Below are 71,927 nucleotides of genomic sequence, written 5' to 3' on the forward strand. Positions count from 1 at the left end.
AATTTTAAGATATCCGAAAAAAAAAAAAAAAAGATTTTGTTTCAAATCTTTCACTTTCGAGTGCAACCAAAGACTATAACTTTCAGAGAATAGTTGTTGAACATGAAAGAGAGAGACTGAATTTTACATAATACATGGTGATAATAACTAATAATAATAATAAGAATAAGACTTTGAGTTATTGTGGGTATTATATTTTCAACCTCCTGTTATGCAAGATCCAGACTTCTTTTTTCACATCAGGATTTAGAAGAATAATATTAGGACATGATTCAGATTCTGAAGGAAAGAAAAAGGTTTAGAATTTTTAGAGGATTTCTTTTATTAGCTAAGCACACATCACACTGAATGGAATTATTTATGTAGTGAAAATAAGGATATGAATCTCCATTTATTATTTTGGTTGTAACATTTATTTGTTTCAGCCTCGTTTAACAATTAATTAAATTTTTATTTTTATTTTTCCCACTTTTTCCTTATTATTCTTGGATTTTATATATGAAGCATATTTCACTCAGTTTTACCATTTGGGAAAGCTGAAAATTTATAGAAAAATGTGATAAGTTGCGAAGTCTACTAGTAACGGATCCTAACGTTGGTAAAAGCATAGTAACTAGAATGAGAGGACTTTCTACAAGTGCTATACACTATCTTTCTCACAATTTCATAGTGTGTATTCACTACCTTCCATCTTCTAGTTAGTGCATACTATTTGTCATTTTATTTCACAGAAATTTTGAATGGCACACCTACCAACCACGTCAAATTGGAAATGGGGCTTCGGAATGAGCGACATTTCTACTTGAAAATGAGTCATATGTTCTTGCTTTTTTATTTTTTATTTCCATGCTACCTTGTTTTTTATTTTATTTTTATGTAATTGACCTTTTTTGCACTAGTAGCATGAAAACTATAATTTAGCTAAGAGTAGCTTAAGACATCCATATAATTGTTGCATGTTGTGGGAGACACTAAGACATTGATTTAGGAGGGTTTATTAGCCAAAAAAGAAAAGAAAAGGAGCCCTTGGCATCAATCAGAGAACGTGTTTTTAATCCTGTAATTTGAGTTTTATGAATGTATCTTAAGGACTAGTTTGGTATCCATGATATAATTAAATTGGGATAAAGATTGGGATTAAATGATATAAGAATTAATCTTGTCATGTATTTAATATCAATGTGAATATTTTTTTATATAATTATCATTAAAAAAAACATAAATTATCATATTACTTGTTGATTTTTGAATTAAACAATATAATTTAAATTAGATAAGTTCAAAATAAAGAAATGGTAAGTATCATTATAATCCCTCATATTTTATTATTCTTTGAAAAGTATACTTTTATTATAAAAATATTAGTACAGGCCTTTCATATCTCGCTTTTTTTGCAATATAGTATTATTTTTCAAAATTCTTAAAGATAGAGTTAAAACTTGACCCATTTAGTATTCTTTTAATAATTTTTTTTTTTACTTATATATTTTATTTATGAAAACTTAAAAAAAAAAAAAAAAAAAAACAACAGACATGCACATATAGACACTTTTCCTAAAATTGTTATATCTTTAAAATACTAGAGCTATGTTCCCCTACCCTAATTTATCATAAATAAATAAATATATAATAAACACGATTGTTTCAAACACCTATCCCAATTTATCATAAATAAATAAATATATAATAAGTTAGATATAATAGACATGATTGTTTCAAACACAACTATAAGAGTTAAATTTATCCTCATATACATTAAAATTATTTATTTTTTACTTAAAAGAAAACGAAGTTAATTATTAGTTTGATAACATTATTTTCATTATTAATTTTTGTTATTCTTTATCATTAAAAATGGATAAAACAATTTCATTAAATAAAGGGGAACTAGGTCAATTTTTAACTTCATTATTAATAGTTTTAAAAAATGGTGCTATATTGAAATAAAAGTGAAATATGAGAAGGTTGTATTGATATATCTTATAAGGATAATTCTACACTCACCAATTTTGTTAATCAAAATTTTTATCATTGATAAATCGACATTGTTTTATTAGTTGTTATCTCCCATAACTATGAAGCATTATTAATTTATATCTAATAATTAATGATCAGATTAAATGTCATTGTCATTTGATTTAGAATTTTAGTGAATATAGCATTACTGATTTTATAATAAAAATGTAATATTGAAAAAATAGTAAAATACAGGGAGCCTTAATGATATTTATCCTACAAATTAATGATATTTTTCCTAAAAAATAGATAAGTCCTTTATTTAATTATTTTCAAAAAAGTGTACTAATTTATTTATAAAATCATTAATATGAATTAGTAAAATTGTATATATTAATATAGACATAAAAAAAAAAAACAGAAATGAAAACAAAAATTGACGCTGTTGAAAAAAAAATATATATATATATATATAAGAAACAATGATTAAAAAAATACAAAGTTTTTGTTTTTAAAAAAAATGGGAAGGACCAAGCATTAAAAAAAAAAAAAAAAAAAAAATGTCCAAAAGAAAAAAAAAAAAAAGAAAAAAAAAGAAGAAGAAGAAGAAGAAAAGAAATGGAAGATTGAAAAAAAAAATACAAGGATTAAAAATAAAATCAAACCAAAAAAGAAGATAAAAAAATGCAAAAAAAAAGAAAAAACGATGCCAAAAAAGGAAGAAACAAAGTTAGGAAAACAAAAATAAAAGAAGTAAAAGAAAAAGTGAAAAGGTGTATTTTTTTAATTATCCGTTTAGATATTAATTTTATTCTAAAAATGAGTCAATAATTTTATCCTGCTAAAGGGATAAATTTGTGGATTCAAATTTTTTTAATCGTGTCAATTATTGCCTTAAATATGAAGCTGAGACTATTTTATGATAATTTTTAATCTTGTTTTGTCTATAATGAGGCCTAAAAGATATGGCCTTTAAGTATGTTTCAATATATATATATATATATATATATATAAGAGTTTTTAACAGGTATTATGCAAATTATATTTAAAAAAAAAAAAAAAAACAACATGACAACTTTAACAGACGAAACAATGATTTTGTTATGACTTGTGGCCACGAGGATAATGTTTTTTTTTTAATGTTTTATCAATGAGGACGTGAAGATTTGAACAGGAAGGATTATTGTTTGATAAGACAACATTTGCTATTATTGTGTCGCTCCTAAAAACAATGATTTTAGATTTATCAAAATATTCGTTAAATTGATCAATTAAATAATGTGATAACATCTAAATAATTTATTTTTTTAATTTATTAATATTTATTTTTAATATTTAAATTAATTATATTTTAATATATATAGTAAATAAAATTGATAAATAATTTGATATCTATGATATTAATTAAGAGTGGTTTTATATATATTAAAAAAATGGTTCATTTAAGTTAATATATTTAATTTTGATAAAGAAATTAAGACATTTAATACTTTTTTTTTAATACTTGATAAACAAATTTAATACACAAAGTACATAGAGTGAGGTATGATGACAGATTGAGAGTTACACGCAAACAGAGTTTTAAATACACAAACTGTCCATCTCCTAACTTAATAATTTAGCATTAGTATGGAGGAGACGTGTCACCAATGAAAAAAAAAATAGTACGAGTTAGACTTTCATTTTACTTTAAAAATAATGACATGCAAAACGATATTTACCACAGAAAAAAAAAAAAAAAAGTATAAACATGCAAAAAGATGGTCCAAGACACAGATGGAAATTGCAAGTTGTGCAGGGTGTGCCAACTTTGCAAAAAGATGGACCACTACTACTACTTTGTTACACAATCTACTACACCATCATGTGCTCCTTGTGGGCTGCAGATAACACACCCACAATTATATACACTCGTAACATGAAAAACGACTACTGTTATCTACCATCTAGTTTACATTTTAACCAAAAAAGAAAAAAAGGAAAAAGAAAAGAAATAGTAGAAAAAAGAATCTCAAAGTACTGAAAATAGATTGAAGAAATTGTACAAAAAGAATCCATTCTTTCATCATCAAAACAGAGAACCATTAGTGATATTGTTTATTATATCTATGCAGAGAGTAAAGCCATAACCAGGCAGGGAATCCCGTGACACTTTTCAACCTCTGCATCTCTGCATAAAAAGATCAAAATATATATATATATATATATTATAATTATGGCTTTGTATCATCAGTCCCCCACCCACTCTGTAACCCTTAGTCTCTCATCCATCACTCCTTCTTGTCTTTTTTTCTCTCTCTTTCCTCTGTCTTCCTTATTATTATTATAATAACCTAGAGAAGCTCCATAGCACTCAGTCTACTACACCATCTCTCTCTCTCTCTCTCTCTCTATTTTCTCTCTCTATCTCTGTGTGATTGTTACTGATCATTGTTATAAAACCCATATTTGGGGAAAGAGGAAGTGAAGGCAATGCCAAGCTCTAATTCATTTTTGAGGCAGTTAAGTGGGAGGGAAGGTTGGAAATCCACATCAAACAGGTGGAGAGAGAACAATAACAACAACAAGAAGCAGAGTCGTGGTGGTGGTTTGGAAGGAGGTTTGAGGCAAATGGAAGGGTTTAATATGTATGGAAATGGGGGCGAGAATGGTGGTGGTTTGGCGATGAGGAAGAGAGTAATGGTGGTGGTGGATGAGTCTTCTCATTCCAAACATGCAATGATGTGGGCTCTCACTCATGTTGCTAACAAGGGTGATTTGCTCACCCTCCTTCATATTGTTCCTTCTTCCCACAAGCCTGATAGAGCTTCTGATTCATCATCTTCTTCTTCTTCTCCTTACCTTGCCAACTCTCTTGGTTCTCTCTGCAAGGCTTGCAAACCTGAGGTTTGTTTTTGCTCTTTCATTTTTTTTTTTCTTTTCTCAATAATAATTCGATCCAAGAAACACCAAACTCAAATGAGTTTTTTTTTTCTTTTCTGTTTGATAGATCCCATTTGACAGATTTCATAGATCTTGATCTCCCTTTTTTTTTTTTTAATTTTCTTTTCAAAAAGAGGGAAACTTTCAGCTAATTTAAAATTTTTCTTTTCTTTATTTAAAAAACAATTATTTCTTTTTGTCCTCCCTTTTTGTATTTTTTTTTTTTCCTCTTCTTTGGAGGTAGAGGGCACAATGATTTTGTTTTCAGAGTTCAGAAGTCAGGTTTTGCTTCTCATCTTTTACTTTTTCTTTACAGTGGGGGTGTGGTGACAATTATAATTTACATCAGTTTGCTTTATCTTTTTACAAGAAAAAAGAGAAAAATAAAACAATAAACTTGTTGAGTCACCCTGCATTTGTCTAATAAAGTGTCGAGTTGATTTTTCAGGTGGAAGTGGAAGCATTGGTAATCCAAGGACCAAAACTGAGCACAGTAATAAGCCAGGTCAAGAAACTTGAGGTGTCGGTGCTGGTTCTGGGTCAGAAAAAGCCGTCCTCTATCATCAGCTGGTAGGTCCAATACATATATGTCCATGTATTTATACACAAATTATAATATCTGTACATATCTATATATATAATTGTACAAATCTACATATATAGAAGTATATAGAAATTCCTAAAATATAGATCTTGATATGACTTGGAATGGTTGTGGGGTGTTGATTCAGCTTATGTGGGAGCAGCAGCACAGAGGAGTTTGTGGAGCAGTGCATAAACAATGCAGAGTGTTTGACAATAGGAGTGAGGAAGCAGAGCAAAGGAGTGGGTGGCTACCTTATAAGTACCAGATGGCAGAAGAACTTCTGGCTCTTGGCTTAGTTCTTCTTATATATATATATATATATATATATTTTTACCTTGTATCATCTCCTCTAATGGTATGACATATATATATATATAATCCTATTAGTTTAGCTTCTAATCTTACCTTTGTAATTTACTAACTAGATCTCTCTTGTATCCCACCTAATCAAATAAAATCTGTGTCTGAATAATCAATTTTAATAGTCTTGGAATGATTTTTTCTTTTCTTATCCATAACTTCATTAGTGTTTATATATATATATTGCATTTGATTTTCAGTTACCTTTTTTATTTTTTATTTTCTATTTGACTTTCAATTTAAAACACCCTGAGCTATCTGATTTTTAAATCCATTTGAAAATTCCACATGCCTATCTTGTACCACCAGGACTGAATTCATATCAGCGTGCTAAGAAAAAAGCAAAAGGCTAAATGCAAGCTCAAAGCATCCAATTTTTTTTTTTTTTTTTCCCGGTAGATCAGTTCAAAGCATCCTAGTTGTAGAAAGATTAGACATTGTACAGAGATAAGAAAGGTCCTTAGACCAATAAACTATAATCGTAAGAATTAAGAACTTAATGTTGGTTAATATGCTGTATGCCCAACTGAATTTTGGTGATGAAGATCACAGAGGAAAGTATTTGTAAGAAAATAGAAGAATATATTGAAGGCTCAACATACTGCAAATTACAAATAAGGATCTGGAAAATATTCGTCAGTGAGGGAAAATCATAAAAATTTCAAGTAACCTAAATGCAAGTTTACAAAACAAACAAGTGCAATGTTTGTTTCCTTTAAATTTTCTTTGTACTCTCTTCCTATTATCCCTTCCAACTGCCAAAAAAACTTCATGCATGGCTTTTTTAACCCATTAGACCTTATCATCTAATTTATCATTTACAAGGGGAAGGAGCTCCACACGATTCCGAGGTGTACGGGGTGTTCGGGGAGTTCCGGGTGGCTGTTGGGAGATAATATGTCTGACATACCCATAGAATGTACATCCCACTAGTGTTATGGCACATCCAACAGCATTCAAACCCGAAATTGGGTTTCGGAATATCATCCATGACACAAGGACAGCAAGTGCAACCTGTGCCATTTAAATATGAATTAGGTATGTAATGAATAACATATTTTGTACAACCAGAAAAACAAAAACAAAAAAAAGAAAAGGACAATCAATATGTTGTTTCCATTATGATATCATCACCAGAAAGAAAAAATCAATCCAGTATCTAATGAGCAAATGCAACAATGAAGTGGGAAAAGTCAGAGTCTGTTGCAAGGAAATAAAGAGCATGAAGCAGCATTTCAGGACATTATCTACAAATTCTTGAAGAGTCTGCAGACATACTAGTAACATATGCAAATATATGGGAAATGGCACTTGTGAACGGGTTAATGCATGGTGAATGAAAGGAAGTACTATTGCCAAACTTGGCAATAAATTTTTCAAAATACTGGCCGTAATCAAGACAATGACATAAACTATACACATCATTTAACAGAAAAGTAGCTGATTCTACCATCTTTTACCTTCAGGTTTCCAGCAACGTTGAATGTTACAGCAGTAGTGGAATGAATGACATAAAAAATGGAGAAGTTAAGGCAGAACGCCAACACCCCAGAGCTGAAAATAATAATGAGTGATGGGACAATAGATGGATGGGTGTGAAGCCATTCTAAAACCCCATTGCCTTCAAGTAGCATTGCAGGTACAGCCAAGATCATGGTCGCAAAAGGTGCCATGTAGTAAACCGTGTTTATGCTAAGAGGTATAACCAAAAGAATCACAAAAGAAATCAGTATGAAATCATGCATTATTAGATACTAGAAACCAATTAGGAGACACGGAGACATCACTTTAGAGGCTGAACAAGAACTCAAACAAATATTTTCTCACTTGCATTTAAAAAATTAACAAGCATTACGTAAAGGAAGATTGATATTGTTTTACAGCAGGTGGCAAGAATTCAGAGCATGAGAAGGGAACAGCACAAATGTAGCACGGATGTAGGCTGAAAGATAAGGAAAAATCTTCATTTACTTTCTAAATTTCAGCTGAGGCATTAATGCAACCTTTAATTACTAGGAAGACATTGGAAAAAGTGGCAGAGCTTATTACATGGTAAACTTTAATATTTCCAATCATAAAGCTTGAGGTAAGTAGACTAATACTTAAGTAATAGACCCATGAGTCAATCTATTCATCTCTTAATCAATTATCACCTTCTAAGCAACTAAACTTTTGCCAGCATCCATCAAAGACTAAGCATTTGTAACTTCAGATGTCCAAAGGTCATTGCATAATGAATCACCCATTAAAACCCCATTTAGACCTTGAGGGTGGTGATGCTGAGGGTATGATGGAAAAGGAGATAATTTTTACAGGAATCGGCAAGAAAAGGATAAACTGCATACTAACATCCTTCAAAAAAAGCCCTGCTAGAAAGAAAAGGGTGCTAAACATCGGCAGAGAGCTATATATAAGAAAATTTTGAAAAAGATATTACATCCAACATTCCAACTATATGAGAAAAACTGCTAAAAGTGAGAATATTAATCTCGATGGAGCTTCTGGATAAAGTGCTCCGCTAGTTTTAGATTTTCTCTACCATCTGGTTGATACTTTAAGGTTTCCTGTTATTGGCTTCACGACATTGGTTTACTATCTTCATTTAGAAACCTGATAACACCAATTTGTATCTACTTCCATGCACATGGGCATTGGCATTGCTTCTAAGATTTAGAACCATAACATTTGGAAGTTCAAATAAAATATTAACTCATCATTGTCATACACATATAAACCATCTGCTACATTCTAAATTCTAATAAAAACATTTGAGTAAACTTGGTCAACCCTTATCCAGGAAGATAGAGAGATGAAATCCAGTAAAAAAATAAAGGAAGCAAGGATGAAATGAAATAAAAAAAGAACAATGCATACAATTATAAAGAAGCAGAGAAAGTACCTGTCAAACTTGTATCCATGCAATAGAGATTCTGCAAGGATAGTTTTAGTGGAAGTAGCTAAACAACCAAATAAGGCAGCACAAAATCCAAACATGTTAAAACTAAGCTCTGTAACAGAAGTAAGAAGAATTCCTCCAACAATGGGTATCAAGGAAGCCCAAATACGCCAGTCAAAGTACTTTCTCCAAATTAGCCACTGCAAAATAACTGTTCAATCCATTGATATCAGACGAAGTTGGAATACCCCATAAAAAACCAGCTGAACAGCAGGGAACAGAATTATTGAATTACGTCTTAAATATTTGAAACTGACCTGTGGTTGCTGGGGTGAATGATTTAATTGTTTGCATAAAAGAAACTGGAATGTAACGTAGGCTCACGTTACCCAACACTATGTTAATACAGAAAACAAATGACATGGGAAATATCCTTCTCCATCTATCTTCAGGGTCAACCACAATCAGTGGTTTGAGCTTCAGCACCTTAATTACGATGTATGCTCCAATAGCCGAGCATATGAAGTGAATGCACGATACAGATAGCGGAAACTTAAAATCAAGTTTCTGTCAAAAGGAGAAAGAAAACATTATATCTAAAAAGTGGCAAGTGTCAAATTCCCCTTGATTTCAAAATAGTTTACTGCATGATGAAAAAAAAGTTTGAATCACTTGAATGATTGTAGAAATTCGTCATTGGAAACTGTTATTACAACTACCATCGAAAAACCTTAATATAAAAAAGTCATGGCAAGGACTAAGAAGTGTCCAGGAACAAAGTCTAATCCCTGGGGGCACAATCCATATGGTTTACTTATTATTTAAAAAAAAAAAAAAAAAAAAAAGAACCTGAGCTGGAAAAGCTGGATTTGGAAATTTAATACACGTTCATCTAAAGCTACAATGTTCCATATAAGCAATCTTGAACATGTACCATCAAGCTAAATTAGCTCCCGCTCCATATAGGAAATTAATCAAAATAAATTTAAAAAATTGACCAAAATTAGGATAAAATTAGCTATTTTTTTTAAATGAGATTCTGACATAAGATTGAGCGCATCAGTTAGTTAAATTTTCTTAATTTAATCGACTCCGTGACTGCCCACCTGAAAATTTAATAATAAAAAATAACGGAAACGACTGAATAAATGTCAAGCCGTTTCAATTATTCATCAAAATGACACAGTCCATGGAACAACACGGTCAAAAAAAAAAAAAGCCCGTTAAACTAAACTAGATGCCGCAATTCAAATTGATTTCAGAAAATTCCGATACATATGGAATAAATCTGATGGAAAATGATACAGGAATGGAAAAGAATTACATAATTAAGCAAAAACCCAATTAAAGAAAATTTCAAAATACTAAAAACAAAAAAGAAAGAAAGAAAACACAAAATTGAAACAGTCCGGCAACAGAAGGAAAACAGATTTTACCTGAAAGATCCACTTGTTCATAACAATCACAGTGACATTGAAACCCCACCATTGAAGAATAGCCAAAAGAGATCTAATCGTGCTCCACTGACAAAGCCAAACTTCCTCCATTTTTTTTTTTTTCTCTCTCTTTATGACTTTTCCTCAGACCCAGATCACACAAAATGACCCAGATCACATAAAAAAAAAAACCCACCCCACAAACCAAAATTCAAATTAAACCGACCTCAATTCCACAACCCCACTATATATCTTTCCTAAAAAAATTCAAAAAAATTCCAAAAAAAAAAAACCCAGATACCTGAAAGCAGCTGAGAAAAAAACCACACACACACACACACAGAGAAACAAAGAAAGCACTATAAGAACCCTAAGAAGAGGAATGCAAAGGAGGGTATAACGGTGGAGTTGGCTGTTCTAGTCCCATGTGTTTTATACCCCCTCGTTATGATTTTCAATCTTCTAAAACGTTTCTCTCTTTTTTTTTTCTTCTTTTTTTTTTTTTTCTTTTTTTTTGGTGCTTTCTCTCTCACGCCATGGAAACTACTTATACGCTTTCAAAAAATATTTTCGTTTTGCATTTTGTATTTGTAACCCAAAAGCTCCTCTCTCTTTTCTTTTCTTTTCTTTTTTTTTTCTCTCTCTCTCTCTCTCTCTCTTTATTTTTATTTCTCTTTGTTTGCTTGATTGTGGATCCCACATCCGTGGAGGTCCAAGGTTTTGTGAAAGGTCAAAGAATGAGAAAATCGCAGCCATTCAATGAATATACTCTCTTGATGGTTCGGCATTGACCCTGAATTTTCAATACCTGGGACTTAGCCGACTAGATCACGGGTTTGGTATTTTTTTTTTTTTTTTAAATTATTATTTGGATTTGTTTTGGTGAAGGTGTAGACTGGCAGTTGTACGACTTAATTGTACTGTTACATTCCCCTCTCTCTCAAACGTAAAAAAATAAATAATTATAATAATTTTGTATTTAAATTTAATTAAAACCGTCCTAGTAAAAAATTATTTCGTACGATCGACCCTACCTCAAGCTCAAGTCCAATTCATATATACATCTGCAATTTGCCTATAACCGGCTTAGTATATTTGTCATTGAAGTTGGAGAAAAATAGAAGGTATGTGTTTTTTGATTAAAAAATAAAAAATAAATACAAGGATTGTTTGTGGTTTATATCGATTTAAGTTAAATTAAATGGAGTGTTTATTTCTAAAGTAATCAATATATATATATTTTTTGTGTGGTCAAGCTATTATACTAGAAATTACTATTAGATTTCACGCAACATCTTTGTTCTTATTTGGGATTTTTTACCATTAAAAAAATATTAAGATTGATTTATTGAATACCATTTAGTTTGAGAAACGTTTTCACTTTAATAATGTAGTTAAAGCTCTTCAATTTAATTACTAATGGTTAATCTCTTATTTAATTTTAGTTTAATGTTATATTTTGAAAATATATATATATATATATATATATGTAAATTTATTTTTAAATATAAAAATAGTCAATCACATATGAACATTTATAAATTAATATAAACTAAATTTAGATATGTGAATGGTAAAGAGATCAATGAAATTAAATACAAGCCCAATAAATTACCAATAATGTCTTCTGTAAAACCTATATCATTAGGTGGCATCATATTCTATTTACGGTTTGGCAAGTGAGTTATTTTATTTATTTATTTATTTATTTTTAAATAGGGTTATTTAATACGAAAATTCTACATGGAAAAATGAATCCATGACTAATCTCACCTATTACTTCCACCCAAAATCTCACATATATTACTATATAAATGCCAAAAAGATACCAAAATACTTAGGACATGTTTAGTATGTATAATAAATATAAAGATGGAATATTTATTCCATACAATTAATTATTACCATGTTTGATAGATTTTAAATTTTAAAAAATCTATTCTATATGAATATTTATTCCCTCGTTTTTAAAATAGTTATTTATTAAAAAAATTTCAAATTTGTTATTCTTTTATTTGAGAGATAAATATTCTTACCATATTTAAAATATATTAAAATCAAAATCGATTATTCTAAACTAAAAATACACAAATAACTATAAATTTTGAAATTTAATTATTTTTTATCAAATTTGATATTTTTGAAAATAAAAAAATATTTATAAAAATTAAATATTGAACCTAATTAAAGATAATAACTAAACATATCAATATAAATATTTATTCCTTTTTGCCTTTTCAATTCTTATAAATATATATTCCAATTTTATTAGAAATAACCGTTTAAATATTTGTTAATAAAAGTTTTATTTTTTATTTGTAAATAGTTTTTTTTTTTTTTAATCCAGTTGGTAAATAGAGTTGGTAAACACACCCATGTTATATCATTAATGTTTTCTCATCTCCCATCTTTTTGATGTTTGACTTCTTAGTAATATCTTAATATATATTTGATTAAATAACATGACATATTTAGAAATGATTTTCCAATCTAACACCAAGACAGAGTTTTGCCAACGGATTTATTAAAAAGATTGTTATTTGTCAGCTCCCATTAATTTGATAAATATTAATTGACTGTATTTAATATAATTTTTTTAAATTTTTAAAAATAAAATCTAATTTGAAAATGTAAATAATGATAACCTGTTGAACTCTATCAACAAATAGCATTCGTCGAGAACTTTCATCAGAAAATTTATTGCTTGAAATATTAATGGGTCTGGCTTGCATAAGGAAGAAATGATTTACCATTATGATTAGGTCTAGGTCATGTCAAAGGTGTTAATGATTAAAAGAAAAAAACTTTATTTTTATATTCTTCTGGCAATAGAATATTCTGCGAGCATGAAAAATTCTTCTGATTTACATTAAACCGATTTCTCTTTTTGAAGGGTGATCCTGTAATGTACGAGCCAGTAGGAATCAGAAAATCAAATTGTATACATTGTCATTTTTAGCAAATCATTATCCTTTTTGTTTTCAATTTATTTATTTGTTGGTTATAAATAGTTGTTTTTCTTGCCAAACCTATGCATTAATTGTGGTGGAAATTTTAATTTATGAATGATATTGAAAATTCAATCTTTCTACTAAATAAAAATGGAATTTTGTTTTAGAAAAAAAAAATTATAAAAGTAATCTTTCACATCTTTAATAACCTTTTTATTTTGAATAACATATATTTTAAATTTAAGAGCATCTTAATTTTTAATAGTAAAATTTTATTTGAGACTTCAATAAAATTTTATATTTTTTATAAATATTAATTATTATAAACCATAAAATAAAATAATAATAAATATATATTTTTAAAAAAATATGTCAGTACTATTGAAATTTATATAATATTAAATAAAAATATATGTATAGATAATATAAATAAAGAATTACTTTTATATTTTTGTCTGACGAGTTAAATTAATTTTTGTATTAAAAATAAAAAAAAAGGTTAAAGTTTTTTTTTTTTTTTGAAAAATTAACTCTTATGAAAAAAACAATACGTAACAAATAAAAAGTCATTTAGAGATGTTGTAATCCATAAAAATAATGAGTACCTAAGGACTATGATATAATATAGTTTTGCCATTTAATTTTTTTTTTTTTTAAATTTAACTTTCAATTGGGACTGTCGGTTTTTATGTTTGTTTCAACATGGCATTGCAGTTAATTCTTATAGTATTGAATTTTATTATTTTTTATATTATATTTTCTTTTATTGACCAAAGTTTCCATTATTTTCTGATCTCCAGTGTAACAAAAACTATAATCGAGAATTTTAATTGATAATAATTGAAATCAAAATTAAAATTAAGGCATTTAATTGAAAAACAAAATTATAATAAAAGTAAAGAATCGAGATTGAAATTGGAGGCAAAATCAAAGGATCAAAAGCTATAATAGATCATAAAGAAATATTACGTTAACACTTAAATATATTAAATCACTTTGTTTCGCTCAAATATTTCCATAATGAAAACAAAATTTTCAATTCCAATTTTTTTGTGAATAAAAAAAGCATATTGTTGGGCACAAAATAATATGCCAAAAAATATCCCTTGGTTTGCGCGCGGGGCCACCAGACCCATACCTCTAAACGGCAAGTACCAGATCTGCATCGCACACACACGACGCCATCTATGCAAATAAAAATAGAGAATCACAACAAAGAAACAGATAAAAGAAGCTGCCCAATCGGGTTGATAAGCATAAGCAATTTCCTGTGCATTTCTGTTTTAATTTATTTTTTTATATGAAAAATATATATATTTTTTAAAGAAAATTTTCATCTGCTCTTCGATTTTTGATGAAATTTCATCAATACCCTTCGATTTTGAAAAAAACCATTACTTACAGCTAGATTTGAAAAAATCATCATTTACTTTTTTTAAAATTAATTGATCCATAAAAAGTCTATTTTTGTCATTTATTTTTAAAATGAATGTCTAAACTTTATTTTATGATTTTTTTATAATAATTTAAATTAAAAATGTAATTTATTTATCTTTTTTTATTTGTATTGTTTATCATTATATAAATAAAATCATCATCGTAAATGATTTTTTAATATATATTATTATTAAGTAAAATATTTATTTTGATATATAAAGGTAAAATAAATTTTTATAAATTAGTTTTGTCAAAAATTAACTTTTAAAGTAAATAATAATTATCCAAATCTTGAAAAAATAATTGATAATTTTTCAAATTGAAATGTATCAATGAAATTTCTATTAAAAATTAGGATATAGATGAAAATTACCCCCCTGTTTTTATTTTTCCTTGGCCATGTTTGCCTGTCCGACTCACTTCAACATGACACTGGTGACATCTCCAACATTAACTACTTCATCAATAAATATTAAAGAAATATTAACTACTTTAATATTCATCAATAAATATTAAATAAACAACCGCAATAAATATTTCATTTCCAACTTATCCTTTCATTTATTAAAAAGAAAAAAAAAAAACAAAAACCTTCTCTTTCCATCCAATTTAAGATCTGAAAATAAACAGTATTTTTGTACTAGATATAATTGAATGCTTAATAAATAAGATGAATTGAAAATATTTTAATACTATAATAATAACTATTTATTATAAATTTTTTTAGTAACTGATGCAAAGGAGTTTTTACTTTTTATTTTAAAAAAGTTCAAACTCGTAATTATTGCAAGCAGTTTTACTACTGAATTTTGCTATTCGTTGCTGCAATGATCATCACCCATAAAACCATCTTAATTCAATTGTCACTTCAGTTTGAGGATCTTACGTAATAGGTTATAAAAAACGGCAAATAACATTTTTCTTTATTCTCAATGATACATGATGCATGTGCTAAAAAAGAAAAAAAACCATATATAATGTAATCTTAAAAAAAAAAAATGCAAAATGATATATAACGTAGTTTTCAAAATTAAATGAAAAATGATATATTACGTATAAATTTATGTTTGATTTTAAATATAACTTCTCCTTTTTTTATTATTTATTTATTTATTTATTATTATTATTATTTTTTTTTTTGTTACTGCTTGCAAATATAACTTTTTATGAGGAAAAGCTAAAAACGTGGTTTGTTTTGTGGCCACTTGAATTTATTTATTTATTTTTGTTGTAAATCGTGTTTATCTGCTTCCAATCTATAAGATTCCTTTTTATGCAAATATTCCCCTCCTCAAAAATTTTCTTTTCCTATTTCTTTAATATATATATTTTTGAAAACTTACTTTTATACTTCTAAATTGATAAACATGGCCCTCTAATGTTTTTTTTTTTTTAATATGTTTCATTTTAAGATTTAAAATTTCAATATCAATATATGATGTGTAAAATCAACTCGCAAGTGCACAAATCGTTTTCAAGTAATAAAGTTGAAAAATAAGATTGTCGTACCCAAGGGATTAAGTATTAAGTACCAAAGATAATTAGGTTTTGATAATATTTGAACTAAAATTTAAGATGACAATTGAAAACTAAATAAACTAAATTAAACAAAAGCAATCAATTAAAATTAGATCAATTTTAAGTAAGAGAGAGAATTGAATAATTTTGAATACTAGGACATTTGATTTCATCACTAAATATTCCAATTTAATTACTTAAACATGTGAATTTAATTAACTAGTAATTTTGTTAACCACACTTAATCACAAAATTAATCAAAAGTAGTTTCCACTCACAATTGATAATATTCACATAACCTAATTTATTCCTTCCGGCCTATAAATTAAATCATGCAAATTCATCAAGCATAGATTAACCAAATAATATGGCATGAGACATAACTATTTTTCAATCAATTATGCATTCATGTAAATCATTGGAGATCCATAATATTATCATTTTCTAAGCTCAAATATTATTAAAATCATTCATTCCTTCCGGCCTATGAAAGCATTAAGGATACTAATGATTTATTAACAAAGTATATTACTAATTAAATAAAACTCAACATATATTATAATAATTAAACCTTCACAGTTAGGGCTACATCATAGCCCTAGCTATGAAAATTAGTTAATGGTAAAAATAATTTTAACATCCATAATTATTAAAAATAATAAGATTCACAATTAAAGAGAAAGAAAAAGAGAATAAAAACTATTGAAGAAATTCTCCTCCAAGAGCTCTCAAAGTCGTAGCCTTCTTCTCCAAGCAAGCCCACGTCTCTCTGCCTCCTCCAAGCTCTCTAATTGATCTTCTAAAACTCTAAAACTTTAAAACCCTAGAACCCTTAAGAGAATCTTAGAAACTCCCAAAATTTGGTTTGTTTCTATTTAAGCCTCCTAAAAGCTCTTAAATAACTCTCTAAACTTGTATATCTTCCTTCAATGTGGTGGGGGCTATATATATAGGGCCTTGGAAATCTTTTTTTCTCTTTATTTTCAATGTGAGAGTCTTGGAAGATACCTTTTTTAGGCCATGAAAAGGGTTAGACGAATTTCATGTGTAAAAAGGAAACTGTATATTACTTGCTCTCTACTACTTTCCTTTTATCTAATTCCTCATAAAAAAATAGTTAATTAGTCTAATTTACCCTTAATGAAGCATGTGACATGACATGTACCTCATTAATGATAAATTAACCAATTATTGCCACTTGTTTTTATCTTGGCCCTCAAATTGCCTTGATTCCCTCTTTTGATCAATGGTGAAGATTTAACTAGAATATTCCTTTTTATAAATTCCAAACTTTAAATGATGATAACTCTTTGCTCGCACCTCGAAATCCAAAAATAACGAGACATTTGTAATCCTCAGATCTTGATGATTCATATGACATCCACTTCCATCATGAAATTCCCGATAGAATCTTTATGGAATCTTCAAGGTATCTTTTTGGAATTTTTTTAATGCTTAGTTCGTTCGAGCTCAAATCTTGCTTCCCACCATAATTCGACCCAAAGAATCCATTTTTATGGTTGTTTTCTTAAAATTCTTCCTCTTTTACCTAGATTAAGAAAAATACATAATTAAGTATCTTTCCATAACAAATTAACACAAATTAACAAATATTAAGCTATAAATATGGCATAAAATCATCAATATTTTAGACCTAACAATATAAATATTAATATTGAAGGTTCAAAATATAAAATAATTTATAAAAATATAAAAAAATTATTAAATATCGGTAAAAATTTATAAGAAATTATAAAAGTTTATCTTAAAAAATAAAAATTTTTATTGAAATTTTAATATTAATTTATTTAATTAATTAATTATCGAACTGACTATTAAAATTACTCAAATATTGAATAAATATTATATTTTTTTATTAATTGCTTTATAATAAACTTTAATAATTAAAAATATATTATTATTAATAGAAAAATACATATTTAATAAAATTATTATAATTATATTATTTATATAAATATCATTTCAATGCTATAAAAAATTCCTAGATAATTGGAAATTGTTTCTATCATTTTTATTTTTATTTTAACATGTGAAATGTAATAAATAATAATTAAAATATGTATCTGCTTGGTATTTTGCATGTAACTATTAATATATTATCGATATAAATATTTGAGAGTTGAGTTTGCATATATCAAATACAATCGATATCAAAATTTTAAACTTTTATTTTTCAAAAATATATTTTCTGCATATTTTTTAATTTTTGTTTATGTTCTAATTTTTATCTATTTTACAATATTTATATAAATATTAAATTTATTATTGTTAAAAGAATAATAGACATGTAAATTTGTAATTTGCGATACTAATTTTTTTTAAGAATATGATAGATAGATTCGTCTAATGTAATTTTGAAAATTGTTTATTAATGTGAATATTGCGATGGAAATTTTTAAGATAATTATGAAAAAATATCATAAATTTCAATGAATATTATAAAAATTATATCCGTTTCTATTTGAAAGCTAAATTTCTTTTCGATGTGTTTAGAAAACGGAAATTTCACGGAAAATTTATAGAAAGTTTGGATATTTTAAATTATGTCTAATTCTATATTTTACTAAATGTAACTTTATATATATATATATTTATATCCTATTAAAAATTATTAACTTAACTAATTCTTCTAGTTTTAATTAGATTTTAAAAATAATAACTAAAAATATATTACTTAATTAATTCTTTTAAAATTTATCTAATTTAAGCTATCCACATAATTTTTAAGCTTGATGAGATAATATATAATCCTATTAAACATACTTAATAACTAGTTCATGATTTAAGTTTTTTTGAGTTGATTAATTACTAGAATAATTATTTTTTTTGGGTATAAACTTGATGTGAATTTTAAATATCTTTGTTTATATTATAATCAATTTAACTCATAGTTTTTATTATATCAATTGGAAATATTATATTATTTTATTGAAAATATTCCAAAAAAGAAAATCAACATGAAAATACCTCCAAATCAAATATTGATTTTTTATTAATTGCTTTATAAATCTTACCTTTTTTTGGACAACATACTTTATAAATCTTATGAATACTTATTTCTCTGTTCTCTCGTTTACATTAGCAGTTATATATATATATATATATATATATATATATATGTATGTATGTATTTTAAAATTACCTAATGGTGCCCCTTTGATAAAAATTCTCGAGTTTGCCACTGATTCAAATGATGATGGGATTTAAGTTTTTATCCATTCAGTAGAGTCTAAATTCTTTACTAACGTAGCACATGTGTGGTATTTATTTTTATATGGTGTTGCATGGAGTTGAGACATAAAGTAAGAAGTTGATAATTTAGGAAGCAAAGGTGAATTTGGGAGTATCGTAAACTTTGGGGCAAAGCGCCGTAAGGTCTGGATCAAAAGGTATTGAATTAATTTCATGGGGTCCAATATATACCACCATCGCATGTGATATTGTTTATGTATGCAAGAAGATAGCTTAATCAAAAGGTCAAAATTCGGCACTTGGCAGGCTTTTGAATTGGTTGAGACATAAAACACCTTTTAGCTAAAATCATATTTTAAGTTTGATTTATTTTTTCTTGCATAATAATTATATGAGAATTTTAAGATCCACCTATCATGAAATAAATTTGTCAATAATATAATGATATGACCTCTCTTTCAACCAAAAAAAGGTGTGACCTTTCTTGTGATTAAATTATCTTTTCCCTTTATTATTTCAACTAAATAAACATGCCGAAAATAATTATACCAACGGAAAAGAGAAACGTATTATCTTTTTTTAATTCGTATACGTTCAATATATTTTGACTTGTGATTATCTTTGTTAAGTGATTTTTCAAAGACATCCCAGTATTAGTTTAACTTTAATTAGAAAAAATTTTCACTAGGAAACTAATATCCATTTTTTTATTTATCAACAAATTTATTCATTTATTTCTTATTTATTTATTTAATTTTTTTTTTTTTGCCCTTGATATTTATTAATAACTTTGTCATTAGCCTCGATTAACGAGCTTTGAAAAAAAAAAAAAAACTTGGTTAACGAGGTTAGTGATACGAGTTATAAATCAAATGAATGCTATCTATTTGTTAAGTTTACGGAATTATAAGTTGTCCATGAAATGGCATTATGATTGAACATGGATATGATATAAATAAATAAATATATATATATATATATATATAAAGAAAACAAAAGAAAAAGAAAAAGATTGAACATGAAGGCGTGAAAACCAAAAAAATAGATACAAAGACATTGTGAGATTAATTTAAAAAAAAAAAGGAAAAAAAAGGAGAAAGATAAAGTATTAAAATCAAACTTCAATGATATCTCTTAAGGATGCAACAATTCTAGAGCCCTGATGTAATCTTTTTGCTTTTCAGCACTCATTTTCCATGTTTTTTTTATTTTTTTCTGATGAAACTCATTTTCCATGTTTTGTACTCTCAATATTTTAACAATTTATTATTATTATTATTTTATGCAACCGAGAGATATGAATTCATCTTAAAAAAACCAATATATGACAAATTACTCATAATTTAACGATCAACAATTATTTTATAAGATTTATATATTTTTATTTTGATATTGCACAAAATCATGTATTGTTTAATTTAGGTTATGATAATTAAAAAGGTTACACGATATTTCATAACAGTCACATGTAATATATATATATATGTGTGTGTGTGTGTGTGTTTGTTGTGTGTTAATTTCAACATGTCAATATTTCCTTCCAAGATTAAAAAAGAGAAGGTTGACTACACAGGTGCACCTTAACCAAACACACCAAGCCACAGGATTGCAAGTTTGATTTTCAGAGCCATGGAAGGAGGTGAGTGGGCTAGAGAAAGGTTTCACAATAAATAATAAGAAAGTAGAAATAAAATACTTGTGTCCTTTGTTTGAAGACTCAACTAACCAGTCATTTGGAACATTGAAAAAGTCCTACTTGGACCTGACGCACTTTTTCTGGCTTTCCATCTAACTGGGTTAAAACCACAGCACACAAGCCTAATGCTAGCAAAAATCTACCAACAATAAAGCATAATTACAACAGGAAACCAAAGGTCCATACAAGCACTTTTCTATTCTTTTGTGATGTTTCTTTTGTTCTTATTTACTTTTTCTAATTGTTTACTGCAGAAAGCAAGGGAAGAAGAAAAGCAAAAATTTTGTTTTTACTTGTTTTTCTTCTTCAGTTTATTGAGAATGGTCTCATTTCTCAACATCTCATCGTTTTCTTTTCCTCTTTCACCAAATCCTCATTTTCCTCCTTCCCATTCTTGTTTTCGCTACTCAAGTAAGTGGTTTGCCAACTAATGACGCCAATAGTATACAATATAATGAACTTATTTTGGAATCTCTGATGTGCTTTGTAGCATTATTACTGCTATCTTATGGAATTAAAATAAACATTATCTTGAGAAATAAGTTTTAGGCCATATTGCATTTCTCTTTCACAAGTGCTTCCATTGCCAAATGTTGTTTAGCAGCACATGGTTTCGTGGATGCCCACCATACAAAGTTTCTTCTTTCCAAATTTCCCATAGATAATAAACAGAAAGTTGATCAAAGAACTAGAAAAATGAACAAACATCACCATCCGGGTAATTGAAATATTGGGTTTGGTCATTGAAACGAAAATTAAAAATAGAATTTTAATCTGCTCTATTCATTTACCTTATTGATCTACTTTGTGACCCAAAAATACGTTAGTCAAAAAAGCAGGCTATTCTTCAAAGAGTAAATGGAGTTTAGACTGCCTGTTTAATAATAATGTCAACAAAGTCTAAAAGATAGATACCCTACCCTAACCATCTGAACTTTATAGCTATCATAGTCAGAGTAGAAAAATAGAAGTTTGGCAAGAGATTCGGGGAAATTGTGTAGAAGCTGCTGTTGATTCAAAGAATGAATTTCATTAAGCCCTATTTGGTAAATGCCAAAGTTATGGAGGTATCATGCTAAGATTCCTAAGAAACTAGTTTTTATATTTTTCTTAAGATACAAAACTTGATTTAATTATCTATTAGTCCTAACGTTCTTATTACTAATCAGTCCTAACATTTCTATTGGTAACCAAACATAACAAGAGGAAAATTGATTTCAAAAAACTAATTCAGTTTCCTCAGCAAATTGAATCTTAAGAATCCATTTTCCTCCAAAAATTTACACTCCCCAAATTGGCCTCAAAGAATTCACCAAATCACCAACTATATAGGTTAAAACAATTGTAGCAAAGTTCAAATGTCCATTTTATTGCAAAATACAAGCCGAAAAGCAACAGCATATTACAAAATACCTCGGTTAAATCATTGTTAATTGATTAAGAAAATTCTAGAGCACAAAAAAATTGATAATGAACAAATTCTATTTAGCAGTTCGACAGAAGAAAAAATAAAAAAAATAAAAATTAGTGGGTACATTTGACCGGAGTCGAACTTATATCACACAGTTAAATCGAATCAGGTTAAACAAGTTCAAGAGCTCTAGTGAGCCACACTAAGAGTAGCAAAGAAAAGCAATCGTTCATCCAAGACAGCAAACTGCTAAATGATTCCCAATAGCCAGAAATTCAACAATTCTTAGTGATAGTTTTTACAGCTTTCGTGAAAGTCGAAACAAGAAATCGAGCCTTCCAGATAAAACCAACTAAAATCCAAGAGCCTCATTATTCTATGTCATCCCAAGTGAATGAGTTTAAAGAACTTGTCCAGATGCTAGTCCCTTTGGTAACTTTCTGGTCTACACTCTACATACCAGGTGTATGAGAAATTATCACACATTCAACAAGCTACAAAAATCTCTATGATTGAGTTTCACTCTTCAGTAATCTAATAGCAAAAAGTTCTTGAATCTTCAAAAAACCGGAAAACACAACATCAGATTACCAATTTGGAAACGGGTGAATTCGAATCTTCCTGTACTGCATCTGTGGGCAGGACCACAATAAGCAAACACAATTAGAGAAGAACACTATGATATCCTATTGATATTGCAAATTACATTATGACATAATATCTCCCTTCACCGAAATGTACCATACCAAAACGATGTTTCAGCGACTACTAGTCTGGTCCAATCTCTTTCTCAAGTCATCAGAACACATGGAAAAAGAAAACTTCATAATGAAAATTGATCAAACAAATAATCAGAACCCATGTAGCAAACCTGAAAAAATTGTGCCTTATATAATAACAATTTCTTTTCCATCTAAAGTGGACCCCCAAAAAACAGAAAATTTACTATTAAACTTGATTCAACCAACCCTTTATCCTACACTTTTTAGGATCAGAATAATTCTATCTACAAGGGGTCCTCAGCATGAATTTTTTTTTTCTATGCCAGTTACTTCTATCCACAATTCTATACCCTAGCCTGCTGCTTAACAATGCTATTCTTATTCATAATTTCTTTACCATCTAAAGTGGACCAAAAACAAGAAAATTTACTATTAAACTTAAATCAACCAAGCCTAAATTTATCCTATACTATTTGGGATCAGCTATTTCTATCAGCAGGGGGCCCTCAGCATGAACTTTTTTCTATGCCAGTTAATTCTAACTATAAGCTATACTCTCATGTTGAATGTATTCAAACCGTTTGGTATAAATCTTTCTAAAATTTCGCAATTAGAGAATCTTTAAAAACAAAATCACATACAAAAATAAATTTCCCCCCAAAAAAAAAAGAAAAAAAATACCATTTCGTGCAATAGGAGCTTCACCGTAGATGGCTTTGAGCCTGGCAAGAGGGATCAAAGCCTCGTGGCTTTCTGATTCGGCGAAAAGCTGTTGCTTCCAGTCCCACATGGTCTTCTTCATGGCTTTGTTGGACTTGACGAGCGAGTCCTTCTCGGCCTCTAGGGCCTCGATGTACTTCTGCTGGTTCACCGACCTCACGCCCAGTGCCACGAACGAACCCACCAGGCACACGTTGATTACCGTGTTGTTGTTCACCGCTCTGATCACAGCGTTCGCGATTCTATTCGCTACCTCCATTTTTGGGAGGGTTTCTCTGAGGTTTTGGGGGTTCTCAGCTCTTCTGCAATAATGCAACTTCACGTTGTTTTCGACAACGGGGATAATGGGCCTGAACCCGCTTGAATGAATCTGGGCTTACTACCACAGCCCATTCAGTAAACGGGCCGCGTCATTTCTGGATCTGTTTTTTTGTTTTGGCGTGCTTGTCACGTCCCTATTTGCAATTGATTGCAAAAATCGCAAAACTTAGGCGCGTACGTTCACGCGCACGAAAGGCGGGAGCCTCCCACGCTCAATTCAACCTCATCACTCTCTCTCTCTCTCTCTCTCTCTCTCTCTGTAACTCACTTTCTCTCTCTCTCTCTCTCTCTCTCTCTTTCAAGGTCTTCCTTCGTATCTGCATATACGAATGCTTATTGGCCAGTCCAGTAATGCTCGGAGAAAATCGCCAAAATCGTCGCTCTCAATCTTCCACCGAAGAGAATTAGGGTTTTCTCCTATTCACTGACTCGATGGACGAGGCCGCTCTGCAACTCGTATCGGAAATTGGAACACAACTCGGCCAACAAAGTCGTCCGATTAAGGGTTTCATTGTCAAATCGCTTCGAGTAAGCCATTTTTTTTTTTAAAACTCTTTTACCTTTGGCACATACATAATATTTATATATATGCATGTATGCATTCATTGCGAATTGAAATGGATTAGTAATGCGTATTTTCCTTTATTATTTATTATTTTGTTTCTTTTTAATTTTGTTTTTCTAATTAGTGTTTGGTCGTGAATTTCATTACGATGATGGTGATGATGCTATTTGATTCTTTTTATTTTTATTATTATTATTATTTTTTTCTGTTTGTTATGGATGCATTTTCTTGTTTCTGTTGCTGTCTTGCTTTTTCTGCCACCAAAAGCTTGCTGGGTTTTAGCTTTATTTGCTTAGTAAAAGCAATCCAAATATTATTTGCGGAGTTGTTATTTTAGTGATTTTTATATGTGTATTTTAAATTTTAACAAGTGCTTTTCCTGTTACTTCTTAACTAAATACTTTTTTTCCTTGTGGTTTTATTTTTTTTCCCAGTGCTAACCATGTTTTGCGTTGCCTCGTAGTGGTTTATTAAGGATTGGACAAATAAACTTTTCGAATGTGTGATTCTCATATTTTTCAATGCACGTTGTGAATATTTCTAGAACATAAGTCAAACAAGCGGTGGATATTTTGAGGCCAGAGGTGAGATAAAAGAAGAATGAAATTGTGAAGAAATATATGATCAAATATCGGTTTATGTTGTTGTTTTGCTAATATATATTTAAATATCTGTCGCTGTTGTTATTCTTTGGTTGTTTTAATTATTTTGTTTTATTTTTAAATTTCATTTTATGATTTTTATTGTGTTTGTTTGTAGCAAGCTGCAAGTGCTTTATCGCAGTTGGAACAGCCTAATTTTCCAGATGCAACCAAAAAGTTGGAAGCTGCTAAAAAGCTAGAAGCTGGAATAAAACCCTTGAAGAGATCTATCATTCATGGCTTGCTTCAACATAAAGATAAGGATGTTCAGCTTCTAGTTGCAATATGTGTTAGTGAAATGTTTCGTGTTCTGGCACCGGAACCACCTTTTGAAGACGAGTATCTGAGGGTAAATTCTTTTAGATATTTGTAAATGGTTTTATCATATTGATGAAATCTGGTTGTATGTTTTTTGTATATACATCCATGATATTCCTTTCTCTTAGCCTCGCGGCATATGTTGGTTTTTTTTGAAGGATTTCACCCTATTCTGATTGCTGCATGTTTTACAAATCTTCATTTCAGGACATTTTTAAACTTATCCTCAATACTTTTGCGGAGCTAGCTGATACCACGAGTCCGTTTTTTTCAAGAAGGGTTAAAATTATAGAGACTGTCTCAAGATGTAAATGCTGTGTAATAATGTTGGATATTGATTGCAATGATCTAGTTATGGAGATGTTCAATATCTTTTTCTCTGTTGTGAGGTTATAATCTACTCTCTTCATTTTATCATACATCTTTCTTTTGCTGAACATTTTTTCTTTTATGTTCAAGTCAACAAATTAATATGGGATTTATCATTGAGAAACATTGAAGGAAGATGCATTTATAGGGATTGCAATTATATGACAAGATATAAGCCTCTGTAAAACTCTTGCTGATACCATTTTCTATTTCTTAGATGTTTATAAGGTGCATTTTCGTGTTTTCTATTATATTGTGTTTTAGTAGATTTATCCCTGAGATGTGAGCCTCATTTGAAATTCATCATTCCAATTGCATCTGTTTTTTCCCCCCTGCAGAGAGCATCATCAGAAGAGTTTGATTAGTGATATTTTGTCTATAATGAGTCATATTCTGCACGAGGAAGCTTCTGAGCAACTTTTGGATGTGATTTTGCGAAATCTTTTGAAGGAAGATAAGGCGAGTGTTGGAGTATGCATATTTTACCTTAAAGTCATTTATAGCAATATTCCTTGAAGTCATTTATAGCAATAATCCTTTGTGGCATAAACTAGTAATATATATGGGTGTGAGTACAAACAGATCTTAAAGTGGTGGGGCTCAACTAAAACAGTTGCATTCATGCTTCTTTAGCCTTTTGCATTGGATGCATATATGATTTCTGATGATGTAATATGCTATCATATTGAATAATTGTCCCCTTTCTAAGTGTACTGTTTCTTTGCTTTTAATTTCATGGTTGAAATTAGGAAAGGAATACTTTCCTTCTTCTCAATAATTTGCTTTCTGGTAATAATGAAAGTTTTGTATGCATAATCTCCTAGTCAATGAATACATGTGTATGTTTGTGTGTTGTGTGTCTGTGTCTGTGTTGCTTTTCTAATTTTGCAAGAAGGTAATATTTTGAAAAGTATCTAACTTGCAATGGAAGCATTGTTAGAAGAGAGAAACAGGGAATGCGAGACAGGGAGAGGACAGAAGTAGGGTTGGAGAGGGATAGAAGATTTACATTCTAGGATTTAGGTAAATGAATGCACATTATTCCTTTTTTGTTAGAGGTGTTATTCTTCGTAGCTATTCCTTTCGGTTTGCACATATTTTGTCTCAATAGTTGTGTGTTACCTTGCAATAGGACTTTGCATAAGCCTGGTTTTAAGAATGACTTGAATTTATGTTTTCAATTGTTCTATTGCACTTCCAGAATGATTTAGTTGTAAGTATGGAATGCATTTATGCATTGGGAAGTGATTTTTTACTATTATTATTATATTGACTTTTATGTCATTTTATGTTTTGTTCTTTTTTCTTAAATGGGTCATTGCTTAACTTCAAATCAACTTCATTTCCTTAATTATTTTTGTTGTTTCCATTTCAGGGAACACCATCTGCTTCTTCTAAGCTAGCTATTTCTTTGATTCAGACTTGCTCAGAAAACCTTGGGCCCTTTATTTGTGGGTTTTTAACATCTTGCATTTTGGATAGAGATGCTGTAGTGAGTGAGTTGAAAGAATTTTACCACGAAATCATCTTTAGAATTTTCCAGTGTGCTCCTGAGATGCTTCTTGCTGTTATTCCAAATGTGACTCAAGAATTACTGGTATGTCTTCTGTTTCGGTTTGTTGGGTCTTACTTTATCACGTCACCTCTTTACAAGTAAAGAAGCCTGAGGAATGCATTTTATTTCTATTTAGACCTGTATATGTGTCATTATATAATTATTAACTTTATGATTCTATTTGTAGACTGATCAGGTTGATGTCCGAATAAAAGCTGTTAATCTGATTGGAAAATTTTTTTCATTGCCTGAGCACCGTATTGCTCAAAAGTACCATGATCTTTTCATAGAGTTCTTGAAAAGATTCTCTGATAAATCTGCAGAAGTTAGAGTTAGTGCTCTTCAATGTGCTAAAATTTGCTACATGGCCAATCCCTCTGGGCCAGAATCAGAGGATGTTCTCAGTAAGTTGCTGAGCAAATTTACTTTCTAAATTGTCCATGGCTTCTAATTCTGTACTGTATAATCTGACTTTACCTCATTTGTGAATTTGAGCAGCTGCCCTTGAAGGTCGACTCCTAGATTTTGATGATAGGGTGAGAATGCAAGCAGTGATTGTTGCCTGTGATCTTGCCAGGTCTAACCTGAAAATTTTCCCACCCAAATTAATATTTCAGGCTATGGAAAGGCTTCGTGATAAGAAGGTATATCTATTGTAGAAACTTTATTTTTGGTGGATAAACTCCTAATGTTTTGTACCAATGTATTCTTGATTTATGTGCAGATACCTGTTAGAAAAAAGGCCCTGCAGAAATTGATGGAATTATATTGTGATTATTGTAACAAATGTTCTGAAGGCCTTATGGGAATAAGTGACAACTTAGAAAAAATCCCATGCAAAATTTTGATGCTTTGCTATGATAAAGACTGTAAAGAGTTCAGGTTTGCTTATTCACATATGACTTGTGTTAAACCTAGATCATAGTTTTAAAATGTCAGATGTAAAGATTCTTGATATCTTTCAGGTCCCAAAACATGGAACTAGTTTTGGCAGAGGATTTATTTCCTCCTTCACTTTCAGTTTCGGAGAGGACAAGGCATTGGATCCATTTGTTTTCTCTTTTCACTCCTCATCAGCTGAAGTCACTGAACTCTATATTATCACAGAAAAGAAGGTACCATTGTAGTAGGATATAGAACCAGCAAACTGCTATAGTTTATTGTGCTCTTCTAACTTTTATAAGGTGATGCTTTTAGGTTGCAGAATGAGATGCAAACTTATTTGGCTCTAAAAAAGAAAGAGAAGGTAATTTGTGGTTGGGCATCTTTGGAATTCTCTCTTCCTTCCTCCATCAATGTTGTGATGTATTCATGAATACTTTAATTCAGCCAAGTTTTTGTGTCTTGGAATCTCACTCTATATAGATTTAGGAGGTTCAAAATGCTTTGGATGCTTACATCTGTTGTTACACTTTTGGATTTTAATAATTTTACCCGAAAGTTAATTCATAGGTGTCTTAAACTGAAACAGTTACTATAGGTTTACATGGTATTTACTTTCATATAAGATGGATTTAATACTTTTCTTTTTATTTTTGCTTTGTTTGTTTTTCTTTTTTTTAAAATTTTTAAAATTTATTTATTTTTTAAATAAATATTTGTTTATTACATTGTGGAGTGTTCTATGTAGTTGACTGGTGATATCGTGCAACCAACAAATTATTTTGTGGTTCTTGCATGGATTCTTTACTTTAAAAAATGAATCAATGGATATTTGTTGCAGGAGAATTGTCTGGAAGAGATGCAGAATAGATACAGAACGTCATTCATGAAAATGGCAGCTTGCTTTACAGATCCTTCCAAAGCAGAAGAGTGCTTTCTGAAACTGAACCATATGAAAGATAATAACATTTTTAATACACTGGCCCATTTATTAGATGAACTACACTATACAAATTCACAGACCATCAGAGTATGTTAACTACTTATTAATTTATTTTCTTTCTAGTTTTAGTCAAAAGATACTATATGTCTAGAAATTGTCTCATCAGGAAATCCTGATGAGATTTTTGTGCAGACGCAAGCATATCCAATTAAGGATGCACGGCTATTTCAAAATACACACGTATCCTTAATTGGATACACTTAGATCTGCATGAAAATTGCATTAGAATGTCCTGATGAGAGAAGGACTACTATCTTGTCTCTCTCTGTTCCTCTTAAATTTGGTGCTGTGGCTACCTCATCCCAAAGTGCACTGGAAGTTATCATATTGAATATGGAAGAAGACTCAAGGTTGCCCTATTTGGATGGCCGATAGAAAAGATTAGAATAGGCATCTCATTCCAACAAATAAGATTGATAGTAGTAACTATTCCCAATTTTAATATAATAATTTTATTTTTAATTTATTTGAGTTTCTTTTAGATCATTAGTTAAGAAAGGTAGCATATGCGATACATATATATATTTTCTCTCTGTGTGTGTTTTGGCCCTGATCGCTTATGAGATGGTCTTAGTCAAGTGCATTCCTATTTCTCTGTATGGTCTTTGTTCTGTATGTTTTATATGTATAGATCGTAAAAATATAAGTATGTGATCCTGCATTAGTTATCCTCTTTCTGTAAAAAGTCTTTATTGTCTGAATGCATGGTATAATTTTTTTTATTTCTTTTTCTCACTCATTTTTCTTTACAGGCTAAGTTTCTGAATATGATAGGGAATAAACATCAAAATTTAGAGTTTCTGCGAACGCTTTCGTTGAAGTGCTCTCATAATATATTCAGCTCAGAGCATGTCAGCTGTATATTAGATCATCTTTCAAGTAATAGAAACAAAAATTTTGAGGCTTCTTCTGTCAGATTTCTTCAGGTATGAAATATTGCTGTTGAATGGATTTGACTTCTCTTCATCCAAAGATACAGAGTTTTAGAAATAACTTAAATTGTAGGGTTTCTTTCCACCAAGAGTATGATAACAAAACTTTACAAATATTGTCAGGATTATATGTTTAACAAAAATGGTACAGATGGGCCACCGTACCATTGTGCATCAGTGTGGCCCAACTGTACCAGTATAAGCCAATATTGTAAAGAGTGCAATAGTCTGAAAAGATTGTGAAGGGCTTAATTGCTTATGTATTTAAGGAGAAAAAGAAAAAGAAGGATGAAGCATAAAAGTAGCTGTGGCATGTCTTTAATTAACAAAAATTTCTCTTTCAGTGCGCCTGTGTTTGAAAGAGTTGTTTCCAAGAACCTCTTAGGCAATTACCTATCAAATGATTATGGAATTAAATTATCCAAACTTGGATCTCAAATTTTGGAAGTCGTATTAAGGGAAATGCTAATTTAATTGCCTTGTAGTTGAACAATTAAAATGTCCTATTGATTAGAATTGTATATTGGTGCCCAAAGAATCGGAAGAACCTCTGAATGCTATGGAAATTTTCAGTAGATATTGTATTGTTTAATATCATTATGGGGGAAAGAAGGCAATTTTTGGTGAGTGAAACCAACATATGTTTTTTCCATGTATGCATCATGGCTTAAACAGTATAATTTAGTGTTCTTTCTGCCTTAGATTATCAGATGCTTAACTAATGGTTTACTTGTACACCTATTGTTTCCCTTTTACTGGCACTGACTCATTCAACCTGAATTACTTTCTTGCCTTCTTGTGAGATCAAACCTTGAGAGAAGTCAGTTTCCAAAACTGTATGGGATAGCGAGGCCACAATAGAAAGCAGGGAGAAAATAAATTTTCAAATCTTATTTCATGTGTTTAAATTTTTATAAGAAAAGAAAGAGTGTGGAACAATCAAAAGAACAAAAGTTTGCATGTTGAATTGGTAGTATGATGGATAGTTTCTCTCGTGTTGTCTTTCAGTGTACAGCGTACTTGTAGTTTAGGTATTCATTAAATTTAATGATGTCTGTATGATATTTGTAGTATACTAATTTCTATGTTCTGCCACTTCATCTTGGCCCAGACTGTTACCAGCCTTTTCCCTATGCTCCTGAAAGGTTCAGAAAAGCAATTTCAGAATTTGTTAGAAGAAAGTAATACAGTTGATGATAAGTTGATTGAAGTGTTAGCAATAGCAGGTCCTCATATATCTGTTAAACTCAGGTAATTAGTGCAGTCTATTTTATCACTGTGTGGATGCTCAAAATTTCTCTAAAACATAGTGCTGTACCATGAAGTAATAATGAGAAAAGGCTACCTTCCTCTTACCTAATATATATTGCTCAATCATTTCCTTCATTGGAATTTCTTTGATAGGCAAGGAACTTATTTGAAAGCAACCGATAATGCTTCAAATGTATCATGTATATCATGTACGAGGGCTTAATTAGTTATGACTTATTCCATAAACAGTTTCTGCTTCTCAACCAGTCCTTGTATGTTGTCGATATGACTGGGTAAATTTGTAAATATTTCTCCTCTTCTGGCTTTCATATGCATGCTGTGGTTGTTGGGCTTGCAAATCTTCTTCTCATTCTTCTTCTTCTTCTTCTTCTTTTTTTTTTTTTTTTTTTTTTTTTTTTTTTTTTAAATTTTTTTTTTAATACTTTTCATCAGTTTTCCTAGGGCAACCTGATACGATAAATTTCTTACGTAATTTCTTCCTTCTCCACCCTTAGTTTGCATTTGCAATATACTAGGGTTCTGATACATTTTGAAGTTTGAAATGAGGATTACGTGATATCAATTTTCTTTTATTCTTAATTAACTGAAAGTGATGGCTTGCCTACAGTTTGGAACCTAGGAGGTTTTGCCATTGCAAGGCTTTTGGCGCTGTAATCTTTAATCTTTTCTGTGTTGGTTACTTGGTTATGATGAGAATTTGTATTCAAATCTAAAGCTTTTCCTTCTTGTTTAATATAAAGCTATTTTTTTTAAATGCATTTATTTTCTTAGTTGTTAATTGGAATTGCTGCAAAATTTTATTTTCATTCTTGTTATTGTAGTGAAATTTACCCTTTTTTGGAGAGATTATGTTTGGAAGGAACTCGCATGCAGTCCAAGTTTGCAGTTTCAGCAATTGCTGCATTAACAGACTCTTCTAAGCAATTAGTTTTTTCAAATCTATGCAAGGTACACTTATCGTGACATTTTGGTGGCAGATTCTATTGAAAGTTGGAATGCATGGTATTAGTCTTCTGATTGTGTTGGTTTTATTGGTATATTGGGTCTGCTTTTAGCAATTTAAGTTTTTGATATTGATGGTAACTTAAAATGTTATTAGAGCTCTGGCTGTGAATCCAGTTCTTAACAACTTAAGCTTTTGGACTTGATGGTTTTGTGACGTGTTGTTTCATTTTAAACATTACAAGATGATCATTGTTAGAATGTCATCGTACTTATTGTTTAATAGAGTTCATAAAGACTACTGAGTTTGTATAGTTGGATTTGGTATGTTTTTAGCAAAATGTTTGCTTTATAAAAGATAATCATGACAATCACTTAGCTCAGCACTTCAATGTAATTCTAGAATTTTGTTTAATGATTTTTTCTGAAAAAATTTACTGAGAATAGGTAATAAAATTACCAAAAGATGCCAAAGGCACAACTTTATTCATATGGACTGCAGAATGCTTCATAAAAACTAAAGCAAAAAGTGATACAGGAAAGGGGAGAAATTACAGATTAGATTCTGAAATTTAAAACATTGATAAAGTTTCCTGTGGATCGCCAAGAAGAAGATGCTGTAATCTACTTGAATATTTGAGGAACCTCAAATTATTTTGCTTTCAATGTCTTTTAATCGCCTTTGATGCACTTTTACAGACAGATCTTGTTACTTAAGGATTCCAGGCTCGTAAATTTATTCTGTTTCTAAGCTATGATATTCAACAAGCCAACAACAGGGATCATTAGTCACTACCTCACGAGCAATAAAAATTAAGATAACTAATGGCGTTCTTGGTGTATCCTACATACTATACAAGGAAATGAATTATGCATCCTTTTTACACATATAGCACCAAATGTTAATAATTTCCCTTTCCAAATTATCGACAGTCAAAATACAGCCACAGCTGCTGGCCCCACAAAAAATTGACTCTATGTATGAACTTTCACGTACTGAAACATTGTCCATGCAATATTTTATCTCCTTGTCATTTCTCAATATGGATTTTACCTTATTTTTATTGTTTGTCGTTTCTGAATACAACTGCACCACGTGGTTGGACATTGAATGAAAGATGGAAAGGTCCATCAATTGATGATATCTCACAATAGTTGCGGTTGTAGGAATATGTAAATAGTTTTTAAGTGGTATGTTTTTCTTATAAATTTAACTCATGTTTTTGCTTTTAAAATATTAATTTTATGCTGTCTACATGTCCAGGGACTTGTGGAGTCTCTACATATTGGACGTAACGTTCCAACAGTGTTGCAATCCTTGGGATGTCTTGCGCAATATTCTGTTTCGGCATTTGAAACTCAAAATGGAGAGATCACACAGCTTATACATGAGAAAATTTTCCAAGTAATAGGTTTGCCAGTGGATGGCATATTATTGCTATTTTTTATTTGCCTTACGTGCTTATGGAAAAATGTTTCTGATAATTGGAGCATCATTTTTGTAGATGGACTTGTCAGATGGTCAAAGTTCATTTGATGATACTTATGGATGCACCAATTCTTGCAAGCTGAAGGTTAGCTCTAGATAACAAATGGATTTATGAGTGCATTTGTTTTAGTTAAAGTATTATGTGCTAGCTGGCTAGAATCAATAAAATGTGTACTTGGGTTGTGTCTACACTGATGTTTCAATAAATTTCCTTGCCATTCAATTTGAAAGTTTTCAGATTAAAAAAAAAAAAAAAAAAGAAAAAAGAAAAAAGAAAAAAAGAAAAAAAGAAAAAAAGAAAAAAAGAAAAAAAGAAAAAAAGATAATCAGGACAAGAAATGATGTGGTAGGCTCACTTGAAGACCAAAAAATCTGATCCTGTCAAGATGTTTGAAACTTAGCTAAGTGCAAAGTATCTAAAAATAGAGTTACTTTGTTATCATCTTTTGGACAGATGTGATGGACCCATTTGCTTGGCTTCTACTATAATTGTGTGATGTAGACTGTCAAGGGACAGATTATTATTGTTAGTTTTTTTGGTAGTTTGGGCAAAACAACTGTTTGGCCTGCTGTATATCAATATGATAATTTATACTTGGTTGCATATTTAGATTGTTTGACACTCTCCAAAATGTTGAAAACATCTGGTTCATCTCGTATATTGAGCTAGAGTTACCGAAACCTTATTCCATATGTTTTTTTGTTAAGAAACTGATTAAAATTAGTAGTGTGCTAAGCAGGGGTTGAAAATTAGTATAGATATAACAGTAATTATTTTTTTGTTATTTTGCAGCATGACATGTTTCATTGTAAATTCCAGTATTTTGATATGAGAAGTTATTCTCGTACCCTACGTGATATTTGTTGTTGGAATAGTTTAATGTGAAATGATGAGAAAAGTTGACTAAGTTATTAATTTAAATAGTAAAAAAGTTGAGTTCAATGGACAACCTTGGGTGAGAGAAGGTTTTAGCTGTGCCAACCAAGGCTCTACAGACCATGTGTCCACAATCTCTAGATCCCTTTGATTATTTAATTTTGGGTTATAATTCTTTACAAACACTACCTTTCCTGTAAACAACTCTTCATTGGTTTTTCTGTTATATTTTATTATACATTTTTTTGTTGCAGATATATGGGCTGAAAACACTTGTCAAGAGTTTTTTGCCACATCAAGGAACTAAAGTCCAAAGGAAAATTAATGAATTATTGGATCTATTGTCCTTAATGCTGCAAAAGGGGGATACTTGTGATGGTGTAATTTCAGAAAATAGTTTCAGGTTCCTGTGTTTATCAACTTAACAACTATTTTTATATCTAAAGTATTTTAAATTCATCACCTGGCTGAGCCAAATCCTTGCTTATGCATCTCTTAAGGTAGGTAATAATTTGAAAATTTTTAGTTTTGACTTTTGACATCTTCACAGGATTGCAAGGATGTTTTTCCCTCATATATAAGATGATGGCATTTGGCTTCATATTCTTAATGGCTTCTCATGTTTGTCATTTGCAATTAGCTCTGTAAAACTTGCCATTTGGTTTAACGAAGTCTTGGATTTCTAGAGTCACATCATCACGGTCGGATTTTGCCTTTTGAAGGATTTTGAAAGCATGTGATAATGCTTCTGAACAAATGGACTTATATCTTGATGCACAAGTGTTAATGGGCTTGTCTATTATTTATTTGTGCATCAGTGCATGTGTTCCTTGTAGTTGCTATGTCCCAAATGCTTTTACGAGGCATTTTTGTTCCTTAATGGCATTGTTGTGTCCTTCTTTCCTGTTTAGGTGTGATGGCATGAGTGATATAGTTTTATAAAGTAGCATTTTATTTTCACTATTTCATAGATATTAGAGAGGATATTGAAGTTTTAACTGTTTGCATGCACTTGTGCTTTGACTGATTCTATTATATTGAAGTTTCAGAACCAAACATATAAACCACAGTGTAATGTTTTTGGCTTTATATTGTGTTTACCAATGACACTGCTTTTCATTACAGGGATTTTTTGGGTTGACACTCTTGTCAAAAAACGTTGCTTTTATGAATGCTTATTGTCTTCTTATTACTGACCATTGCAGTGAAAGTGAAAAAGCTTGTATTAGATTAGCAGCTGCAAAGTCTGTTCTCCAGCTTTCACGAAGATGGGACTTACATTTTTCTCCAGAGATTTTTCGTTTTACAATATCAATGGCGAAGGTATGCTGGTTTGATTGTGCTTTAGAAATTGGTCACTGACTGATGGAGCAACTAAAAAGAAAAGAAATTACAAAACATCCATTGTGTTCTGTTAATTTTTATTTCTAATCTTACCTTCTTATTTCTAGAAATTAAAGCTTTATTACATTATTATTTTCAAATCATTTGCATTGCACCTTCTATTGCATTTAAACTGTACTTCATTATTTGTTAGTGAACTCATGTATTTTTTTTAAAGTGGCTAACTTCTGATTCTTATATTTGTAGTCAAGCAAACTTTGTCTTATATTTGAAAATTATTTCATGCTAAAAATATCATTCACTTAAAAAATACGAAACGATGTGGTTGGATATTGTTTTGTATTATGAAATCGCTTTTGTTTGGTTACATGTAAGGATAAGTTGTTAATTTTGAAAAATTATTTAAGTTGACTAATTATTTCTAGTGGTGGTGGCGTCAGCATAAAATATTTAGAATTGATGTGGCGAATTTGTAATTTATGGAAAAACAAATGTAGATCTTATAAAATTATTAAAACATAGAAGTTGCTATAATTTTTCCTTAAAAGAATTTGCTACCATGGCTCTCAAAATGGTTTTTGTAAGATTTTTGAGAGCTCATAATGGACTGGGCCTTTAAAAACTTGCTTGTCATGTATACATAAATATCTGATGATAAAAGAAGAAAAAAGAACAGTTAGTGATGGACTTAGACAGTGGAGGCAGAATATTCATGTTACCTCTTTTCAAATAAGTTCTTATTTTTCTGTTAGTGTATGTTTGTTGCACCTTATTATCAAAGACTTCTACTGGTAAGTACACACACATGTTTGAAGACTGGCACTTACTTCATGAGAGGTGTAGGAAGAGGCATGTTCACATCTTCTCCAATTGAAGACAATCATATGTCAAGTTTCTTATGCACAAATAACATAATGGATAAGATTCTCGGGGCTTGCAAATGTTTAGAAGAAATACAAATTTCCATTTATATTGCATCAAAATATCTATCTCATTGAGGAAAAACGTTCTTGCATATATCAGATTCTCAATCAATAATGAGGGTAGTGCTAATTTAAAAGCCAAATGAATAATATATGATGTTATTCCTTAATGTATCAGATTCTCAATCAAGATTGGGTGTAGTGAAAATTTAACAGCCAAATGAAAAAGAAATACTATCTTTCTGTCAGCATATCTGTTATGAATCTGATCAATATCTAACACACCTACAGTTGCCAGTTAGGAAACCTTGCTATCTTGTACTAGCGGCTTCTCAGTAAATTTGATTGATGCACCTTTACTGTCTATTTCTTACTTCTCCATTTTTTAAGTTTGTTTGATATCATTACTACTTTTAGTAGTTTATGTTTGTAAGATTCTGGCTGTCTCATTCCAGGATGAATCCTCTTCTGTTAGAAGATCATTTCTTGATAAAACGTACAAACTATTGAAGGAGCATGCTATTCCAAGTAGATATGCATGTGCTTATGCACTGGCCACCTCAGATTCTCTCAAAGATCTAAAAGAGGATGTACGCTATTGTTTGTTATTCGTGCAACTAGTGTTATTTATACTTTGTTGCTTAAGACCCCTATTAAGTAATGTATACTGATACTTTTCATTTTAGTCATTTAAATATATGGCAGAGTTTGTCAGGGAATATGGTAGAGAAGCTAGAATCCGTCAAACTTCTGAAGTCCAACAAGGATTGATCATTGATTTTCCCGCATGCATTGTGATATTCTTGATTCATCTTCTTGCTCATGACAGAGACTACCCCAGTGAAGACTGTCAAGATGAAATAACATATGCTAAGTTTTGCAGGTATACTTTTTTTTTGCTGCTGTAATTATTTGTAGTGCAGATTACCTGCTATTTTGTGAATGCAGTTTTCGGTGATGACACTTTTTGAATATGTTTCTCTTTGCAGTCCACTTTTTTTTGTATTGCAGGCATTACTTAATGCTAGTAATGTCAATGGTGACATGGAAGTGGTTAAGGAGGCTGTCTTGTATTTGCTTTGTATTTTCCGTGCAATTAAGAAAGCTGAGGATGCTGTTGACGCTGACAAAACTCCTGTAATAATTTTCCTTGATGGATCCTTTTGCTTTAACTTTTTTTAATTGTTTTGTTTTCAGTCATTGGCTTCATTATTATGATCTAAATGGTGTTTCCTACAATGCAGAAGCTGCACATGCTGTCAGACATTGGATTCTCTTTTGTTGCTGCAGTAAATCGTAGCAGCATTTCCTCATCACATGCCCCTGGGCAAATTTTGCTACCATCGTCACTGTATAGAATAGGTCCTGCTAACAAAAATGATGAGGCAAGTCTTTTCAAGATGATTTAATGTCTTATGATACTATATGCAACAGATTATATAATGTCTTGATTTATCTCTCTGCAGGCCAATTCAAGGTGTCTTATTATTAAATCCTGTTTGGACGAATTTTTTGTTAGAAGAGTTATTCACATATTTAAATCTCAAATCTCTATGGTATGCATTGTTATGGTGTCTTACACTGATTTCATATTTGATTATGATTATCATGTACTTGAGTTATTTGCTTATGTTTTTCTTTTGTTGGAAATTTACATTTTAGCCTGACAGCATTCTTCCTAAACATGGTCGAACATATCAAGAGGACAGGACACAATCAGATATTCTCAAGGAAAACTTGTTGAACTTCCCATCTTGCAAAGTAGTTGATTTGACCATTGCTGGAACAACAGAAAACCAAAAAGCTGCCAAGCAAGATCTTAGCATCAGAAATAGGCGAAAACTGTCTGCCTCTGGTGCTCCTGAGTCAGTTGGATTGCATGGGTGTTCTATTCTCCATGATGGTGCATCTAAAAAGTCCAAGCCATGTCTTGAGAAAGAACAACTTTCATCTTCTTGTGGTTCTGTGCCTATTAAACCTTGTCTAACCGAATTGCATGGTCCATCCCAAAATATGGAAGCAAATTCTGTTTCCTTGAAAGAAAGTGTTGGTGTAAATAGGAGAACTTTAGCTGAAAATTCCAAATACTCCAATGCTAAGTACAAGGACTCTTGCAGTTCGAAAGTAATTTTGAATTTGTTCTACTATAGACTTCAGAATTTGTTTTAAGATGATTTAGTTACATTTTCCTAAGCAATCATTATTTATGAAATGTAGGACACTATTAATAAGGGTGAAGCATTAATTGGACAGCGAATCAGATTGTCGTCTCCAGTTGATAGATGGTGAGATTTTCAATTGGATGAACAAATTCTGATTTGTTTTTTGTTTAACCATATCTTTCTTGTCTTTTTCAGTTTTTATTCAGGCACAGTGGATGGTTATAGTTCTCTAAACAATACTCACAAGGTATATATATATATATATATATATATATATGCAACATATGCAACTAGATGCCATTTTCAGTTTAGTGGCAGCTACTTCAGTAATGTGGGGGTTGAAAAATTATATGTATAGAAGAGGAATGGATTTTAAATAATAATTATAGTTTCTTTTCATATATATTTTTTTATTATTGTCTGTTGCTAATATCATTATCAGCTCCTAAACAATTGATGGTGGTCTTTTGTGGGAGAAAATTTATTGGTGTTTCTTGTCTGGGGTTAATGTTGATGCCGTTTGATTGGTTATGATAGCTAACATATGCGGACTCTTTTTTAATTGGAGGATTAGTTGTTATTAAAGTTCTTTCTTTTGTGTATTTCATATAAGTAACCAGTTTTCCTTTCATTATGTGTTGTGACCTGGTGTTTTACTTTGTGGTCGATTAGCAGATCATATGTGATAGCGGCGATGTTGACGTAGTATGCTTAGATAGTGAGAGCTGGGAGATGATAAGTGATGGTTCTCTAGTGGAAAGGGTAAGAGCAAAGTACCACCTATGCTTGATTAGCTTGTAGACATGGTTGAGGTTTCATAGTTTATATCTATGCCACAGTTTCAATTCTGAAATTTTGAAATGAGATAGATAAGGAATTCTGTTTTTATTACAATATTAACCAACTTTGGTTACATCTTTGGATTCTCTCCAATAAGTGTTAAAAATTGATCCTTTTTCTGAATTTAGAATAGATTGAGAGCTGATCGGACCAATAAACCTTGAAAATGACTGAGTTTTATTGCCTCTTATCTTTCTTACTCAAATGACTTCACTATTGTCGTTTGAACCTTTCTAAATGAAAATACATATAGCAATCAAATATGCTCAAGGGAGTATATGGCAATTCCCCATATTTTAAATGACAAAAAATTTACTCCTGTAATTTTCTAGAATCAAAAACTCTGGTTTATCATTATTTTCTATAAACTAATTAGGAGATAATGTCACCATTTACCCTAGATTTTGTTAGCATATACTGTCTCAATATCATTTTTTTAGTGTTAAGTGGATCCTCATGTGTTTATTATGTTGATATTTGTCTACAAGGTTGTATCAGCTGAGGACTCTGACACCTTTGTTATGCAGCAATGGTATCTCTCTTTGTCTTGTCTTCGTTTTTTAGTATTTTGTATTCATTGTTGCTGGACATTTCATCCCGATTTTATGTGTACTTTTTAATTTCCTGCGTGGTCATTTAAACTTGGGATTTCACTCTTTAAATGTTTTTGAATTACCTTTCCATCATTCTCTTGGCATCTATTACACTTAGCAATGAGTATTAACTCTGTGTCTGTTCAAGGATATTCTTAGCAATGAACATTCTGTTAAAACTGTGTGTCTGTTTGCTTCTAGATGAATGATAAAATCCTTTTAGGAGATTTCCTTTTATTGGAAAATATGTTTGATATACATTGTTAGGTCCGCTTCCTACTATGGCTTTTGGGTTTTGTGGTGATTTAACATCGGTATATGTCAATTCGTTAGAGATCATATAGAATGAGACATTTCAAGCTGGTATGTTGGGTATGATGTGGTTTATCCTCAGCAAATATACCATGTGACAGACATAAAAGAGGAAGAAAAGAAGATTATCTGATGCAACTCCATATTTATTAATGACGAAGTAGGAAGTCGACCAAACACTTTTTTCTATATTGTGGATAGCAGTTAAATTATGGAACTGGGTGGAATTTCATTGGAAGTTTGGCACTCTTGTTTGTCATTAATAATTATCTATTATAAGGATTTTGGAAGAAGTAAAAGAGGATTGATCCTTCATCAATGTGCTACAATGATGACCTCATTTTCGATGAAATGGAGGAAAAGAAATCAAAGACTTTTTTTGGGAGATTCTTGTCACATGCAACCAAAAAAAAAAAAAAAAAAAAAAAGAGTATGGAACTTAATTATATCCTGTATATACAACACATTCTTAATGTTATATTTAAAGAGCTTTTCTTTCTTTTTAATTATATCCTGTATATACAACACATTCTTAATGTTATATTTAAGGAGCTTTTCTTTCTTTCTTACTTTCCTTTTTATTTTTTATTTTTTTGGGTGTTTTCTTCTAAAGATTTAAGTATATAATTTGAAAACTTTAACATTGTAGTGTTATTTACATTTTCTTGAAGCATTTAGGCTGACTCCTAATTCCTCTTGGTTTACAAGTTTTACTGGTCTTGTAGTATCCTTTGCCTAGCATTGGTATTTTTGCTGAGTAATAGAACATAGAAATGATTTTTTTTTTTTTTCCCATGTTTATGTTAAAATTCAACAGTGTGCCTTGTTAACTTGTAGACATTATTTTGTTCAAAGATAAAATTGATGATCTTTTGTTCACGAGAATTTACTCATGGTATATTGCAGTGATATGGGGAAGCACTCATCTTTCAGTGATCCAGAGATACCTCTTGATACGTTTGGTGAAGTTGCAGCCAAACGGCAAAAGATATTAGCAGGTAAGGAAAGTGAAGAGTTTTATAAGTGATTCTCTTTCCTAGTGTTGTTCCTAAGTTCACTATGTAAGAATTGTCTGGAGTTTAACCCTACTGGTAGGTTTCAAGCATGCATATGCAATTATGCACAAGTATGTGCGCATAAAGACTGAAATACATGTGGGAGAAACCTTAAACAGTTGACATGTGTTCGTTTTGAGGTGATAACAAAAGACTCTAAATAAGTGCATAATGTTTGGTCATGGGAATTCGTTTTAGAGCCTATCTACTCTTTTTAAGTGAGGTCATTTTACTCATATGTTGTCTATCGTTTGTATCTTTTGCATCTTGTTTTACTTTCTAACTACTGCCTTGAATATTCAATGATTACAGTCATATGCATTTAGCATATTTGGTCTGCAAGCTTATGAATGTACCATGTGACTACTCTTGCTCTGGTTTAATATTTATGATTAATTTTATAAACATAAATGGACAATATTAAATATTTTTTTCAAAACATAACTTGTGGAAAGAAATTCAATGTCAACATTCTTCGACCTATCTAATTTTAGTGTTCATAATTATTGCAATGTCAGGCACGATCCTTTTGTTTAATCTTTACTTTCATGGAGTTTAGTCATGCAGCTGTTGAAATTTCATCATACTAGATTCTTCACATCTATCATCGTTTGCAAGTGTATGGGGTGTTGGATATTGTATACGTGTCGGATAAACTTCCTATTAGCTTAAGTTTTGTGTTTGTTAACAACTTGAACACTCAAAATACTTGCATAAGATTTGACTAAGAAGAATGTTCTACACAGGTATAGTTGGTTTGGGTTATAGTCATTTATTCCTGCGGTTGTTGCTCTCTGTCTCTCTATCTCTTCCCATTTTATTCGTCATTTTAACTTTTCACATATCACCCTATCCAAAAATTTGTGTAATTCTTGTTTAATGTTCCTCTATAAATTTTAACTGTCAACTTTATTCAAGCCAGCCTAAATCTTAACCGAATGGCTGGGTCAAAAGTATCTTTTGCACTATTTCCATGCTAAGGTCCTGTGACATTTTTTAGTATGCTCTGTGGTTTGTGGTGCTCTTGGACTAATTTGCCCAATCGCATGTGGAAAATTAGCTGACATCTCATTATCCAGACACCAATATTTGATTGCATTACAGAATGTTCCACTTGGCCTTTTTCCACTTTGACTTCACATTACACTCAGACTCTGTCGTGGCATTTCTGATTGGGAATTGCTCTGGTTTGTTTCTATAAAGAATTTATATCCATAGGATGTAATTATTTGTTTTACTGTTAGTTTGACCTTTTCTGTCTGCACCTGGATCCTGTTATCCCTGTTCTGTCTTTAGGACTTGGGGCTGGGCGTATACATATTTGAAACAAAGACGGGTGAAGTTCTGTCAACCCATCTGATTGGTTCTATCTCATTGCATTTGTTGTATTCCTGATGGGTACACCTCTTAAGCACTGGAGTATTTCTTGTATACTAAAGATCTGTTGTAGTAGAAGTTTTTATGCCTTTTTATGCTGTGTTAATATTCTGGAGTTGAACTTTGAATTCATCTCATAGGTTACACTTATGCCAATATTTTGACAATAAATTTGTAACTTCTAGGTGTAGAGAAGAAAAAGAAAAGGCAGAAAGCTTCTACAGAAACCTTCATGTCAGAAGTTGTTGATGTGAATAAGGATGCTGTAAGTCTTTGGCGTTTATACTTGCTTTACTGGATAAGAATTGCTCTACCATCATTATCATCTTTCTGGGTGTCAAATGTGCCTTCTCAGTTCTCACCGGTCTATATTTTCGTTATTGCAGGTCCTTAGAAGAAGTCGGAGACAAAAAGTTAAAACATGATTATCTTTTTCTTCTGGTTCCCCTATGGCCTTTGGTGTTATGAAACAGCAAACTCAAGAGTTCAGGGGTAGTCAAGTAGCAAAATGGAGTAGGATTTGTATAGAAGACTGCTCGTCCTTAATACTTCCTCTCTGACAGAGAGCTGTGACAAGTCAAGCCACAATTTCTAGCCTTCTGTAAGTTATCACTTCTAAAGTCACTGTTGTATATGTTGTTGAGAAGATAGGGCCATATGAGTAATTCCACAAATTTCACCTTTCTCCTGAAGTTTACTAATTTCTTTGGCCGTCTTTTAAGGTGCTTCATTTGTTTTTAACAAGGCATCTATGGAAAGAGGGACTGGCCTTTGTAAATATTTCATCTATTAACAGTTTTATGTCATGGATGTTGGTGTACTAGTCTACTTTTGCCCTCCATATGTTTGTGATATTTCTATACTAGATAGAAGTTTTCTTGGAAACTCTTATTAGAATATAGTGACATGCAAATATATATGAAAGCCTTTTCCAATACTTTTTCAAAAGCCTTTCTGAATGAGATGTGCTTGTGCGTTTTGAAAAAGGAAATTGGATATAGGAACATAACCAATTTAGCAATTATGCTAGGCAATTCGATGAACATGGAGGAAATTATTTTGTTCTAATTTGGGTTTAATTTAATTTAATTTAATTTGCCTGCTTAATAAATTTTATAAAGTTTTAATAGGTCTTCCAATTTAATTAGCAGTTGAAATTCATGCTAACCTTTCCTATTAGTATATATGTGCCAAACTAGAACGTGTCCAAGGTGAATTTGGATGTTGTCCCTTTTTTTTTTCGTCTCTACCCTTATCCTAAGAACATTTGCAATGAAATAAAAATTTTAAAAATAAAAAAATATCTTCTATTTAACATGAGATGAATTTTAGCGCTACTCAAAAGAAAATGGGTATCAAACGTGTCTGATTATCAAATGTAGAATTCTCTAGCCTCAAACTAGGCATTTTTATTATACTTGTCGGGACGGTTCAATGATTTCCTCAAGGCATTTCTTTGAAACCTCTCACCCTCCATTCTCATTGGGAAGTGTTAAAGTTAATGTCAAAGGTAAAAATAAAATTAATTTTCAGGATTGGATTTTTTTAAAATTTAATTTTTTGAAAATTAGTTTTTCTTTTGATATGTTTGGTGAGTAACAAAGAAAAATGAAATTTATAAATAATTAAATTTAATATTGTCTAATAAATTAAGGATAAATATATATTTTAAAAAAAATTGTAAAACTATTTATTTTTGAGTTTTCAAATATAGATATGAACAATTTTTTCATATATTCTACTACATTGTGAATTTAATTTTTTGAATTCATATTTTTCCACCTTATAATAAATATTCAAAAAAAAAATTATTACTTTTTCAAAATATTAATTTTATTTTTATCCAAACAAACCGTCAATATTATTAGAAGGCAAGAAAAGAATCCACAAACTTTTGATTGATGCATAGAAAGGCAATTATACCTTTTTATTTTACAGACCAGCTTCATCAGCGTTCTTAACCACAGACAGAGAAGTAGGCAAATACATAAACATGCATTCATACATATAGATAGACAGATAGACAGGTAGATAGATAGTAAAGATAGAGAAAGACCCCATCTGGAAGATGAATCTTTAGCAGAGGACCGTGGGCTAAGCCTCAATCTTGAAATCGGTCATCTTCATGTAGAAACCATGTTTCTTATAATTATTATACATCCTCAAGTTCAACCACTTTCCAGCCTTGTATTCAGGATACTTTGCTGGGTTTTGTTCATTTACCAACTCATCCACTGGCTTCATAACGACGTCATGGGAAGGATGGAAAAATATAGGGATAGAGTATCTATCTTTCTCTGAATTCACCACAGCCCGATGCTCCACACTTTCATAGAGGTCATTGCTCCATACCTGCAGAATATCACCTACGTTGATGACGAAGGAATCCGGTATGGGTTTAACCCGTACCCATGCTTTATCGGATTTTCTTTGGACATCAAGCCCTTCAATATCTTCCTGTGCTAGGACGGTTAGAGCGCTGGGATCTCTGTGTCCCCCAGTACCAAGTACAAGTTCAGGGTTTGGACATGGGGGGTAGTGATTGAGCCGCGCAAAGCTTGCTTGGTTCTCAAAGTATCCCTGCAAGCGCTTTGGGGGCAAACCTAAGCTCATGCTCACCAATTCCATCAAATTGAAAAATAGTTTCTCGCATTCTCGACCATATTCTTGGCATGTTTCCCTGCTCCAAAGAAAAAAGAAAAAGGTTTTCTATCACATGGATACAAATGCTAAATTCTACTGATAAGTTTAACAGTTTAAATGACAAAGAACACAGATATCAAAACCTCCATATTTGGGTTCAATCATTATACTTAATTATAAGTATAGGTTAATTGTAAATAATTGAAGTGTAATTAATTTATACCTGAACTCAGGGAAGTTGTGAGGCCATGGAGTGAACCAAGGGACAACCTCAGGATCATCAGGTTCATGGGAAGCAGGCATTAGCATTCCATCATTGACATAGAAATCAAAAGTCTCTTTCCAGTCCTTGATATCTTTGCTATGCTCATCATTATGATATCCAGCTGTGTTGTGATCCCCTCTTCTGACTTTTAGTTTCTCTTCAAGTGGTAATGCATAGAACTTCCTGGAAACCTCCATGATTTTCTTCCTGATTCCCGATGGCACGCCATGATTGATCACTGTGAAAAATCCCCAAGTCTTGCAGGCATCGCCTACCTTGTCAGCAAGTTCTTGCAATGCCTTGGGGTCTGAAGAATCTCGGTTGGTTATGGGAAGGAGATCGATCAGTGGGATATCTTCTCCATCAGTGATTATAAGTTTAGGCCTGTATTCTTCTGGTAGGATGTATAATGGGTCGATTCCTCCCATTTTCAAAGATCAATAATAACAGGGTCTACTTCCATCCTGTATTTAATATAAAGTCGTATGGGATTGGACGGGGTGTAACATTTTGTTTGCAAACATGCCCCTGTGTTATTATGTATTTGGTTTTCTGGATGTGCTACACCATTATTACGGTTTTTTCTTTTATTATTGTTGTTGTTTTTGTTTATGGGATAATGCCATGATCGTTTTGTCTGTCTTCGTTAGGTTTGAAAATGAAATCTTGGTGGTCCTAGACATGCCAAAAGTAACATTTGATTGAAAGTAACATTTGATTGAACATGTATTATGGCATGAAAGGGTATTTTTGATATTTGTATACCAAGTTGGTTTTTTTATTAGGATAATTTTATTCACACTACAAAATATTCTAGTTGATATATAATATATATGCATTCATTTTAAAATTTATTTTTGCTAGCTACACTAATAATTTATACATATTTTATCTTTAATGATTTAAAATTAAACTTACATATATTATAACCAATAATTTCCCTTTATATATTTAGGCTTTATTTGGATGTCAGAAAGACAAAAGAAAAAAATAAAAATATTAGAGGTAAAATGAGGGGAAAAAATATGGAAAAAAAAATTAGAAATTTTTTCTCATATTTGGTTTAACAATTTGCAATAGGGGGAAAAAAAAATCTATAAGCAGTCTTTCACACATATGACAGAGAGGAGAGAGAGAGTTTCAAAGGAGAGAGAGAGAGTTATAGAGGCTATGAGGAGAGAGAATGAGAGAGAGACAGAAGAAAGAAGAGAGAGGAGAAAGATCGTAAAAGAGAGTTATAGAGAAGAGAGAGAGAGAGAGAGAGAGAGAGAGAGAGGAGACAGGAGACAGGGGGACATCATAATAGAGAGGAGAGAGGAGAGAGAATATTAGAAGAGAGATCATTTGTAGTCTACCTAATATATATATATATATATATTTAAGTTCTTAAGATTATTTAACACATTTTATTTGTAAATATTGTTAAAATATTCTAAAATTGTAGTGTAATTAACATATTTTGCATTGTAAATAGAATTATTATTTTTGTTGTTGTTTTTTAAAATCATTTATAATAAATTTTTTTTTTAATGTTTCAAATTTATCATCAAATAACATATCAATTGAGTTATTATTTATTTTTACTATTATTCTTATTATTATTTTTCTAACTTTCGATGGGAGTTATTTGTTATAGCATATCAATGTGAATTGCAAAAGCACGGTTAAAACTCTAACCATATTTGAACATACCATTTTTCATCATTCTAGACATATTACCCCAAAAAAAAAAAAAAAAAAAAAAAAAGAAGGAAAGAAAAACCCTCAAAACGCCATTATTCACTATATATATATATGATGTAATTCCATTTTACAACTAAAATTGAAAAAAAGGTCAAAATTAACATAATCCAATCTAGTATTTTTCCAAAACAGTTGATATATATTAATTTATTTTTATATATATAGCAGGAGATTTGATCTCAAAACCTCTATACAATGAAAACGTGACATTGTTTTAGATATCTGGTTATTACTAATTATTTTAACTTGTTAATGGGTATATTTCGTTTTACATTGTTTCAAATAGTAAATACATTGTTTGTATAGTTATATTATATTAAGCTTAATTGCAATTTTACATTATGGTGATATTTCGATGTCCTACCAAAAATACTAGGATCTATACAAAAAATTTTACGCAAATTATGCCTCATAAAACATAGTTGACCGTCAGAAGCCAACTATAAAGTAAGTGGATAATCCATTATAGCACATTTAATAGTTTTTACATATAGAGTTGACTATATTTTAGTATTCTCTGATTTGGAAGTTACAATTTAGGCTTTTGCAATTTTAAAATTTACCATTGCATTGAGTACTTTATTTTTAACCTGGTGCATATTTATCCAAATATATATTAATTGCTTATAATATATATAGTCTACTTAATAATGTATATTGGTAATAAACATTAATACGATTATGAAATGATGAACGCCAATAAAAAGTTATCAAATGCCTTGGCCTTTCTTCAACAACTTGAATATTTGCTTGGAATATTTAGGTAAATTATTATTAAAAATATTCGAAAGATCCATCAAATGCACGTCACAAATTACACGCGTCTTTCTAAACATTGCACCTCTTTATTGCTTCGCCACTTGCACTAACAACACAAACATGATGGCCAAAAATTGGCCAACATCACACTTTTTTTTTTTTTTGTTTTGTTTTGTTGTGGAACATCACCCTTTTAGTCTTTTAGTTGGTTATCTGTCAATTTTCTTTGATGCATGAGGGATGACATGTTAGATAAATTGATATTTGTGCATTTAATATAATTAATTATTTACTTATAGGGTTTATTTATGTCATTAATGGGACTAACTTGTTTATTATTTTGTAACAAAGTTCTCAGTTACACATTTTTTATAAGACTCCAGTTGACCCATTGAACTGGAGGACCAACTCTCTTTATAAGCGCATTGATTTACCCATATTTTTCTATTATTATATTTATTATTAAATTATTATTATTTTGGTGTGCGTTAAAATCAATGGGTAAGTTTGACTTGCAGAAACTATAAAAGGTGTAGAACAAGTAAATAGATACATGCTGTATTTTGTGATTAGGATTTTTAGAAATAAGTATGAGAGTGGTTTGAAAGTAGTGTATCTATAGATACTATTATTACATCGTTTTCTATTTTGCAGGATTACATCTTCAATTTATCAATGGCTGTGTTTGGAGGTTAATATTTTATGCTTTAATGAAATTTATTATGTATATTTTAGATCCGCATAATTGAGATAAATCTAACAATTGGTATCAGAACATAGTTACTATGCATAATACATTTTTTATAATTTTTTGTTATATTGATTGTGTTCCTATTGTGAATATTGATATGTTATTATATTAAATTGTACAAACATGTTTGAACATTGGATTGTTACTATTAGGCCACTGATTTATCTATGTGTTCTAAATACATCTACGTAGCTTTACATTAATTTTTTTTCTTTTCTTTTCTCTTGATTTGTATACATGTGTAAATTATGAGATTCGAGATTACATATTCTGTGAATATATATACATGTCCGATTGCTATTTCGGAAAAAAAAAAAAACCTTGTGAAATATCGGCTCCGTTTATATTATTTATTGGTTTTGCAAAATATTGGGAAATTGCGTTTTGCATAATTTATGACCTGGGTTTTATGGTATTTTCTTATTTTTGGATGGAATGGAATAAGTTTTGAGTGTTATTTTGGACTGAAACCTCCAAATTGGGTCTAAAAACTCTCATAAAAAGGCCAAAATTCATCTTGCTTGGGTGTTTAATTTTTTGGGTCTTTTGGACAAATTGATTTGGGGAAACAGTTGCCCAAGAACAGATGAATTCAACGTCATCGGTATCGTCGAAAACGGAGGCTGGAACAATGAGATATGGTGGGGTAAAGATATCGTGTCGTGTGACCTGTTTGCAACTGAAACTGGGTCGACCCGTGACCCGGATTGCTCAGGAAGGAGACATGTACAACATGTCGTTTAGAGCCCTTTAGTGCTAATGTCAGCATGCTGCCGAAATTAAAAAAAAAAAAAAAAGAGGGAAAATTTGTTATTTAATTCATTCATTGTTTATTTATTTGTTTGTTTATTTATTTATTTGGTTCTTTATTTGTTTAATTATTCCATTCCAAATTTTTTGAATTAAATTACATATCTATGTTTGAAAAATTAGATTGTGTTAGCTTTCTCTAAAGAGGCTTTGTGCCTAATTGGTATAGTAGTGTGGATTTTTATGTACTCACTTGTCATGAGACTTATTTTGCATGTGTTATATGTACCAATGTAATATATGTTGGCATAGTAGATGAGATGTTTTATATTTATCTATTTCATGAAATTGCCAATATATTGTTTTTCTCTCCCACTCATTAACCAGGCTATTCTGTTGGTAGTTTTAGTTACTTTGTATGACTCCTGAAATGACAGTGGAAGTTGATTGAATGTCATGAATTGTAGGTTCTGAGTTTTTCTGTCAGTGATTTAGTTCAATGCATTTAATTATGGTTATTTGATTGACTATTCCTGGCCCGTGAAAGAGTATCTTTAGTGCTACAAAGACCCTAGCAATATTGATATTTTATGTTTTATATTGAGGATCTGGAGAATAGTTATTGGTTTATATGTTTTAAAGTTTGTGTTTGCTATTTTCACAGTTAGTAGCACCTCGAATTTTCTGCCAATGACTACCTTGATAAAGTTAGATTGGACAAATTATCAGAAGTGGAAAAAGACCTTGGTTATGAATTTGACCTTTATGTAATTGAATTTGGCTTTGGAGATTGATCCACTAGAGATATCAACTGATGAGAGTAATGCGGCAGTTAGGAAACTTTATGAGAATTGGAAGTATTGTAATAAGTGCTACATGATGACGATGGAGAATTACATGGATGAAACTGTATATGCTAGTATTTCTAAAGTTGATACAGCAAAGGAACGTCTTAAGGAAATAGGAAGGAAGTTTATCAAGTTTGATATGAATGAGAAGTATCATTGTTTGGACCTTTTGAATAATACTAAGTATGATAGAGTAAAAGGAGTAAGAGACCATATTATGTTACTTTCTACTTATTATAATAAGCTAAAGGATCTTAAGATGGACGTTGGAGAGGAGTTCTTGACCTATTCTATAATGAAGAGTCTTCCATCTTAGTTTGATAATATAAAATCTTGTTTGAATAGTAAGATGAAAGGTTGTAGCTTGGAGGAATTGATTGTTATTCTTGTCAAGGAGGAGGATGATATTAAGCTAAGCAGGTTGAGATCTGTTGCCATGGTATCACATCAGGTAAATAAGTCCAAAAAGTTTTTCCAAAAGAAGGGACAAGGATTCAAACCTAGTCAAAGATTTAAGCCTGTACAAGGATTCAAGCCTAATAGGAAGAATTTTACTAGTATGAAGTCCAAAGGGCCAAAGGATGGCACTTATCACATAGGAGAAAGGAAAGAGTACTTCAATGGAAGGGGTGGCTACTGCAATAAGGTTGGACACAAAAAGATAGACTGTTGGAATTTAAAAGGAAAGCTAGAATAGAAATGCGATATTTAAATGATTGAAACCAATATTGTTGATGTGCCTATGAATTCTTGGTGGTTAGATACTGGAGCAACAATCCATGTTACAAATTCATTAAAGGGATGATAAGTTAAAGGGGGCCAACCAATCTTGAGCAACATGTTTATATGGGAGATAGCTAAAAAATAAAAGTGGATATCATGGGACCAATCAAATTGAAGCCTGCCATTGGATGTACTTTAGAGTTACAAGAAGTTTCCTATGTACCTTCAATAAGAAGAAACTTGTTATCTATTTCTCTTTTGGATAGTCAAGATTATAGTTTTTTGTTTGGAAATAACAAAGTTGAAATTTATAAGGATGGAAAAGTTGTTGGTTTTGGAACTTTATGTGGCAATTTATATAGACTTGATTTATTCAATAATAGTCTCAATTCTTCTGTTAATTCTATTGTTGTCCTTATTGTTGCTTCTAAGCATCCAAAAGTTAATGATAATTCCTTAATGTTATGGCATAAGCGTTTGTGACATATTTCTAGGCACAGAATGGAAAGGTTAATGAAGGATGAAATACTTCCTAATCTTGATTTCTCCGATTTGTCGACTTGTGTTAAATGTATGAAAGGAAAGTTAACTTCCAAGTTTAGAAAAGATAAAATAGCTAGGTGTGGTAGATGTTTTGGAGTTAATCCACACTGATATATATGGTCCTTTCACATCAACTATTTTGGGTGGTTATAAGTATTTTATTACATCCATTGATGATTTCTCTCGTTATGGACATGTTGAGCTTATCCATGAGAAGTTGGATTCTTTGGTTGCCTTTAAAGAATTTAAGGTAAAGATGAAGCTTTAAAAGAATAAGAAGCTAAAGGCTATGAGGTATGACAGAGGTGGTGAGTTTTATGGTATATATGATGAGACTGGATGGAACCCAAAGCCATTCGGAATTTATTTATGTGAGTGTGGCATTGATGCGCAATATACAATGCATAGTACTCCTCAGCAGAATGATATAGCTGAAAGGAAAAATCGCACTTTGTAGGATATGATGCGATCTATGTTGGCAAATTCTAATTTGCTAGATTACTTGTGGGGAGAGGCTTTAAGGACAGTGGCTTATATTTTGAATCAAGTATCAAGTAAATCCATTCCTAATACTCTTTTTGAGTTGTGGTAAAGAAGAAAGCCTAATTTGCACCATTTTCAAGTATAACGTTGCAAAATTGAAGTAAAGATTTATAATCCCCAAATTAAGAAGTTGGATCCTAAAACTATCAATGGATATTTTGTTGGCTATTGTATAGGATCTAGGGATTCAAGATTCTTTTGTCCATCTCACACCACCAAAATTGTGGAGTCAGATAGGGCCGTTTATTTTGAAGATGATTTTGGGTTTGATGGCAGTAATGGCCAAGGGAGCTTCAATTTAGAAAAGAAAATGTATTCATTCCCGATGTTGTTGTTCTTGATAGAGATGTTATAGATCTAGTTGTTAATGAACTAGTCGTTGGTCAGGATCAACCTTGAAGGGTATGATATTTCAGCTATTGTAGATGCTGATGTACCTTTGAGAAGGTCATAAAATGACTAGGAGATTAGCTATTCCTGATAATTATGAGGTTTATTTGCAGGAGCATGAGTTTGACATAAGTGATGATTTAGATCCAGTCATTTATGAGGAGGCTATAAGCAGTTCGCACTCAAATTTTTGATTAGATGCAATGGAAGATAAAATGAAATCCATGGCATCAAATAGTGCTTGAGATTTGGTTGAGTTACTAGAGGGTAGCAAGCCTATATGGTGCAAATGGGTTTTTAAGACTAAAAGAGATTCTAATGTTTAAGTGGAAAGGTATAAGGTTAGACTTGTAACCAAAAGGTATAGTAAGAAAGAAGGAATTGATTACACAGAGACATTCTCTCCTGTGTCCACAAAGGATTCTTTTAGAATCATTATGACGATTGTGACGCACTATGACCTGGAGTTGCACCAGATGGATGTCTGAATGGTGATTTATTTGAGATGTATATATGGTTCAACCAGTTGCCTTCCAGCAAACGGAAAATGGTAATCTAGTTTGTAAGCTTAAGAAGTCTATTTATGGTCTTAAGCAGGCTTCGAAGCATTGGTATCTCAAGTTGAAAAGGATGTCACCAAAAATGATTTTAAGAAGAATGTTGTTAATATGTGCATATATATGAAGGTCAATGGGAGCAGATTTATATTTATGGTATTGTATTTTGATGACATACTTTTAGCTACTAATGATATTGACCTGTTGGCTGAGATAAAGTAGATGTTGTGTAACCATTTTGACATGAAAGATCTTGGTGAGGCTTCTTTTATTTTGGGCATCAAGATTGTTCAAGATATGACTAATTATGTGTTGTAGTTGTCACAGAAAGCCTATATTGATAGAATTCTTAAGAGGTTTGATATGTATAATTGTTTTCCAGGAAGTGTATTAGCCACGAAGGATGAAAGGTTTTCTAAGGATTAATGTCCCAAGAATAATAGAGGAAGGATGACGATGAAAAATGTTTGCTATTTTTCAGCAGTGGATAGTTTGATGTATGCTCAAGTTTGTACATGGCTTGATATAGCTTTTGTTGTAGATGTGCTTGGTAGATTTATGAGTAATCCTGATCTTATTCATTACCAAACAGTCAAAAAGATATTTAGGTATCTCTAGGGTACTAAAGATCATATGTTGACATAGCGACATACCAACTTTTTTGATGTAGTTGATTATAGTGATGCAGATTATAAAGACTGTGTAGATGATAAGAAATCTACCATTGGATATATATTTGTCATGGCAGGAGGTGCTGTGTTTTGGTGGAGTACCAAACGGTCAATGACAACATCCTCAACTATGGAGGCAGAGTATGTGGCGTGTTATGAGGCTACTCATCATGTAACACCCCGTCCCAAATCACACCGGAATCCGTGCACATTGACCGAGGTTGACCGTTGATCGAGGGGGTCAAAAGTTGAATTTTTGTCCTAGTTGGAATTTCTAGTTGAAATTCGCCAGATACCGTAATATTTTATTATATCTGGCTTAAGTGCATAGTAACGCCACGTGTCATCACCTGATTGGTCCACATGGATGAACAGTGTCACCACGGTGGCTTTTATTTGGCAAAAACGCCGGGGAAGTGATGTGATTCTGCCCAAGCCCGCTCAACCGATAACCCGCTGGGGTGCTGACTAGACATGGATGAAGACTAGGCCAATCACAAAAGCTCAAATTAAGAGATTTAAGGACAATCTGGGAGTATTTATACAGGGGTAATCAATCTCAATAGAGCTTGTCCATACTTGAAGATACAAAGCCTATTCTAAGCATCCAAGTGGTGGAAGCCGATACAGACCCAGGTGACGGTTTTGGTACATTTTTGGAGTCCGGGAAGCATGAAATGGTTCCAATGCTTTATGGGTTCAATACATATGCCTAAGAGGTCATGGAATCAAGTTAAAGCAGCCTCAAATGCAAACAAAAAGGGCTTGTATGGACAGCATCAACAATTTGGCCGAATTTACTGTATTGCTTGCTGGCTTTACTGTATTTTACTGTATTAGCCTTTTCTTATTTTTCCAAGCATGGGCAACGTGTGGGACTTCATATTCAGCTTATTTTGCATCCTAAATGGCATCTAGAAGCTGATTTGGAGCTCAAAGAGGTCAAAAATTGATCAAAGTCAACTTGATCAAAAAGGCTAGCATTTTTAGTTTCCTAATTTGTTTTTACTTTTTGTTTTAGGAAACTACCATTACTTTTTGGCTTTTATTTATTTATTTTCTGGACAAATAACTTTAGAAAGGTTTTTATTTTATTCTTTCCATTGTAAATTAATTAATTTCTAATTTAATATAAAGGAATTAATTAATCAAACTTAGATTAGGAAAGGAAGTATAGTTTCGGCCAACTAAGTTTTTTTATGTGTGTGGCCGGTTTTACCTAGGATTTTTAGGGTTTATTTTGTTTCTTTCAAAGCCTATTTAAAGGCTTATTTTTCAATAAGAATACAACTTTGATTTGATTAAGAAAATACTTGTGAGATTAATTATCTCTTTGTTCTTTGAGAACACCTAAAACACCATTAGAGAATTGGTTGTTTTAGCTTAACTTATCAATAGGTTTTCCATCCCCTATTGTGGCGTCTACATTATACCAAGGTTTCTAACCACAGGTTGGTTAGGGGTTGAGGTCAATTCCATTAGAACTTGAACTTAATTAAGATCCGGGCTAATATAATATGGGTTTAGGAGCAGGTCGTCCTAGGTTTGTATCAGGAAGAGAGAGAAAGAGAGAGAGGAGAGAGAGAGAGAGAGAGAAACCGACCGGCCGCCAGAATCCTCCAATTTTCTGGCCGATTTTTGCTACACGCGCCGGCCAGACGGGAGCGGCTTTCCATTTCCGGCCAAACCCCAAAATCTCACGGTCGTTGGCTGTCGGACGCACCCGGATCAAGGCTGTGAAGCTCGACGGCGATTTTTCCCTCCACCGTCGACCACCGCCGTTTGCCCTGTTTCCGGCCATTTTCAGGCCACACGCGCCAGCCACCCCTCACCACTCCTCAAGTCCGGCCTACCCACCAAATTTCACGGCCACCGGACCTCCGACGCGCCAGGATCGGAGCGTTTTCCGGCAAAGGGCCGAAAATCTTCAAACCCTGATTTCTCCGCCGTCCGGCCTCCGTTTGCCTCACCGCCGGTCCCGTTGGAATCCTCTCCCCTCGATCTACAAAACTGCCAAAAATCTTAGCCAACGGCCACCGCACGCGCCGCTGCCGGCGACGGTTGCCGGTGACCGCGGCGGCTCGCCGGAAGTTACCGATTCCGACCTCTTGAATCCAAATCCGACATCCTTTTCCGCCAATTCGAGACGGTTTGAGAGAATTGAGGAGTCGAATCCCGAAAGCTTTCCGGCGAGATTCCGGCCACCTCGGGTCCGATTACCGGAAAGTAAAACCGAATCCGTGATCCTCATCACTCAAGTTTCGATTCGGTATATAATTGGTAACTTTTAGATGTCGTTTGTGTTCGCTCCCCGGGTACCTATTTGGGAGTTACCCGATTAAAATATTAATATATTTGGTTGGTGTACTGTGGATGTTTTAGTGGCGCGTACGAGTAGTGGAGTTGATCCTGCGGAGGATCTTAGCTGATTTACGCGCTTAAGGTGAGTGACCCACCTTTAAAAATATTTTGGACAATTAATTATGTTTAATTGGTGTTTAATTGGTATTTAAAATTATGCTCATATGGTACAATTTAATTATGATTTTATTGTGATTTAATTTATTTATTATGCATGAGCAAAGTATATTTCGGTAATAATCGTATGTGGTTTTAAAAATTGACTTGGCCATAATTGGTTTAAATATTTTATGAAAATCTTTGTTAAACTGGTGGTTTAATTTTATAATTACGCCCATGGTATTTTATTTGTTGAACCTCATATTACGAGAAAAATTATGGTTTTATTTGTTATCGATGTTTTCGTACCGGTTTGTTAAATAAAAATATGTGGGATGGTAAGTGTGAAATTTTGGTATATTTCCCACAATAATTTTGGAAAGAACGGTACGGTTGATTAAATAATTATTTAAGACGCATTCATACAGTATTGGTGTTCTGGTATATGTATATGTGGTTTAGCGCGCAAGTATTATGTCTCCCGTGAGTTGCCATTTGAACCGTGGGCAGGCAAGTTTGATATTGGCCACAGCCGCCCCCCTCCTTGGCCGGGATGACGGTTTCAGCAGCGGTACTGTCGGGACGCCGAAGCGCCGTTTGCAAGTTTCTCTCTTTAATCTCCCCGCCAGTCGGTGCTCAGGACGTTGGGTATCGGAGGGCATCACCGGTATATGGTGTGGTGCGTCAAGTGTAAATTTTCAGATAAAGTTCCAAACCCCAAAAGTGTTCAAAGTTATTTATTATGATTTACTACATTTTAATTCTATATTGGGGTATTTATTTATTTATTGTTTATCAAATGGTTTGATCCCTTGGGTTTCGGGAAGTACGAATATCGGGTTTTGTGAAATTGTTTTAAAAAGGAAACATTTCCAACGGAGTGATTAGTGAGAGTTTTGAGGAAAAATTATTATTTCCAACTGTTATTATTATTTATTTATTAATTGTTGGTATCAATTCAATTCCCTTATTTGTTATATTATTATTATTATTATTATTAAAAGTGTTCAGTAGCTAGGGTCACTCATTGAGATGATTAGCATATCACGTTTTTAAGTTCCGTTCCCTTAGGTGCAAGGGGTGGTAGATGTTCTTCCGGGGCGAACCAGTTCTCCGCCGCTATTGTGTTTCGAGAAGTACTTTTGTACTCATTCCTTTCAGTTGTATTATTTCTCTCATTTTTGTTGTATTTCTGTTGAATAACACTTCATAAAGCTCTGTATACTATTTGGACACTTATGTTTTATTTATGCACTGTTTTGCCGTTATTGTTGTGATGAAATGCTGTAAATTTGTGGAATAAATTTGTAGTTTTGCGGGAGGAATAAGGGGATGAGTATAGAAGTGTGTTTTCAGTGCAGGTAATTTTTGGTAAGTCCTACCCTTAGGGGAGGTGCTGCCGGATTTTCCGTTGGAAGGTTCGGTGGTATTTCCCTGGGATCAGGGCTTGTCTAGGGTTCCGGGAAAGGAATTCTAGGCGGGTCCTGACATGTCATGTAGTTTGGCTTCAGAATTATATTTGTGATTTGGAAGTGGTTGACTTTATTGAGAGGCCTATTATGATGTATTATGATAATAATGCACCGGTATCTTTCTCCAATAATTTAAAAGATACTTTTGGTGCGAGGTACATTAATATAAAGTATTTGGTGGTAAATGAGAAAGTAGAAGAGGGCTTCATTACTATTGTTTACATGCCGACTTATAGCATAGTGGCATATCCACAAACCAAGGCCTTATCAATAGGCGTATTTGAGGAGCATGTGTCCCGTATGGGATTGTTAGGCAGTTGAAACTACTGTGGGTTAGTGGGAGTTTGTTATGTATTTTGCAGTAATATCCATGTTGAATATTATTTATTTCTTTGAATATGTTGATACATTGATATGTATGTGTGGATCATTATTTATTTATGAGATGATTCATTATACATATTATTGCCCCTTATATTTACAGGCCTGTTGAGACTTTTAGTCTATGTATATGTGTATGTTGATCCACAGGTGCCATGGCGAGTCCCTACTACCTAGTTTGGGTATATTGTTATATCTTGTTGATACACAATGTGCTCGAATGAAATGATATTGTGTGTTAAAGGATTGCACGTGGTTAGATAAATCTCTACTACCTAGATTGAGTTTATGGTATGCAAAGTATTTAGTTGAAACGATATCATGTTTTGGAAGATTTACTGAAAGAATTTCTACTACCTCGTTTAGTATATTGTTGTGCCTTGTTGGCATACTATATATTTGGATGAAATAGTATTTTGTTTGGGGAGATTTTGTAGTAAGTGAGTTTGGATCATATATGATGATGATCATGCAGTCAAAATGGGAGAATGTTAGATAAATTAAATATTTGTGGACTTAGCATAATCAGTTACTCACTTACAGATCCCGTTTATGCTATTAATGGGACTAGCATGTTTATTATTTTGTAGTAGGGTCCTTGGTCACACACTCTTTATAAGACTCCAATTGATCCATTGGACTGGAAGACCAACTCTTTTTATAAGCCCATTAACTTATCCATATTTTTCTTTATTATATTTATTATTAAATTATTATTACTTTGGTTTGTGTTAAAATTAATGGGTAAGTCTGACTTGCAGAGACTATAAAAGATCTAAGACAAGTAAATAGATACATGCTGTATTTTGTTATTAGAGTTTTCAGAGATTAGTGTGAGAGTGGTTTGAGAATAGTGTGTCCATAGACACTATTATTATATTATTTTTTATTTTATAGAATTACATATTCAATTTATTAATAGCTGCGTTTGAAGATTATTATTTTATACTTTAATGAAATTTATTATATATATTTTAAATGCGCATAATTGAGATAAAATCTAACATGACATGCAAAAGAAACAGAGCCGAACAAATTTATGTGATTTTGTGAATGCATGGATTAATTAAATCTAATTTTTAAATGTGCTAGAAAAGTGTCCTGTGTAAATCACGACACGTTGGAATCACCAAAATGTGACTAAATGGTCATCGCACATTGCAATATATAATAGGTAGGGGTGTCAACTAAGAGAATACGATATGTAGAAATCAACCAATAATTATTACCCCTTAATTATATATATAATTATTACTGCTTAATTATATATATATATATATATATATATATATATATATATATATATATATATTCATAATAAATTAAGAAAGCATATCCATAACATCCTTAGTGGTATTTGATTAGAAAAGCTTATGCTCATGCATAATCGAGCTCTTGTTGATCGGGCTTTATTGGTTTAATTTTGGTACAAAAATATTAATTACAAATATTATATTATATAATCTTAATTTTCTATCGTTTTAATAAAAACTTTTTTCATTTGAAAGTTTGGAATCCAGTGTGTTTTCGGTCTCAAGGCTTAAAAGCAATTGTTAAGAGTGTTTACGAATATTTTTCAAAAGAATAATTTTTAACTAAAATCAGATATATTTAAACTTTTCACAGAAAAACAAGGGAAGTTGGTTTGAATTTTAATGAAGTTTTCATTCCATTCGATTATGCGTGCATATGGATATTATATATAAATTTAAAATATGAGTCAATTAAATAAACATTAGATATAATTCTTATATATTATTGGTTATCAATAACTAAACGTTAAAAATAATTTAATCAATATTAAAAATTTGCTGATAAGGGCTGCATGCGTGCCGCGAAGCGTTGGTTTATTGAAATGCTTAAGGACCACATCCATGATTTATCATTTTGTAAGATTTGATGGGATAAATTAAATATGATCTAATCGTACAATCAGCCACGCATTATGTTTCTTATAATTAATTTAAAAATACCAATATGCAATATTATAAAATTACTTTGTTGTTTAGCTTTTGTTTACGTGTCCTGTTGAAGAAAACTGAAAGATTTTCCATTTCACCTACCCAATAAAAAAATATTTAGCATCCCACAAAGAAACAAATTAAGCATACATGGTCGTTTTTCAATGATCACCGATCCGATTAAAATTTTCTAATTGTATCACCTATAATAATTGAGCTTTGTGGCATAATTAAAGCAAATTAAATTGCTTTCGTCTGATTAGCCTGACGGTAGCTTCATACGTTTATATATGGGGCTGGTGGATTACACATACCACAGTATTGGATCTGGATTTCTATCTTCTTTTTCATATTTCTAACCTGTTAAGAAAAACTTTTATATACAACTATTATATTCATTATTGAACATATAATAATATTTATGTGAGGTTATATATTTTAATTTATTATAATGTTGCATTTTTAATTATAGATTATTAAATTTATATTACATAAGATGATTGGAAGTGACACAGATAATATAAAATGTAACTGTGACATATAATATTTTCTCGGTCACAAAATATATAATACCATCTCATTTAAAAATATGAAAAAAAAAAAAAATTAAGTGGCTAACAGGTATGGAGTTAAAGTTTGTTAAATAATGAGCTTAGAAATTATTTGCCTAGCTAGCTAGGCAGTGTTTGGGCATGCTTTTTTCAAAGGGACAGGTGGATCGCGAAAACTGGCCAGTAGATATTTGATTGACAACAGCCTGATTGGCACCTTCAGTGTAATTGAACCTTAGCTTTTGGATTCTCACATGACCCTGATATTTTCCGCTCCCATTCCAATCCACACCGTGCTTTGTGGTTGAAGTTATAATTCAACCACAAAAAATTAAAATTAATTATAATTCAATCCACTTCCACAGCAAGTAACCAATGTCTCTTCAAATCCTACATCATTAAAAAATTAAAATTAATTAATTTTACACGAAAATATTCGCCAATAAAAAAGGTACAACTATTAATAATTGGTTAACTAATTAATTTAATTGCCATATTTATGGGGTTCTTTGAATAAGGAGAACTTAGCAGAGTAACCATCTACAATATGAAATAGGAGCCTCACGAAAATTGTTCCTGAGTTGAACAACAGCCTCTTTAAATTTGGCTTTGAAGTGCTGAGCCACTTTATTGTAGGTTTGTGCACAACCTGCTTCGTCTTTTTGTGCTGATGATGGTAAATAGATCTGTCATTATATTTGAATGACACAGATCGGTCCCCTGTTGTGTATCCAAAACGATGAACCTCCCGATTCTTTATATATTTTCTACATCATTAACATTAAACATATTATTAGTAAAAATTAACAAAATCATTTCACTAAATTAATAGATATTCATGGAGAAAGATTGTAAGAGAGTATTCATAACTATCACATCTATGTAATTTTTATAATCAAACGGTTGTTAATTGTCAACCATGATCTATTTCCATAAGTCTCTTATCATATTATGGATATGGATCTTCTATCTGCATTTGGTGTCCCATTTTCTATCCCTTCAATTAAAAATGACCATGTGTCATCTAAAATGCAAAAGGAAACAGAAATTTTATTACTGTTGGTTTTTCTTCCATTATGCCATTTGCTTTTTGGTTTTCTCTTCTCTCTGACGTTTTACTTCATCAGTTAAATTATTTATAAACAAATATTATTAGTTTCAACAATCTTAAATCTGCTTACAATCTTCATATGCTGATCCCATGAATGGCTCCCAATCAGTGAGCAGCCATATTTGAAAAACCACAAAAGAAATGGAATAGAGAAATAAAGGGGAAGAAAAAACCCACCATACAGACCATTGATGTAGTAATCCAGAGGATCATGCCACTAAATGTCCTAAAATTATGTGATTGATTTAGTTTTTAATCATGGTCCATGGATGTGAATTGTGTGATTTAAAAAGAAGAAAAAAAAAATCATAGGTGTACTATACAGAAAGAACATAAACAGTTCGCAAATATAATTAAAAAGTAACTTGCAGATTCAATTGTGAAAATTAAAAAGCTACGAGAAATCGGCAGTGAAAGAATACTATTCTTTGAAAAATTTCTAAATGAGATTGCAATCCTCATTGAAGAGATAGAAAAAAGGACAAAAAACAAGGGTACAGAAGATATGCATTTCCATATTTTATATATATATATATATATATGCATGCCCACTATAATATGCTTGCGTATTCATGATCCATTTATTATATTGAATTAGATTAAATTAAACTGAATATTTTAAGTTTTATCTAATCAAATTAAATTAAATATAAAATATATTAACTTAATCTTATTTACAGTTGCAAAATTATATTTATATATATATATATATATATAATGTAAATAGTTTTTAGAAGGTGTAGATAATTTCTGGGACAGTTGCATCAATTTCTTCTATGGTCTTGTGAGCATTGAATGCCATGTTAATAATAATAATTAAAAAAAACAAATACATGTACATGCATGGACAACTCTGCCTAGGTCCTTAATTTGGGTTTTACTCAGTTTCAAATACCCAAAAAAAAAAAAAAAAATGTCAACAAGGTATGCTTCCACGAAATCTCCTGATGATCAATTTCGTTTTTGGTTTGATTTCTATTTATTTTTTATTTTTGTTTACCGTTTCGGTTGTAATTCTTTCACGGTGGTTTTTTTTTTTTTTTTATTATTATTACTGTTTTGAGTAAAAATTGATTGACTATGCTTTTTGGGGACAAAATTAGCTTCTTGGCTATTGCAATTTGTAGGGTTCCACCCATGCTCTCGCTCTATGGATGCTGTTGAACAAGAGCTTGATGTTATTTCCATTAAGTACACTAACATATATTAATTAGACCAAATTGTGTGTAGACTTTTCGTTTTTTAAAATTTTTTTTTCTCTTTTCGGTTTGCATGACGCCAAATATGTACGCTTCAAGTAATATATCAAAATGTAAATTATGTATAAAAGTTTGCGATAAGGTCTAGCAGATATTTTCTTCTTAAATCAGACAAAAAAGACATAGCAAATATTTGCTTTGCATGTTAATCATTCATTTGATGACTAAGCTACTAATTAGATGATGACTAAGCTTCTTCCTTGATGTTTCTAGAAACTTGCATCAATTGCAACAATTATATATATATATATATATATTTTTTTTTTTTTTTGCAGTTCTCCATTTGAGGAATGTGTAGATTCAACTTAACTTAGGCTTTGAGTGGAGGTATCAAGCATGCACAAAATGGTTTCTCCATTCAAGATGGTTCATTATATATATCGTATATGCATATATAATATTGTGTATATATATATATATATATATATATATATTGAACTACTTATTTAAATGATTATCAATTTAATATGTCTAGGTTACTTTTTGCAATTCTATGGCCGCTGCTTGACTATCCATTGTATTATTATGTTTGTAAACCTAGCTATTGATCACTAATAAACTTGCAGTTAATCTATTAAACTTATTATTTAGTTGTTAATCTTAGGATGGATCTTCAATAATAATTCTTGCTCTTCCCTCATCCTTTGCATGAGTGTTGGTCTTTGAGATAGAAATCAATAAAGTTGTAAAATTGTTTCTTATCATGCCGAATACCTCTCGAGCATGTCCCATTTTATGATTCACCCCATCAGACATGTTAATTCAATGTTTGCAGAGGTTAAATATTTGACCTTAATTTAGATTAAATATATGAAATAAATGACTGATCCATGCATAAATAATAATAATAATATGAAGTTTGATATACGAGAGTTGGGTTAAATATTAAGCTTTCATAGATCCGTTACATACTAATTAATAGTCCTAAATGTCCCTTAAAAAAAAAAAAAAAAAGTAACAACACTATATAGTAATTAACGTGAAACATTAAATAAAAAAAAATCAGTTTAGCATGTAATTAATCGTCCTAATAAATATATTAGCATTGGAACAGAAACAAATTACAACGATGCATGTTTAAGCTGCGTGCATATTCACACAGCTTAGCAATAATTAATCCATCACTAAACAATGGAAAACCTGAAGCCAAGTGCTGCAAACTCATCCGTTCTCACTCCATTAGGCTTCTTGGAAAGAGCATCCATAGCCTACTCCGATTGCAGTTCCATAATACACAACACCACCACCTACACGTGGTCCCAAACCCACCGCCGATGCCTCCAGCTTGCATCATCCATTGCAGCCCTGCTCGGCATCAAAGAACGACACGTCGTATCCGTGGTGGCCTTCAACATTCCCGCCATGTACGAGCTGCATTTCGCCGTGCCCATGTCTGGCGCCATTCTCAACACCATCAATACCCGTCTCGACGCCCGTACTATCTCCGTGCTCCTCCGCCACAGCCAATCCAGGCTCGTCTTCGTCGATCAACAATGTCGTTCGCTCGTCCTCCAATCCATTTCTCTGTTCCCGCCAAATTCCCAACCTCCTATCCTCGTCCTGATTACTGATGATGATGACGATGCATTAATGCCAGCCCCATCATCATCATCCACCGTTGAATTTACCACCACTTATGAAAGCATGGTGGAGGGCGGTGATCCTCGGTTCGAGTGGGTCCGACCGAAGAGCGAGTGGGACCCAATGGTATTGAACTACACCTCCGGTACAACGTCTTCTCCCAAGGGTGTGGTTCACTGCCACAGGGGGATATTCATCAAGACCGTTGACTCCTTGATCGATTGGGCCGTACCGAAACAGCCTGTTTACTTGTGGACCCTACCTATGTTCCACGCCAACGGCTGGTGTTTCACGTGGGGAATGGCTGCTGTCGGTGGGACCAACATCTGTCTCCGCAAATTTGACGCTTCCACAGTCTACGGTCTAATCGATCGCCACGGCATCACCCACATGTGCTGCGCACCTGCGGTGCTCAACATGCTATCAAACTCTCCCCACAACAAGAAGGAACAACCCCTCAAAAACCCGGTCCATATCCTCACAGCCGGGGCTCCACCACCCGCTTCGGTGCTCTTGCGGGCCGAGTCACTGGGCTTCGTTGTGAGTCACGGGTACGGGTTAACCGAGACAGCTGGGCTTGTGGTCTCATGCGGATGGAGAAAAGAATGGAATTCGTTTCCAGCAAAAGAGAGAGCCAGGCTAAAGGCAAGACAAGGGGTCCGAACTATCGGGTTGGCCCAATTAGATGTGGTGGATCGGAACACAAAGGAGAGCGTGAAACGAGACGGGTGTTCGGTGGGTGAGATAGTCGTGAAGGGTGGGAGCGTCATGCTTGGATATTTGAAAGATGCGGAAGCGACGTCGTTATGCATAGGCAACGAAGGTTGGCTGTACACAGGGGACGTCGGGGTGATGCACGTAGATGGATATTTGGAAATCAAAGACAGAAGGAAGGATGTGATAATAAGCGGGGGAGAGAATGTGTGCAGCGCCGAGGTGGAGTCGGTGATCTACTCGAATCCCGACGTGGAGGAGGTCGCGGTGGTGGCTCGTCCCGACGAGTTGTGGGGGGAGACGCCCTGTGCGTTTGTGAGTTTGAAGAAAGGGTTGGATATTAATCCTTGTGAGAAGGATATTATTGAGTTTTGTAGGCAAAGATTGCCGCATTTTATGGCACCCAGGACCGTGGTTTTCAAAGACGAGCTTCCCAAGACTTCTACTGGCAAAATACAGAAGTTTTTACTTAGAGAAATTGCCAAGTCTTTGCCTTGAGTGTTTTTTCGTTTTTTTTGTTTTTTTTTGATAACTTTCTTTTATTATTGTATGGAATATAAGGTCTTTTCCTCAAATAAATCTACTTGATTTGTGTATAAATGAACTATGTGTACATCTTCACCTAGTACGGTCAAGTCATTTTGAAAGATGCAAAAACCCAACTAAGATGAAAATGGGATTTATAATTTATTTGTTATAGAGACAGGCTTATTTTTTCTCATATGACCAATGCGCCTTATAATTCCTTTATTTAAAAAAAACAAAACAAATAAATTGACTGGTAATTTGAAAACGAACATTAAATTAATTCTGACTTCTTCTAATGAAAATTAACAACCTATTCAAATAATAATTCTCAATTAAATCATCTTTAATTTATTACAAGAATTATGGTTAAAGTTACAGTAGTGAGATTAACGGAACATAATGTCGCCCAAAAAAAAAGAAAAAAAAAAAAAAAAGATTGGCATAACACGTTAGGAATTGGAATGAAATAAACGTGTTTACCAAAAAAGTTTGAAAAAGGTCCCACCGAGATTTGAACTCGGGTTACTGGATTCAGAGTCCAATGTCCTGACCACTAGACCATGGGACCGTTTTGTGGGCTTTACTAAAGATTTATAACAATAATTGTTAAAATGGCAAATTGGCCCCACCTACCCGTTAAACAATCATCGACTTATTGGCGTTAAAAAAGAAAAAAGAAAAAAAGAAACAAACAAACAATCATGGACCTTGCGCGCGCAAACACATATTTTTAACTTCAATAATACATTTGCAAATCATTTACTAAATTTTAAATGATATGATAATATGTAACGTAGTTCTATATAGAATTTACTTATCAATTTTTTTTTTTTTTTATATATTATATAAATCTTTCAACTACTAATAATTGTTATATTATTTATCATATTACTTGGAATAAATTTGATAAAGATGGAGCCAGCTGGAGGGTGGAGGAGCCATGCCCACTAAGCTTTTTAAAAATTTATATATATATATATATATATAGTGATTTTCTAAAAATCAAGACAATAATATATTTAAATAAATGATTGGCCACCATCCAAAAAGTGTTTATCTTTTCTGTATACATTATCATCTTTTGCAAGTATTGTTTATAATTTATTTAATTAGTAGATATAAATATAATTATATATTAAGTGAGTATTAACGCTTAGTTACTTGATTAATGGTATTTTTTCATATGCCTTAAGTTTTTATCTTGATTCTACTGTTTTATTCTACTAAAATAAGTACATTTTATAATGTTTCTACTTTAATAATCCATTCAAAACCAAAATCTTATGATGTTAAAATAAAACAAACAAACAAAACTACTATCTAAATGTTTTTCTAAAAAAAATACCTAATTATTATAGAAATTGAACTAACAATTCTTTCGTATTGTTATGTATTCAATCTATTAACAATAATGCTGGGTAAATTTTTATTTTTTAAAACACAAAGCCATTGTTGAAACTAATAATTTTGACTCTATTTACAACATGGCCCTCCCTTAGGGCACATTCGTGGCTTTGCCTTGCTTACATTACTATTTTAACTTGTAAATTTTCATATGGTAAGAACATAATGAGAAATTGTATGAAAAATGCATTTTATGTTTATAGAAAAAAAAATGCTGTATCATCTAAGGATGGCTTTCAATAGTTGGGTTGGCCAAAACTAAACCTAACCAAATCATATATTCATACATACATATATATATATATATATATATATATATATATCTGATCCAATCGGGATATTCTGATTTTATAAAATTATAATACAATTTAAATCAGTCATGATAAATAAATCATTTTCACTTCATTTTGACTTTTTTGTACTGTATCCTTATTTTATAAAATCAGAATATTATGCTAGATAATTATTTTATATATATATATATATATATATATAAATAGACAAACAATATAGCTCCATTAATATGTTGTTAAGTTGTGAAATGGACACGGTTAATTGCAACCTTTAGATCAAATGGAGATGACATGGATCACTTAGATTTTTTGGCATTTATTATTTTTCTTTAATATCTAAAAACATATTTTACATTTTAAAATTTTTATCCAAAAAATTAATATGGAAGACAAAAACATGGTCTAAAGAAGAAATAACCTAGCCTGCCCAAAATACCATCTAATCAGCCCTTAAATTCTCTCCTTTGCACAGTTTAAAGAACTAAGCCATCACCCCCCACTTGACTAATAACTCAGCCCCAGAAAGTGAACTTAACCCTCAAACTATTTTCCTAATGCATGATTTGAAAAACTAAGCCATCACCCCCCATTCGGCCCATAATCAATCATCCGTTAGGGGTGGGTTCACCGTCAGTTAGTCAATTTGGTCTAATCATTTGCTGTCGACATCATTCAGCTGTTCGTTTAGCTGTTTGCTATCGGTGTTGTCCGATTATTCGTTCTTTGTTTTTCATATTGAGGTTTGGTTGGGCTCGTACTTTTGTCGAGTTTTATTTGTTTATTGATCAAATCGTTATTATGTAAAAATTAGTTTTTGATAATAAAGAAAATGAATAAATTTTAAAGAATCTTAACCATTCATGTCATTTTGCTTTAATCTAAGAGTTGAAAAAAAACCCACCCCACTCATCCTCGAGTTGTATAATTAACAGGCATCGTTGATGGAGTTTTATATAATTTAGGGGCATTCTCGATGGAGTTTTGTTATATGTATGTGTATATATAATATATATATATATATAGAGAGAGAGAGAGAGAGATTCTATGGTCAGGACGGTCCTGACCATAATGGGTGCGGTCCAAAAACATGGGGAAATACCCAACCATTGAATTTCAACTTATCCAATGAACGGCTTAGATACTTCCCTGTCACCCGTGAGAAATTGCAACCATCCCGCAACAAAAAAATCATTTCCTTTCCCATTTCCTTTCCCGTGCTGCACCACTATTCACGGACCTCATCATTTCAAAATTTTGAAATCCATCTCTCACCATTTCAAAATTTCAAAATTCTCAATAAAATGCACCATCTCGAACTGTTTCAAAATTCCCCATTCAAATCCACCATCTCTCAGCATTTCGAAGTTTCCAAATAAAATCCGCCATCTCCTTCTCCCAGCCCTAGATATTCTTTGCTTCCATTGTCCAGACCTTCTCCTCGACAATCCCAAAGGTTAGTAATTGTGAGCCTCTGCTTTTTATTTTTTTATTTTTATTTAATGTGAACCAATGACTTACTAAATCTTGCATTGTCTTATTCAGAAGTCACAACTGGAGATTAATTGTGTAAGCATGTCAACTAGTTCTAGTGAAGTTCAATTGATCCGAATGTGCTCATGTGGACAATATATGCATTTAAAAACGTCAAGGACAAATAAGAACCCAAATCATCAATTTTGGAAATGCTTAAATGGAGAAAAGGTCATACAGAATTGTGAATGTGTTGAATTGTCATTTGTTTTTGCTTATAAATTAATTAAATTTTCATTTGGTTTTCATTTTATAAATTCAATTAACATAGGAAAAAGGATGTGGTAAATTCATTTAGGTAAAAGAAGGAGAGCTTAAGGTTGACAAAATGGATATACTTATCAGTGAAATTCATCATTTATCTGTGCAAGTGGAGAAATCTAATAATATTTTTGAAGCAATTCAGAAGAATACTAAAAGGAGCCACCAATATGACCTTAAGACTGTTATAGTTGTTGTAAGTTTATTATTTTGTTTGTTTAAAATGTTTGGCTATTGACCAAGTGACAATATATGTGTTTGTTGGTAAACCAATTATGTACTAAATTCTGTTACGTCCTTGTTAAGAAGCAAATGTATCCTAAAAAAATTTGACTTATTTTGTTGAAACTATGTTAAATTTATCTATGCAATATGACTTCATTAATTAAGTGGCATTTTTCTATTTGTTGTCGAATTTAAATGAATCATATAAAATGGTACTAATGGATACACTTGGTAAAGTTTAGTGCAACTGCAAAGCAATTGTTCAACTTCTATGGGGTCCACCAGGACAAAGGGATTGTCTGACACAATGGAGGGGGCAAGTTACTCATTCAAGAAGGTTTAACATCTTGCTACTCATTCAAGTATACTAATTTTAGCAAGTCGAAGTAAAACATCAAAATGTTTTTTCCTCTTATTGTTCCATGGAAAGGCTAAAGCCGATGTCTGAGCTAGATTGACTGTTTAGTTAATGTTGCACGCTATGTTGATAAATTTTACATTTAAAACATGCAATACAATGGTTTAACATCTTGTCACACATTCAACTTTACTCGTTTAGCACAATAAATCTTGTCTAAGCTAAATGTAAATATGTTGTGTCGAACCATCAATGGTGGTAAATTTTTTTAATGATTTTAGACAAAATAATGATAAAGGTTTTGAAACAAAAGTTATAAGATCATTTAAAAAAAAAAAATCAAAATTCATATACTTGAACCAAAGCCGACGTTACATACACGTAAAAGCATCGGCGTATTACTTTTTTTTTTAATTTTTTTTATTGTTATTCTTCACTATTGAAATTTCCATTGATGCTTGTAAATTTTCTAATGATTTTATACAAAATAATCACAAATAATTCTAAACAAAATATACAAACTCAATAAAAAAAATAAAATCATGAACAAAATCAAAACATTAAAAAGTACACCAACACCGACGCTATTTATAAATAACAGCGTCAGCTATTTTTGACTCTGTTATTTTAAGTGTTTTTTTTTCTTGTTATCCTTCACTATTGAAATTTCCATTGATGCTTGTAAATGTTTTACAAAAATCGTTAACAAACCTCAAAATTTACAAAAGTTCCTAAGATTAAATCAATCAGCAAAGCCGTGCTTTTGACATGTAAAGCTTATCCCTTGTTTTTATTACTTGTTTATGAATGTTATCTTTCACAACTCTAATTTCCATTGATCTTGTAAATTGTTTGAATGATTTTAGACAAAATAATGATAAAGGATTCTAACAAAATAAAAAAAAAATCATTAGAAAGAAAAGAAGTTACAACGAAAATGAAGAAATTAAAAAATGGACCACCGCCGACACTACGTAAACAAACAAGCGTTGGATTTAGAACAAATAGTTTCTTATTATATGTCAATGTCGTAATTTCAACGATCTTGTTAAATTG

At 31.5% G+C, this 71,927-nt stretch overlaps 6 protein-coding genes and 1 non-coding gene across 10 annotated transcripts; 3 read left to right on the plus strand and 4 right to left on the minus strand.

Annotated features, from left to right (window-relative positions):
• Positions 1-3,926: 3,926 nt before the first annotated feature.
• Positions 3,927-5,951, plus strand: LOC107421044 (uncharacterized). The gene is made up of 3 exons (XM_048475578.2): positions 3,927-4,842; positions 5,327-5,448; positions 5,610-5,951. The coding sequence occupies exons 1-3, from the start codon at positions 4,429-4,431 to the stop codon at positions 5,758-5,760; spliced, it is 687 nt and encodes a 228-aa protein (XP_048331535.1). The 5' UTR covers positions 3,927-4,428; the 3' UTR covers positions 5,761-5,951.
• Positions 5,952-6,385: 434 nt separating this feature from the next.
• LOC107421064 (UDP-galactose transporter 1) lies at positions 6,386-10,782 on the minus strand. The gene is made up of 5 exons (XM_016030210.4): positions 10,157-10,782; positions 9,038-9,287; positions 8,724-8,931; positions 7,285-7,516; positions 6,386-6,838 (listed from the first exon to the last, which is right to left on the minus strand). The coding sequence occupies exons 1-5, from the start codon at positions 10,265-10,267 to the stop codon at positions 6,617-6,619; spliced, it is 1,023 nt and encodes a 340-aa protein (XP_015885696.1). The 5' UTR covers positions 10,268-10,782; the 3' UTR covers positions 6,386-6,616.
• Positions 10,783-22,610: 11,828 nt separating this feature from the next.
• On the minus strand, positions 22,611-24,137 carry LOC107421052 (uncharacterized). The gene is made up of 3 exons (XM_016030188.4): positions 23,786-24,137; positions 22,974-23,014; positions 22,611-22,834 (listed from the first exon to the last, which is right to left on the minus strand). Exons 1-3 carry the CDS (start codon positions 24,081-24,083, stop codon positions 22,754-22,756), a joined length of 420 nt encoding a protein of 139 aa, XP_015885674.2. The 5' UTR covers positions 24,084-24,137; the 3' UTR covers positions 22,611-22,753.
• Positions 24,138-24,369: 232 nt separating this feature from the next.
• LOC107421042 (sister chromatid cohesion protein PDS5 homolog B) lies at positions 24,370-44,419 on the plus strand. 4 transcript variants are annotated; one of them, XR_007241687.2, is made up of 32 exons: positions 24,370-24,673; positions 25,470-25,700; positions 25,877-26,058; positions 26,377-26,509; positions 27,414-27,635; positions 27,781-27,997; positions 28,092-28,237; positions 28,318-28,475; positions 28,559-28,708; positions 28,791-28,839; positions 29,317-29,505; positions 30,231-30,404; positions 31,522-31,661; positions 32,504-32,630; positions 33,889-34,029; positions 34,130-34,198; positions 35,245-35,393; positions 36,196-36,313; positions 37,713-37,847; positions 37,944-38,140; positions 38,247-38,394; positions 38,502-38,642; positions 38,724-38,813; positions 38,920-39,381; positions 39,475-39,542; positions 39,615-39,666; positions 40,095-40,181; positions 40,748-40,791; positions 42,071-42,162; positions 43,516-43,617; positions 43,782-43,861; positions 43,983-44,419. XR_007241687.2 is itself a non-coding variant. In XM_048476311.2 (31 exons), the coding sequence occupies exons 1-31, from the start codon at positions 24,578-24,580 to the stop codon at positions 44,019-44,021; spliced, it is 4,326 nt and encodes a 1,441-aa protein (XP_048332268.2). In that variant the 5' UTR covers positions 24,373-24,577; the 3' UTR covers positions 44,022-44,419. The 4 variants fall into 4 exon arrangements, 3 of the variants coding, with proteins under 3 accessions (XP_048332268.2, XP_048332269.2, XP_060673666.1); XM_048476311.2 differs by lacking the exon at positions 43,516-43,617 and having other exon boundaries at positions 24,373-24,673; XM_048476312.2 differs by lacking the exon at positions 43,516-43,617 and having other exon boundaries at positions 24,374-24,673; positions 26,377-26,497.
• Positions 44,420-45,476: 1,057 nt separating this feature from the next.
• LOC107421057 (protein DMR6-LIKE OXYGENASE 1) lies at positions 45,477-46,960 on the minus strand. The gene is made up of 2 exons (XM_016030193.4): positions 46,463-46,960; positions 45,477-46,276 (listed from the first exon to the last, which is right to left on the minus strand). The coding sequence occupies exons 1-2, from the start codon at positions 46,930-46,932 to the stop codon at positions 45,691-45,693; spliced, it is 1,056 nt and encodes a 351-aa protein (XP_015885679.1). The 5' UTR covers positions 46,933-46,960; the 3' UTR covers positions 45,477-45,690.
• Positions 46,961-65,054: 18,094 nt separating this feature from the next.
• Positions 65,055-66,778, plus strand: LOC107421056 (2-methylpropanoate--CoA ligase CCL4). Its single transcript, XM_016030192.4, has one exon. The coding sequence runs from the start codon at positions 65,109-65,111 to the stop codon at positions 66,768-66,770; it is 1,662 nt and encodes a 553-aa protein (XP_015885678.3). The 5' UTR covers positions 65,055-65,108; the 3' UTR covers positions 66,771-66,778.
• Positions 66,779-67,296: 518 nt separating this feature from the next.
• On the minus strand, positions 67,297-67,368 carry TRNAQ-CUG (transfer RNA glutamine (anticodon CUG)). The gene has a single exon. It is a non-coding gene; the product is annotated as a tRNA-Gln (tRNA).
• Positions 67,369-71,927: the final 4,559 nt, after the last annotated feature.

Source organism: Ziziphus jujuba, chromosome 5, assembly GCF_031755915.1.
Source record: "Ziziphus jujuba cultivar Dongzao chromosome 5, ASM3175591v1".
NCBI classification, from domain to species: domain Eukaryota; kingdom Viridiplantae; phylum Streptophyta; class Magnoliopsida; order Rosales; family Rhamnaceae; genus Ziziphus; species Ziziphus jujuba.

Bases quoted from the DNA above. Each gene is read 5' to 3' on its own strand.
- LOC107421064 (XM_016030210.4), bottom strand. From the start codon at position 10,267: ATGGAGGAAGTTTGGCTTTGTCAGTGGAGCACGATTAGATCTCTTTTG. The intron at 8,932-9,037 runs GTCAGTTTCAAA...TGGATTGAACAG, and splicing joins ATTCACCCCAGCAACCACAG to TTATTTTGCAGTGGCTAATT. The intron at 6,839-7,284 runs GTAAAAGATGGT...TAAATGGCACAG, and splicing joins ACGTTGCTGGAAACCTGAAG to GTTGCACTTGCTGTCCTTGT.
- LOC107421044 (XM_048475578.2), top strand. From the start codon at position 4,429: ATGCCAAGCTCTAATTCATTTTTGAGGCAGTTAAGTGGGAGGGAAGGT. The intron at 4,843-5,326 runs GTTTGTTTTTGC...TTGATTTTTCAG, and splicing joins GCAAGGCTTGCAAACCTGAG to GTGGAAGTGGAAGCATTGGT. The intron at 5,449-5,609 runs GTAGGTCCAATA...GTGTTGATTCAG, and splicing joins CCGTCCTCTATCATCAGCTG to CTTATGTGGGAGCAGCAGCA.
- LOC107421057 (XM_016030193.4), bottom strand. From the start codon at position 46,932: ATGGGAGGAATCGACCCATTATACATCCTACCAGAAGAATACAGGCCT. The intron at 46,277-46,462 runs GTATAAATTAAT...TCTTTGGAGCAG, and splicing joins CACAACTTCCCTGAGTTCAG to GGAAACATGCCAAGAATATG.
- LOC107421042 (XM_048476311.2), top strand. From the start codon at position 24,578: ATGGACGAGGCCGCTCTGCAACTCGTATCGGAAATTGGAACACAACTC. The intron at 37,848-37,943 runs GTACGCTATTGT...TTTTCATTTTAG, and splicing joins TCAAAGATCTAAAAGAGGAT to TCATTTAAATATATGGCAGA. The intron at 38,395-38,501 runs GTAATAATTTTC...CCTACAATGCAG, and splicing joins TTGACGCTGACAAAACTCCT to AAGCTGCACATGCTGTCAGA.
- LOC107421056 (XM_016030192.4), top strand. From the start codon at position 65,109: ATGGAAAACCTGAAGCCAAGTGCTGCAAACTCATCCGTTCTCACTCCA.
- LOC107421052 (XM_016030188.4), bottom strand. From the start codon at position 24,083: ATGGAGGTAGCGAATAGAATCGCGAACGCTGTGATCAGAGCGGTGAAC. The intron at 23,015-23,785 runs GTATTTTTTTTC...TCCTGCCCACAG, and splicing joins AGCTCCTATTGCACGAAATG to ATGCAGTACAGGAAGATTCG. The intron at 22,835-22,973 runs GTAATCTGATGT...CCTGGTATGTAG, and splicing joins ATTCACCCGTTTCCAAATTG to AGTGTAGACCAGAAAGTTAC.